Here is a 72089-nt window from a genome sequence, read left to right as displayed (position 1 = left end):
TTTTTTGCTAATTCATCACAGAGGAGGGGGAAAGGTGTCTATGTGAAAGTAGGCCATTGGGAAGACTGATGGATAGCATTACGCCAAACGGGCCATTATGAGAGAGCCGTGGATCATAAACAAATGACATAACGATCACGAGGTGGTGTAGGAGTGGAGGGGAAGATGGCTATTCTATCTGGCTACACTAAACGTAGCCGTTAACGTGCTCCACTTATGATAAATCAAGGAGGCAGTGAAGGGAGGCCAGGTCGGTCCACTACTTGTGCTCTTAAATACCAGAAGCAGTCCGTCGGGGCTGCCGTCGTCGCTCCATCTTGCCGTTTTTTCCAATAATTTACCTGCAAACGGCACAAACACAACCCCTCTTCCTCCATCTTCTTCTCTTGTCTTTGTAGCGGCAGTTAAGAAGCGGCAGAGCGACTCGGTCATTCGGTTGGAGGGGGGGAGCTCCGTGATCTATGTTGATGACACTGACTTGCAAGCACCTACAGTCCCGCAAACTCCATTTGGAGTGACCTCAGTCATAACCCGGTCTCACGCCGCTGCCTCCGATAGATACCGTCATCTATCACAGGGGATCCTCAAATTGGCCTTCTGACAATGACTTCCACATCACAAATTAGTAAATCAACAACTACATACATACGGAAATATACAAATAGCTGTAATTATCTGCCAGGAGGGAGGCGCTATTAATCATCATAATGGGTCACGCCAAGGTGGTGCAGTTGTTAAAGGAACCGTCCTGTTTTTTAAAGATTTAGGAGTCTTCAGCACAACAGAGCCTCCAGATTACATGTCTACTTGAACCTTATGCTAAAGTCTTCTCTATGAGATCGGTGGCTACACAATGACCCGTGGATTTTTTCCTTGCAAATGAAGAAATCATTCAGTCAAGTACTCTAAATAAAGCAGTATTATAGCAAATCACCTTTTTCAGATGTCAGAAGCCCATCAAAGGACCATCATCACGTCACACCATTTCCATTCATACAGACCAGCAGGGACCTTCTCCACCTTCTAATAGGCAAAAAGACAAATTATCAGCCATTCTGGTCAAAATAACATAGGCTGTCGTGTGAATGTGTGCATGTAAAATCTCCTGGAAACAAATTTTAAAAAAATGGAGCTTTGTGTGTATGTGTGTATTTTAACGCAAATCATGATCTAACCAAGTCATTTTGGTGCCTAAACTTAATCAAACATGACTAAAAATGCAAGTAAACACAGAGTGAAAGTTAAAGTGACACTTAGGTTAAAGAAAACATATAAAAATTATAATAATACTCCAAAACTGGATTAGAATTCAAGTCTCCTCACCATCACCAGCTCCTCCACATGTGTTCCTATACAACTATTAAACTAGAAGGTGGAGAAAGTTCTGTGAACTTGGGGAAGTTGCCCACTCTGCCCAGCTGGAGATCCACTCTCCACGAAAGGATCAATTAAATACACAAATGTAATATAAGTGGCGTAAATTAATCAAATTTGACTAATTTTGCACTACATTTGATGAGTCCACTTGTGTTAATTACACCTTGTTTAGCTTATCACTTGTTGAATGATTAATGTGCTACAAGTCCTTAAAAACCTTTCTCACTTTCAAGTTTGACCGTATATGAATTAAATACTTGAGGCTTGTTTGTATCTTCAAGTTTTCAGCATTTTTTGCATAAACTCAAGGCCAAATGAGCTTATCGGTTTTAATCAACACACTGTCAGTAAACAAAAGCTTCTCCTTGGTTTTAAAGTGGAGCTATTCTGAGAAATAGCTTTCTGGGTTTTTTTAATGGAGGATTTCTTTCGAAACACAACTCTAGAAATGGTAAATCCAGCTTAATCCAAATGTGTTAAATTCATACTTCCTGTAATCTAATTTGAGAATATATAGAACAGAGCTATTGTTATTACTGTGCAGCCCAACATTCAAATCCAGGATGAGCATCTGAAATGGCTGCAGCTCCGGTTTCACACTTACTTCTGGGTTTTTAACCAAAGTCCCATTCTGAAAAGCACTGGAGAGATTGAATTTATTCATTCAATCTCTTTGTATCTTCTTGCAGCCAATCACTGCTTGTAACCGTCATCCCGTGAGTGCTGCACTGCAGGTCGAAATATGCATTCAGCTGCCAATTGTGTATACTTTGTGCCAATATTCAATATTTTCGTCCAACTTCACAACAGAAGTTCCACTGCTTCTCTCAAATTTTCTCTTCTTGGCAGCAAAGAGTACTCGGCTGAAACTAATTAAACTGTGATTGATGTGTTAGAAACTCTTGAAGGCAGAGTGACCCACGTCCTGCTATTCAGTGGCAGCAAAACTGTGGAATACATTACTGAGTTTGAAAGCACCGACTCTCCCATCATTAGACAGCGAAATTACTAAATTAACTGTGAAACAAGAATGTTTTTGTCTTCATTTCCGGAGGGAGTTGCCTCCACATGGGCAGTTTCCGACTTGAATCTGAAATCAACTCAACTTGCTTTAGAAATTGTTTGATTCGGCTGAGGTGAACAGGAATCAATAGCAATGTTCTCATTTCTGAAAGCGCAGCTTCCGACGCTAAACATGCTGCCCTGAAGGATAAGTGTAAAGCAGTACAGCTGTATATATGTGCAAGAGTGAGGCAGACTAATAAAGAAAAAGTCATGTCAAGACATTTCCTGCTTTTTTTTTTTTAGATCTATCTTTTGACCTCCAATAAAAGTTTCGTAGTGAGCACTTGCTTTAAGAACATTTGGTTTTCCGAATGCTCTAATATGAAGTGCAGTCTCAAAAACTGTGGAAAACTATAAAATTTTAGCAGCTGAGTTGCCAGAAGATGCTAGAAAACAACAGAAAAGAAGGATGGTATAAAAATACAGTCACTTTCCACAATTAAAATACATTGTCTGACCTTAATTTTACAGGACATTATGTGTATTTTTTTGCCATTTTAATGTTGGATGTTTGCACGTGCAAAAACAATGAAATTACTGGATGGATGGATGGATGGATGGATGGATGGATGGATGGATGGATGGATGGATGGATCTGCATCATATGCCTCTGGAATATATAAGTGCTATCCAATAGATCCCAGCTTAATTGAAAGCACATGTTGGGGCCAGAAGTCATTAAGCATCACAGAAGACTTTGTCATGGTTCCTCTTTATCAGCTAAACCCCAACAAAGCACTCTGCTTGCCAACATAGAACTGCTCCTCTCCGTTGTTTACTACAGTTTTTAAGAGTAAGAGGCAACATCGGGTGGTACAACCAGGTACTACAACTCATCTGTAATACTTGGAATGTGTATTATTGTGGAGAATGCTATTGGGTATCAGAAAATACCAAACATTAAATTACTTGTATTGCATAAAGGGCAAAAAAAACATAATCAGGATATCCCTAGTAGTATAATAGTGCACTTTAACAATGTAAATATAACACTATGATGCCATAATTCATTTTACAATATGTTAACTGCTGTAATTAGGTTTGTAGTCATTTCACTGTGGTATGAAATCCAGCAGCTACTCGTTTTTTTGTTCGGCTGTGTATATTTTATGCACCTGACCTCGTCTTCTCAAGTTTTCAAGTTTCCTCTTTTTTACACATGTAACTTCCCAGATTGTGTGTTCGGCTCTGAGCGCTGCCAAAAAGTAGCAGATCTACAAACAGTGAACGCTGTGAGCACATTCAGAGGAACGAAACTGCTCACGCTGCTCTGTGAACATGCTGCTTCCACGATGCACTGCTTCACAGACAGCAATAGTCTAATAAAAAGCACTGTTGGGTTGCTTTGGGGAAGTTGGAAGAGGCGTCTTCATCAGAGGGATCAACATTCTTACTTTAACGTCTGGAAATTTGTAGGGCAAGCCTTTAAAGGTTAGCCGAACACGCTTTCATGTCTCAAAACAATGCCCACATGTAAGTGTTCTTCCCTCCCACACTCACTGTCTCTTCTAAGGCCAAGACACTAAATCTGCAGCCATCTTTAGCTCAGCAGAATATAATGAGTTTCCAGCGGTCCAAGTTATCCAAATCAAATGCTTTTTCCAAAGTTTTACACAGAACAAGACTCTAAATTTGGTTTCCTATCACCTGCAGTGGCGTTGAGTTACGAAGAAATCTCTTTCAATTAAAGCAGCTCTTTCAATGCACATACGGCCGGGAGAATCTTGTTTAAAGGCAGCCTGGCGTAAAAGTTATTCTTTGCATTTTAATGTATCTCTTCTCAGAGAGCTCAGCTGACTGAGGTAATTAAAGCTGCTGAAGCCACCTCCGTCCTCCTCGTTATCGAGAGGAAAAGCGGAAAAATACATCTTGGTCGGTGGTCCATTTCCAAATTACGCAAATGTGAAGCGAAGAGCAGCTAGAATTGCACTTAAACACCAGTTACAATCAAGTCCACTCAAACAAAAATCAACACAAATACTTTCAATTCACATGCATTTGATAAACAAATCCTATCCTGTGATTTGATTGAAATTGCTGTGGCATCAGATTGCCAATTACAACAAGTGTGTGATTACACTGATCGCTTTCAAAATGACTGTCCCTGAATGCGCTGTCACTCTCGCACATTTAATTAAACCAATCACAGCGTAATGTTTGCCTCTCAACTAGTCATCACACAAACACACGGCCTCGCTTTTCAAATCGCCTCTGTGCCTAATATTGGACACACAAAAACCTTGTTGTGGGGAAAGTTTTCTCTACAATTTAAAGTGGACTTTGTAAGAAAGAATGAGAGAAAAAAATCAGGGAACTAAAAAAGCACTAGTTGCTAACGGACAGATGGATAGACAAATCACCGCAGATCGTCACATAACTGGGCCAAATTCCTTGGTGGATTAATAATATAAAATCTAACCATTCTTCTCCAATAAGGAAAATGGTTGGTGTGGTGATGAGGAGAGGAAGAACAGGCCATTACAGCTTCACTCACGCTAATCATTAAGGTGGATTAAAATCATTGTACCTTTGCTTTCTTGTTCTGGTTTGAATGCTTCAAAATCGCTGTGTTAATGTTTGAACTTGAACCAGAGATGCTAAAATGCAACAAGTGTCTCATGAAGACAATTAGTCGACTGAAATTTAAAATGTCACCGATGTGGTTAATGACTTCATGTACAAAGGGAAACAAACTACAAATGAAAATTTCCATCGTCATAGGAACAACTAAAAACACTGGAGGGGGATCAAATATTTCTAGAAGTAGAGCAGAGCAGCAAAAAGCAGTCAAGGGTTTGTTCTGTACGTTGCATCACCTTTGCTCTCTACTTAATAAAAAATAAGGGAAGATTTGTATTAGAGTTTCTGTTTTAACGCAATGAGCCTGAGGCTACTTTCAGGGTAATTTCACTACCTTTACTTTTAGGCTTTTATCTTGCTCATTAGAAGGGCCAGACACCTGTGCTGCATCTGATTTTATTCAGAACATTCTAGGCTGTCCAGATCATTCATCATTTCATATGATAATACATGCAGATTTTTATACATTAGCCTTCATAGGAAAGAAAATAAATGTATCCTAAAATGATGTTCTTGCATGTATTTCACCATAAAATGCCGGCAGGAGAGAAATCTTTAGGGAATGATGGTGCAAAGTTATATGTAAGAAGATGACAAACCAAGAATATCAAGGTATGTTAATGTCTATGTAGTGAATGCATTTGCATAAATCCTACCATATCTACATATTAAAGGTCTGATACAGTGAAAATCCTTCATGAAGGAACATGGTGGAGTTATGTAACGATCGACCAATTGATTAGATTTCAGCAGTGATGCGGCTCATAGTCTGGACCCATGGATTTGTTAAATAATTCTGTATCATTGCGAGATAGCGTCACGGCGTCACTGTAGCTATGACAACAGGTAAACACTACGTCAGCTGCCTGCTGACGATCACATGATTGCGGACTTATCAGGACTTATCTGTCGGAAATGATCCAAGGATTAAATTGTGGGGACATTTCTGAGTCCCATCAATCCCCGCCACCCACTACATATTTAGGTCACGTGATTCGGTATCCGTACATAACATACACATGCATAACACATGCCTGTGCTCAGCACAATGTCATTCTGTTTGTGGGTACATCTCCATTAAATGGCCATATTGTATATTGCTGTGATTTCTGATCATCAATAACTGATAAACAAATGCTGCATTTCTAAAAAAAAATAAAAATAAAAAAAAGAATTGCTGCATTTCTGACATATGGTTGAATGAACAGCTTTGGCAGAATACTGCAATCTCTGAGTGCTATTTGTGGTTGTTGTCCTGTAATTCAAAATGAGCAGCTTTTAAATGAGCGGTTTTATTACTTCCTAGAGCTGTTTCCGCTTCAAAACTGTATCAGTTACAAGCAAACGATTGAACACATGCACTCTTCAGAGTCTTCATGCATTTTAAGTTAAAGGGGACAAATTTGCACAATTTTTAAAAAATCTATTATTTTTATTCATTTATATATTTTATCTATATTTTGTTCAGGGGCAATGCATATTCATTAATCAGCATCACTGTAAATATGCTAGTGTTAGCTAAATGGCTAATTTTTAACTACTGTCCTTTGGCCAGATGTTAAATTAGCCATAAAGACACCAATAAACACAACAACATGTGAGTTCAGTGTTTGTTTGTTGTTTATTTGCTCCTCTGGGGATTTTGTCAATCTGTCCGCTGAAGTAGAAACCTGTTGACTAGTCTGGGAGTGATCCAGAAACACCATTTAAAGCAGACTCGTCTGTTCAAATGCATGTGCACCGGATGTGAAGATGAACAATGCCACTGGTTAAACGAGCTGCTCCCATTACGCACACTGAGTCATTCTATGCAGCATGAATGATGACAGAGCAGCGGTCTGCAGGGGAGACAGACACTATACGACAAAGGAAATATCAGACAGGTTAGTGACCACACTAAAATGAGATTTAACAAAAATGTAACATAGTTTAAAGGTTTAGATAACAGAAGCTGCACCTCTCCAACAGCTGTCCTTTCTATTGACTTTATGCTACGTTACGGACAGACGCTCTGCAAATTTTTCTGTGCTTTGGGCAACAGTTCAGACAGCAAACTGAGATTCTTTGCAAAAATTTTGAAGCAGAAGCAGCTCAAATACTTGATTACATAAATGTATTTCACTTTTATGCAAAAGAAAAATTTATCAGCTTCACTGTGACCGAATGGCTGTGTGGAGGCGGAAACCTCTCCAAAAGGCGTCAGATCCTGTTTCTCTTCAGAGGAAGTGATCTATGGAAAGATGACCACCATCCATCATTCTCTTTTCCAGTTTCATTCGCTGTTAAACATTCTGTCGTCCAACAAACGTTGTGACAAATCTGCCCAGTGTGCAGCGATCACGCCTGTTTGTGCTTGTGAGGGAACTTTCACAGAGGAGCTTATCTATTTTTTTTGTGTGTGTGTGTGTGTGTGTGTGTGTGTGTTTCAGCTGTAAAGATTCAAAACGTGAATTCCAAAAAATGTTTGACTGGCAGCGTCAGTCTGCAGTTTGATCAATAAATCAACAAGAGATTTGTGTGGAGAAAGCCGAGCAAGAAACTCTCAAGCAGCTGCACACAAATAAATCACAATATGCTAATTAAACATATAAATCACATGGGAAACACATGCATACATTCATGATGTGTTGTACAGTATGTTCTGGTTTTTGTTTTTTCAAGCAACAGAACAGAACTGTACTTCTCCAAATCCATGAAGATGCCTCAACTTTACATGGTCCCTGAAGACAAAAATAATAAGCTGCTCTCCATGCAGGTAGAACTGAACATTGCTTCACAGGTAAAATATTTGCCATTTTTTTCATTCTAAAAAAGCATATTTTTTTTCTCTCATACAGTAGATATCTGTAAAACAATGATGAACTTAAATACGGTTACATTTCTAAAAATGCAGCTCTTCGATGTGGATGTTATTTACAGTTTTTTAATGTGTAAATCAAAGTTTTTTCTCTGGGATTTGACAAGACGTAATTGAACAAGATGGGGAAAAACTGTGAAATAAAAATAGCTTAAAAACCTATTTTTTGATTCAAGGTGAATAATTTCATTTGGTAGCAGCTCTGCAGAAAATCCGCTTTCTCAAACAACAAATCAGGCCTTTGTTTGTGCCTGTTGTTTTTAACCCAGCAGTGTTTTCTAACCTGCTGGTTCCGTTATATTCAGGCTGCTCTAATTATTTGGAGAAAAACTGCGGTCGTAGTTAAATGAAACAATCACCTGTGTTGTTCTGCTCATCCATCCTTTGCTCTTTTTAGTCGATATTTTGTGTCTGAATCAGAAAAAAAAAATCATAGACAAGGCCCTGACAACTGCCAGTGATTGCTTGTCTGAAAACTAGAATTATGGGTCACTTAGAGCCATTGGAACAATCAGTTCCATCACTTACAAAAGCACTTCCCCTCATTTTAAAGAAATTACTGAGACATCTTGGATTTTTCTGAGTGTTTGATGAGAAGATCGATATCACCTTCATATCTGTGCTTTGAAGCTGCTCTCCAATTGTTGATTTAACTGTTAAAAACTCATCTCTGTGTATCAAGGTTGTAATTTAGATTTTTTTTTTCCAGATCTATAACCTTTCTGCTTTTCTCTGAACTCACTGCAGTAAAGTTGTAATGTTGGAATATTCAGCTTTGGCTGCACAATAGTTCGACAGTGCACTGTGTGAAATAGTCAGTAAAGTGAATGAACTCAAACACATCAGGCTACAACTTTTGTTGCTGCTAAATACTAAAACTCTCGGGTTTCTTTATTTCCGTGAAGAGAAATCTGTCTGATAGAACATCATTTACTTCAATTTAAGGCTTCTGGGAATTTTGTGCAGGAAAGTGAGCCAAGAACACGAGAGAAACATGGAAAATGTGTGCTAACAAGGAAAGATTTTCACCGGAGGGACTCTTGAATGTTGCACCTGCAGCCACAATCCAGTTAGTTTAGCTTAGCATGAACAGGGAATAGTCACTGTGCAGCATTAAACTCTCTTTTAAATCCCAAATCAAATTGTTCTTCCTACATGTCTGTTTAAGTGCAAATGACACACACATAATTAATTAATGAGTTTTATAATTGCCAGTAGGTGTAAATGTTGAACTCGACCTGCTTTTAGCTCCATATTTAGCACATAAACATGACAGTGAGATCGACTTTCTCGTCTAAAATGCTGGAAATAAAGCAAATAATTCTATTTTCCCCTCATCTGATAAAATCTCTGATGTTCAGTTTATGAGAATAGCAGACCAGCAAATTGCATAAAGTGGAACATTGGTTTTATTAAGAGACTCATAACTGAAGTTCTAAATGTTTCTGATTTACATAAGAAGCTGCTTTAAATGACTGGATTACTTCACCTTCATTTCCATCTGTTCATCCCATTTACTGTATATTTTCATTCATGAATAATGGCGTGCATGTTTCAGTGCGCTGTTTGGAACTAATGCTCTATATCAGTGTGTGAAATGGTCACGTTGTAGAATGTGGATAAAATGCTCCCAATAAATCACTGGAGAAGAAAGGCATGCTTGCTTTTTACTGTTTTGAGCCTGTTTTTCCAATCAGCCGTATTACCATAAAACAAGACCTGTTTGTAAAATTGTGGATCCGCCAGATTTCAGATCTGCATATTTAAATGAGCACAAATTCTTATTGATCTCAAGGCAAAAACATGTGATGTATAATACGATGGAGTGCAGAATGTTATTTTCTGAGGTTCTGTCTCTTTCTATGGTTCTACACAGATATGAGCTGCTTTTAATGATTTGTAGCTCATTTTAGAACAAGTTCAGTTGTTTATGAGCAAACATTAAAGGTCCCAACTGTCTCATTTTCCAGCTCCTTCCTAGCTCTGGCTAACGCTACCTACAAGTTCAAATGATATTGTTAAGGAAATATTTTAACCTAATGTTTAAAGAACATATGAAGGACATTTATCATTTCAAGTAATGTTCCTGTGAGGTTACATTATAAAGAAGAACCAACAAAAAAATGTTCTCAAGATCATTTATAAAATGTTCTTGAAATGTTCTATATGAACAAAGGTGGAACATTCTGCTTGTAATATTCTGTCAATGTGTTTTGTTTTTTTTTTTAACTGATTTTGTTTCATCGCCACTGTTTATTGCAGGTAATGTAGCCTAAAGCACCACCTTCTGGTGAGACTAAGAAGTCAACCTTATTTACTCCAAAAGCAGTTCATGAAAAATAAGAAGTCTAATTCACATTTTCCATTTTTCATTTTTGTAACTTTTCTAAATTTTGCTTCAACTTCGCTTGATAATTTTATGGAACCAAAACTGAAGAATTAGGATCTATCGAACAAAATAAGCTGTTTATTCAGCCATAAAGTACATTCAGTTTCCATCAAAGGACCAACAGATGGAAGTTCAAACCAGAACAGATACTGTAAGGTCAATAGTTCTAAGGAGGGTATTACGTGAGTTATGTGACGATTGGCGTTGGTTGGTTGGTTTGTTGGTCTGTCTGTCTGTTAGCAACATAACTCAAAAATGGACTAATGGATTTGGATGAAATTTCAGAGTACTGCGCTCTCTGAGTTCATTTTATTTTCATTTTAAGACAAGTTTATTGGGAAGGAAGGAGGTAGTCGAATCCAGCAGCCAGTTAGCTTAGCATAAGACTTGAAATATTCTTGGAAGCTTACAACACCATCTTTCTACCAGACTTTAATCCACACACTTTTGCTCATTTAATTGGACAGACTGAGGCTGGCCACTTCCCCATTTCTTGTCTTTATGCTAAGTGAAGCTAACCAGCTGTGAGAGTCGTATCAATCTTCCAATTTAAGTCTTGGCAAGAAAGTAAATGAGCACATTTCCCACAATTCTGATGCTGTAAGAGAAACGTGTGGATACTGCAGCAAGTTCAGATCGATCTGGAAGGAAGTGAACCAGGAGAAAAGATCATCTAGTTCAGTTGTTGTCAGTATTTTTTAAGCTTTTTTTGAAAATTCTCACCTTCTTTTTTTTATGTTAATTATAAGATACAAAATTCTTACTTGTGGCTGTTTGGATTAGAATTTAGTGAGTTTAACTGATAGCTGTTATGTGTTGTTTAAGTCATTATACAGTAAAAGTGTGACATTGCCGCTGTATGTAAGTGTATCTGTGTTTCTGATTCACTGCTGGAATAAAAGACAGTGTTGAGGGGGAGTGGTTCCTCCACCAGCAGCCTCTGATTGAATGGAAATCAGGTAATGATTTTAGCAACATGGCATTTGTGAAGAGCTCAAGAAGCAGCTTAAACCAAAACTAATATCTTAGGATGCCGTTTGTGAAAAAAAGGAAAAAGCAGTATGCATAATAACGGCTTTTATTCAGACTCAAACAAAAAGGCGACAGTTCTCCCTGTGGATTATGCGACTCACCCTGAGCATATCAAAGCCAATATGTGCTTCACAGTTTGCCTGATGAAAGGAAATAAGTGAAAGGGAAACAAAAAGGGTGGATTTTAAATGTTCAGCAGGTCTGAACCCTGCTGTTGCTGCGCTAACTCCTACGTGCTGCATAATGTTGTCACTCTGATGTCTGGCTGCAGGGCAGGTGAGGATCCATCCACCTCCACCCGAAACTCATCAAACCTGCTGTCAACCAAGTTTACACGACTCCTCCTCTATTGTTGCTGCTTTGTTCTGATAATACAGGGTTCGGTGCTTCCTCTACAGTGTGTATATTTGTCACTATTGAAGGTTTTGCATGCAGCGGGATTCAGTTTTTGGACACGAGCTAAATAAGCTGCAGTTTTCTACACAATGCCTGTCATTAATCTATTCATACACTGGCCTTGTGTCATTTTTTATTCTTTAATGATATGTTTTCCCAACAGACACTGGGACAAAGGAGGGTATTTTTCTTTGTGTTTAGAAGTGCGCCTGCTGTTTTGTCCCATTCTCACCAAAGAAATGTAATAGCTGCATTGGTCCACAGCAAAAAACGGATTGTTCTCACTAGAAAGGCTGTAAATCATGAGATGTGTACATTTTTTAGGTTCTATTCATGAGGAGTTTTATGTTTAGTGTTGATACAACTTCATGTTGATCCAAACCAAGACCTTTTTCTACATCTAGACAAAAGCAAAGGAAACGGAAGCAACCAGCAGCAACAACAACAAAGAATCACAGAAAACAGTGAGTGAAAAGGAGCAAACAGTGATTGAAAACTCTTTCAATGGGTCTATTGTAACCCAAACTATGACCTTTTCCTCAATCTAACCAAGCAGCTTTGGTTCCTAAACATAACCAAATACTTTTGTAATGTAAACGAAAGGAAGAAGTTATTGAAAATTACTAAAACGGACTGAAAATGAAAGTAAAAGTGACTGCAGAGTGTTTAAACAGGTGTATTTTAAGTTAAATCAAGATCTTTTCCGAAACATAGCCATGTAGCATTTCTGTAACCTGAACATAAACAACCAGCAACCAAAAAAATCACAGAAAACAAGAAACCAAGAACCCAAGCAACTGTGGTGCCTAAACTTAACCAAACATTTTTCTAACAACAAAAGACAGAAGTTACTAAAAATTGCAGAAATGGACAGAAAATGAAAGCAATAGTGACTGTAACGTGTTCAAATGGCTGTATTTTAATCTAAATCATGCAAAACAAAACAACCAGCAGCAAAAAAATCACAGCAGTGATTGAAAACCATTTGAATGGGTGTATTTACGACAAACCATGATCTTTTCCTCAATCTAACCAAGCAGCATTGCTTCCTAAACATAGCTAAATGTTTCTGTAATGTAAACAAATTTTAAGCGAAATCAAGAGCTTTTCCAAAACAAAACCATGCAACATTTCTGTAACGTAAAGAAAAGCAACCAGCAGCAAAAAAGAAATCACAGAAAATGGTGACAGAAAGTAAACAACTGAAATAGATGTTCTTTTTACCCAAACCATGACCTTTTCCTCAATCTAACCAAGCAGCTGCGGTGCTGAAACTTAACCAAATATTAGATCAGAAATGACAGAAAACAAGGATTAATAATCAAAGCTAACACCACCTGAAAAGTGTTTGAACAGGTGTATTTCAACTCAAACCATGGCTTTTTCCAAAACCTAACTAAGTAGTTTTGGTGCCTCACCTTAACCAAGTCTTTCTGTAACGTAAACAAGAGGAACCAGTGACAGAAAATAAATGAAAGCAGCAATGAAATGCCATGAAACAGCAGCTGGACTAATCACAGTGATGCATGATGACAGCAAGTCAACAAATGAAGAGAGGCTTCTCCAAGAAACAATCTTGTCTGCTGCAGATGATGTCTAATTTAAGGGTTTAGTGTTGCTCAAGAAACCAGCGACTGTCGTGGCCACACAGGAGGAACCAAGGATTCGACCAGGAACAGTGCAATTAATGTACAATCTGCTCAACATCCCAGCCAGCAGCCGCCGGAACAATACGGCCTGATGGCTGATTTCCATTGTTGTGCTCCAACATACAACAACAACAACAGACAGCCATGTTCTTTAGGGGTAAAAGGCATGTGGTGCATTCAGGAACAGCTGCCTGAGGGGCAAAACGGTGGGCCGAGCACACGTGGAACAACACAGTTCATGGTTCAGCTCACAACGCTCCCCGCTTGTGTTTCATCATTGTTGAATTCAATGTTATCAATCATATAAATGAGCATTTTCAACAGCATAGATTTTGAAGGTTGCCCTCTCAGAGAAAGGACAGATGAGTGGTTTTTACTGCAGTTCTGAGTGCATATTCACCTTGAAACTAGTTAGCAAAGGCAGATTTTGTTTTTTAGATTCTGATTTCATTTAGTAACAAGACTTGTGTCAGAGATTAACCCAAATAAACACCATTATACAATGCTTAAAGTCAAACCAGCTTCACAGGAAAGAACATGAGTAAAGATTTTAAGAGGATTATCAGACTGGAGGTGAGTGACCTTTATTAAGCTACAGGCTTTTTAGTCGGAGTTGGAGGAAAGAGGACAGACTTGACAAAGAAAGTCCAATTTCTTGCTGACGGCTGTGAAATCAGATTTGCAAACTCTTTCAGTCATAGTGGACATTAAATATCAGACAGCTGCTGTTATTATTTCTGAAATGTTTCTTTGATTTCTCACACGGTTGCCTGGTGGAGAATTTAGCCAATTTAAGCGCGTCACTATATCGACTGCAGAACATTTCTGAAAGGTGCATTTTCTTCTTTCTGGTGGCAGTTTTAAACATTTAGGGGAGAGGAAATTGCACAGAACTGTCACCGCTTCTGTGTAAAAGGGTCTCAAGGAGCGAACGGAGGACAAGTCAGAAAATGGCATGTTTAACAGAGAGATATTGACTCGGGAAGTTCTGGTCAAGTTTTCTGTCCCCAAGACAATACACACTTGGACTGCATTAAATTTATCAAAACCAATCCAATATACACTCCCCTCCAAAAGTATCAGAACAATGAGGCCAATTCCTTTATTTCTGCTGTAGACAGGGTTTGACATCAAAAGATGAATATGAGACACGAGATCAACATTTCAGCATCATCTGGACCTGATCCACTATTTAGAAGATGATATTATTTGAGAACAGAACAGAACACCAAATGTTTAGGTGAGCAAAAGTATCAGAAAGAGGGCTGGGACAGATTTAATCGCATTTAATTGCTTTCTCCATTCCCTAATTTCTGGCACACCGGTAACGCTGATGCACACTCCAGCCCAGTAGGTGGCGGTAATGCACCGAAAGTCTGTTTGCCAGCCGTGAAGAAGATGCACAGGATGCACTGAGTGATGTCAGTGCACAAGAAAGTTTGGTGAACATATTAAGAAATATTATATTAAGAAAAGACTACATTCTGCATTCGAGCACGCTCAAAAACAACAGAACTGTCTGAGTTGCTGAGGGTTGGATTTACTGTGGCTCTAAAAGCTCCGAAAGATGACAAAAACCTGTATTCTCCACCGTTGTGATGAATTCAGTTACCTGCTCTGTAATATTTCTGGCCTTGCCACTATCTCAGAGAAATTTCTTTCCTTTTAAAAGTATCCTTCAGCGTGCAGCCTTTACTTGAATGAACTCATTGCTTTTTAGTTGCTTAAATGCCTCTTGAAATACAATTTAGTCGCCACAAACTGTGCTCTCCTTCCACCCACTGAGTCAGACAAGCTGCTGAAGGTGGATCAGGCTAATGTTCATGTTTAATAAAGCCACTACCAGTCCATTAAAAAAAAGGCCTTGATCAGATCAAAGTTATTATTTACTGTAGAACTGTTCAATGAGGGTGTTTACCTTACCATGGAGAAGAAAAACTATGTAAATGACATTATGCACACACAGCTGTGGTTCATACAACATAAACACATCTTGCAGGTGTAAAAGGAAATGCTTTGTTATGGGTAAAGAGTGACAGAAGAAACAAATAGGGAATGATTTGTGTGACTGAGCTGATTTACACGACAGCTGCAACAATGCAATCAACATCGTCTGACTGGAATTTATTTCTAATCAAAGGAGAAAATGATTTGTTGACTGTAAAATATATATGACAAAACAACATAAAAGCAGTTTTAACCTTTTAAACCCCAAAACCTGATGTGTTAATATGAAAATAAAGCCCAAATTAAATCATTTATCAAAGCAAGAAACTGTAAAAACAAAGACTTTTGAACTTTCCGATGGGAAGATGTAAAATGTAAGAAGTAAATTATCAGTCGCATGTAGAGTCTATTTGGTGCCACATTTAGGCACTTGGAAAAATGTTGTATATGTTGATTCCAGTTTTTTTACAATTTCTGTCAAGTAAATAACCAAAGAAATTCAACTTTAATTTTGTCTTTTTATGATTCATGGCATTATAGCTGCACAAAACACATATCTGAGTCCTCTCTAAAACAGTTTTGTTTTATTAAAATCTCAAATACGTTAAAGTTAATTTAGCATTTTCATTGTATGAAAATACCGGGTGGGCTAAAAGTAGGCTTACAGTTGTTTAACTATCACGTTTTAGATCTAATTGATCCCTTAGTCACATTTTTGAAATGTTAAGCTTTTTCTTCCATTTTTGGATTCGATTTTTATGTTTGTTTGTTTTTTTAAATATTTTTTTACAGGGATTCTGAGCAATCGCAAATAAATTAAATCAAGAGCAAAGAAAGTGGATACTAAAGCAGTATTAAAAGTGTGAAAATGCCGAGCAGGTGCGCGCATCATGGCCTTTAACACTCCCCCACCTTCACACCAGGCAATTTACAGCAGAAGAAATAGCTTTGAAAGCACAGGTTAGGTGGTACTTTTGGCCCACCCTGTATATTTGCTCTTTCCCTTCTGTGCTGCCCTTCATTTGGTTTTAACAGAGAGAAATATTGGGTCTTATTCTCAATATTTAGAGAGGTTAATCTCTGCAGATAATATATTCTGAGCGTTATAGTGAAATCTGTCGGGCCACAGGAGAATGTCTGAGATGCGAGCTCCAAACTCCGACATGTGAAGTGAAGTCGACGCCGCTCACGGCTCCAAGCCTTGTAAGCAGCCAGCTGGTGGCCGAGAGTTGCCCAAAATTTCCTCAGCCAAACAGCACAGTGAAGCCAAAACACACATCTGATGACGGCCGCCAAGAGAGCGGAAGCTGAAGAGCAAAATCTACACCGAACGCCGTCGTGAAATACAATAATTCATGCATTTTCTCACACAGTTTCGTATAGATTTTTCTCCGTCACAGCTGTTCTTTCATCATGATTGTGTCGGTACAGTAGAAGCTCATAAACTCACTTTGTGGGAGTTAATGAATTCATAGCTGCGCCCGCTGTGAATTAATCCCCAGAATCGTGGAGCACCATCAAGAATCCAAATTTTATGCGAGCAAAGCCTCATTTGGATCAAACGTGAGGGCAGGAAACCCGAGCTGTAAGCCGCAGAACATGTTGAGACTTTTCAACGCAGCGTTAGTGTGATTCGCTATGAGATCACTTAGAACAGGTCTGGTGTTTGTATCTAACAGGTGGGATGGAGCCGAATCACCTTAAAGCTCCATTCTTTCCCTCAGACTCCACCAGTCTAATCAGACTTTTGAGTTCTGACTATTATATTGGGATACTCTGCATTCTTAAAAATAATGAGAAACTCTCATAAAAATGCCTCAATAATTAACTTTTTTTTTTTTGTTCCTTCATCTTTCTTTGGATCATTTTAGGGCCAAGTGAACATTTGTTGAAGCTTCTAATCTTCAATGAGATGAAAATTGGATTAATATAGGTGTTTCAAGTGTCTGTTTCCCTTTATTCAATAAAAAAAAGCTTAAAGCGCACTTGTCTCCAGCATGTCAGTTCAAACCAGTTTATCTTTAAACACCCTGAGTGACTTCTTGAACATTAATGTTTTGTCTGATTCACTTCATTAAAAATGGTTCATAATTACAGTATTATTATTATTGATAAATCTCCAAGCAGATGTTCTGCTGGAGATTAATGCGATATAAATATAACTTCACGGACTGATAATGATGTGCCGTTCTGATACCAGTGAGGAAATTCTCTCTGGTTTGAGGTCGGAGGTGACGGTCGGCTCATTTTCATTCTCAAGGACACTAAATATCGACTCTCACAGCAGCCGGAGGTTCTGGTTAGAGGTCAGAGTTTCATTCGCCACCCTGAAGTCAAAGCTAGATGTAATTTATCATCACCCAGGTCAGCAACATACACAAATGTTTCGCAGAGCTTATGTGCTCATTGGATGAATCACTGTAGTAACAAGAACTTCCTGGTTTGCTCTTTATGGGACTTTCAGTCATGCTAGCTGTGTGGTAATGTTGGTCCATCCACCTGGGTTCACATTTAAATATATTAACAACAATCACCATGAAAAGCTACACAAACACTCATCATCCATTAATGTTGTGCCACTTTTTCATTGACAGTTACGATTCTAGTATTGCATTTAGTCCAGACACTCGTAATCTCACGATCAAACTTTGAATTTATCCAAAACTTTGGTTTCTAACAGAGAATCTGCATGACTTATTACCTCAGCTTTTCATTGGTTAAAGGTCCCATAATGTGTCCCATTTTCAGCACAAAAAAGTAATCATAATATTAAAAATAATAATGAAAATTTCACGTGATAAAGCACAGAGGGCATATTTCTATTTTTTACCTCAAAATACTGTAAATGTATGACTATACAACTCCTGGTTTTATTTGTTGTTTGTGTCTGTAGCGTTAAATGCAGCTTCCCCTTCAGGAAGAAGACTCTCTCTGCATCTGTGACCGACAGCATGAAGCTAAACCAGGACTTTCGATTGCTTTTAACTTTTTCTCTGAGAGATAATTTTGTTCAGAAATATTCCCGAGTTCACCATACGGCCATTGTGTTGTCAACGCATGTGTTTGGTGAGTTTGTTGGACAACGTGTAATTAAAAAAATTGGAATTTAGAATTTCATCCTGTTCCGTATCAAACGAACAGGAAACACTGTTTTCTTCGGGCACTCAGGTGATGATTCTCACTTCTGTCATTTCGCACTGAAATATCTTTAATTTTCAGAATCACAGCCTTAAATTTCTTTGCTAGGATTCAGTACCATTCAGCGTCTCCGGCTCTCATTCCTCCTCAACTTTCCAACTGTGCACCATAATAAAAACTAAATAGCAGAGCGACTGCACTGTTTCAAAAAAGCTCATACTCGAGTTGAGGCAGAAAATGAGAATGAAGCCGTGCTTGTTTCACCTGGGAATGAGAGTAATAAATGAGAACGAGCTGCTTTCCATGTAAGTATATGCTGAAGTTAATCCTGCATCGATGCGTTTTAGGTCATCAGACGCTCAAATGGAAATGTAATTGTGTGTAAAGTGCACTCCATTACATTCATGCAATAAAGGCATCGAGGATGCAGTCTGGAGGTCGACAATCTAAATCGAATCTCGTAGTTACCCCTTAAAGGTTTTCCTCGCAGACCTGACTCTCCACGGAGCAGCTGATAGCGATCAGACAGAACTGGAGATGATGAAGTTCAGCAATAAGACAATTTTTTCTCTCTTGTTCACAGTTGATGGTGATTCTCTCATACATGGCTGACTGCCACTTACTAGGCCATATTAGTTAACAAGAGATACTCCATGAACTTTTGTCCATGGTGTGAAATGTGTGACAACATTGACACAGGAAACAACCAAAGAGAGATGCAAAACAACCACAACGTCACAAAAAATGACCACAAACAGAGGCAAAGCAACTACGCTGACATAGCAGGAGCCACAAAGAGACAGAAAAGTGTGACAAGGTGACACAAAGCAACCACAAAGAGAAGCATAAACAACAAAACGATGAAGTAAACAAAGAAACGAGTAAACAAGAAAGTGAATAAGAAAAGAAAAATAGAAGAAGAGGGAGTAAACAAGTACATGAGGAAGTACACAATATAAACAATGAAGTAAACGAGGAAAGAATAAAGGGGAAAACAAGTAGACAAGAAAGGTAATGAGTAAATGAGTACACAGAAACAGAGCAAAACAAAGTGACACAGAGATGCAAAACAACCCCAATGACACACAAAATCATGACAAAGACATGTGAAACAATCTACAAAGGGCAGTATTACGATCGCGAGACAAAAAGCAAGCACAAAAAGACTGACAACAACCACCAAGACGCAGAATACAACCGCAAAAAGACAGAATAAAACTACAAAGAGGCAGAATACAACCACAAAAACACAGAATACAGTCCCAAAGGGGCAGAACACAATCACAAAAAGATAGAATACAACCACAAAGAGGCAGAATACAGCCACAAAAAGACAGAAAACAACCACAAAATGACAGAATACAACCACAAAAGACAGAATGCAACCACAAAGAGGCAGAATACAACCACAAAAAGATAGAAAACAACTAAAAAATGACAGAATACAACCACAAAAGACAGAAAACAACCTAAAAGATGGAACACAACCACAAAGAGGCAGAATACAACCACACAAAGACAGAAAACAACCACAAAATGCAACCAACAAGAGGCAGAATACAACCGCAAGGAGAAAGGGCAGAATACAACCACAAAAAGAGAGAATACAGCCACAAAAAGAGAGAATACAGCCACAAAAAGACAAAACACAACCACAAAAGACGGAATACAACCACAAAATGACAGAAAACAACCACAAAAAGATAAGTTAGACAGATAAATGACTGCACAGCTCAGGAAAGACCACACCAACCTCACACAGAACCACAGAGACATAAAACAACCTCATGAAAGACACGATCGACCAAATCAAATCAAACACAAACATACAAAACAATCACAGTGAGACGCAAAACAGCCATAAAACAACACAAAAAGAGATTCAAAACAAACAGAAAGCAATGTAAAATGACCACAAATTGAGATAGCGTCTTTGGATTTACAAAAAGCAGCTTGTAATTATTTCATATTTAAACATTTAAAGTTAAACAGTAACACAATCTGCTCAGATGTTCACACTGAGGCGACATTAATTCATTTCCTGAACTTTAACCTTCCACTATTACACAAAACCTTTGCTGTTCCTGTGAATCCCATAAACAAAATCGATCAAAAGCTCCTCACATGACACCACATTTGTGTTTCTTTCTTCTTTGAGCTGAAAACTGTTGGACACACACGAGCACGTCATAATCATTCATTTGAAAAATGCTAATCCTGGAAGACATATTGTCCATTTTATCTGCTTTTACCACTCGGTGTGTCAGTCACAAATGGACACAGAGAGAGCTGCTTCCTATTAATGTCCCTCCTGTTAGCGCTGCCAAGCAATGATCCATGACACAAATGATTCATGAGAGCGTGACATGTAATGTTTTATACTGCTGCAATGAAACTTTTATAAATGTCACTAAAAAAAAAAAAAAAAAAAAAAGGACAGCAGAGCACCGCTATTCATAGATGCAGATTCTAGTGAGGCAAAGGATCGGATTGTCTGCAGGCAAATTATTAATTAACGATTGTTATAAACCGCAGGGCAGTTTCATGTGGGGGGGATTCCAGGTTGAAGAGTTAAACACAGGGTCAGATTTCAATGTAATAGATCATGTTGAAAGAAAAGATAAAAGCACTTTTTCTGCCTCAGTTCTCATCACTGTGGTGTTTTTAATGGATGAAAAATGAGCAGCTGTTAGAAAAAAGGTGAAATAAAAGGGGAAAGGTGTAAATTACACGACAAGCAGTTTATTAACACAAACTGCGCCTTCTGTGAAATATTTTTAACCATAATTCTACCCATATGTCCTATATATACACCAGGGAAAATGAAAACTAACACTTACAGCAGAATGAAAGTTGCAGTAATAAAACAAGAAAAGCATTCAGAGAGCACAGTACTCCGCCAAGGCTGCTCAGTGACTAGTACAGCAACTAGTGATCATTTTCCTGATCCATGTCCTTTTTCAAGTATTCCTTGGTTTCTGGGATGTAGCTTCTTTCCTGAGTATTGTGTCATTTTACTTCTTTTCTTTGATCTTTTGGACTGTTTTTCACTGACATTCAGAAGGTGGCACTACTGGCCATGATACAAAAAGTTGTAAAAAGGAAAAGAGAAGAAGTCAACAGCTAAAAAGCCCCAAAGAAGAAGAAACCAACTCAACTTGGATCTTCTATGAGAGAAAAATGGAGAAAGTTGTTCTTGTTTCCCATCACTTTTAATGCTGTCTAGAGATGAAAACATCAGAAGCAACAACAGCAGATGAGTCCTTTGAGAACTTTTTTTTTAAAGGTGTTTCTATGACAAATGGAGCTCTTATTTTCTTTAAAGGAAGTCAAACAGAACCTCAAAATCTCAAGTTTATTTCAAACCTCCATTAACTTTTTCTAATGCAACACTTCAAAATGCTGAAATAAATGATGAAACTGTAAAAACTGTAAATAAATCAAACCTATGCCAAGGCGATTTGTGACTTTGTTGACCTCTCTGCTTATTTAGTCATGAATATTCAATGTTGCAGAACAATACTAATATTTTTTAGGAGATTTGCAATCTGCAAATGAGCCGCAAGCATGAGAATACAAAATAGAAGCAAAGACATGAAAGCAAATCTTTAAAACTGTTAGAAAGTGCAGCTTTATGGAATGGAATGAATGCATTTACTGGCAGGCAAGTGATCACTGAAAGGGTTCTCCATGTGAAAGGTTACATTCCTGTCTTGATAACACCATGTCATTTACATTTTCAGTAAATTTTAACATGATTTAATTAGATTCATAACTACAAAAAGCCCAGAATCCCGCAGCTTATCTAAACAAAGAAGAATTTCACACAATACAGTTTTGAAAACACTTTATCGTGCTATGAAATCTCTGATAAACCAGACATTTAAGCTGATTTCTCATCATTGTATAATATCAAATAGGAGGGAATGTGTAAAAGTGAACCTTTAGCGTTAATTTGAAAAAAAGGTTTTGTGCAATATCTAAGACTATTTTACCATTTATAGTGAATTTTATTACTTCAAATTTTACAACAGAAATATCTGAAGATGACACAGGTTATGATTGGGGCTACAGAAATCCAACTAAACTGATTTCTGGTTAATATAATCATTCAGAGACGGTGTTTGATTGTACATGCAGCAACAAAAAGCATCTGTGAAGTGCAATTAGACATTTTCCATGGCTGCAATGGTACATTTAGCAGGTCTACATGTGCATTTCAAGGCAGGAAACCCTGGTAGATGAATCTACTCAGTTTTAACTGGTGTAAATCTGACATTAGAGTGCCTTATTTATTCATTTTTTGGTCTCACATCTCTCTCTGGGCTGCTGCCGTAACCGAGTGGAGACTAGAAGCTTCTCTGTGCTCAGCTGCCTACTAGCGTGAAGAAAACCACTTGTGCTACACTCTCCGCCCTTAAAATATACGAATGTGACCACACAGCTCCATATGTAAATTCTCAACCTGGTGGAAAACACTGAGGTATGATGAAGTGATCGGCTTTTATTGTAAAGACTGCAACCAAACGGTAGCTTTGCTGTCAAAAATCAACATTCTCAACTTAAAAAAGCACAATGCTTATATAATAAAGAAAAGGTAGGTCCAAGATCATCCTGATGAAAAGGAACTGGTTATTTGCACCTTTATTAAGTGTTTTATGCATAAGAATTCAACTACATCTTGAATTCTTTTGCACTAAGTATTACAAGTGAAAAAGGGCATCCCACAAGGTTCTGTGTTGGGCCCATTACTATTCACTAATGACATAAATAATCTTGGACAGAATATTCCAAACTGAACCTTTCATTTCTACGCTGATGACACTGTCATATACTGTGTAGCACCCACTCGTGATGAGGCCTTTCAGTATTTACAACTTGTGTTTGATAAAGTACAGGAACAACTTTGTCATCTGCAACTTGTTTTAAATGCAGACAAAACAAAATTTATGTTCTTTGCTACTTCAAAAACTGTGAGATTAGCACTGTCTGGAAAAATTTTAACAAGGCATGGTCACTGAACTGAGTTAGTATCTACTTTTAAATATCTAGGATTTTTAATTGACGACCATTTGTCTTTAAAGGAGCACATTCAGTATATGGTAAAAAATAATAATAAAAATGACCTGTTATTGTCTATGTATGGAGATGTGTTGTATATGAAGGGTTGAGCTAATTCTCTTAGAATAATGGATAGTGTGTACCACGGGGTACTGAGATTCATTATCAAATGTGGTCCCCTTACTCACCATTGTGTACTCGACTCTAAAGTTCACTGGACATCTTTAAGTGGCCGACGGCTCAGTCGTTGGTCTGTGTTTATTTACAGAAGCATTCTGAGTACTATTCCTTACTATTTGTCTTGTCTTTTAACAAAGAAAAATGGAATTCACAATCTCTGATCTATGGATACTCTGCAATTTGTTGTTCCCAAAGTACAATGGAATAAACTACAATCTCAGCTTCAAGCCTTTGTTGCACTGAATGAGTTTGAAGTTATGGTGAAATCAATACAGTCTACCTTGTCTGTGTGCAAGTGTGATAAGTTAGCAAGTTTTAATGTTAATTTTATCTGCTGTTTATTGTTTTTAATGTGATTATGCTGCTGCACTCTTGGCCAGGTCTCTCATGTAAAGGAGATCTCTGAACTCAATGGGATTACCCTGATTAAATAAATGCAGAAAGAAAACAGTACATATTGTTATTTATCAGGTTTATTCTAACACTCTTCTGACAAGTATTTGGGCAATTAACTTGTCCTGCAGCTTTGCGAAAACTAAATATACGTCAAAGTATGCAGCTTGACTGGGAATGGCATTCTGTTAGCAGTTTGTCGTACAGTTTTTACAAAATTAATCAAAAAACTGCGTTAAAAATCCCCATTAATATGAATGGGAAGTAGACCGGACAGCTACCTAAACTAGCCGTCTTTGGAACCATATAACTCTGGCAGGTTTTACAGCAGAACCTTCATTAAAATTTTAAACAGCTCACAAGGCTTTCAATATTATCATTCTTTCAATATTTGCAGTTTAAGGTGTATGAATTTTTTGGAAATCCAGAATTTTTCTGAGTCAAAATTTGGAACAGAAAGTATTTTTGGTGGGAAAAAGTGCAATTAACTTTGTCCTTTTCTCACACTTTCTCCTCTACATGAACGATTTATACATAAGAATGTAGGAATGTCTGGTCTCTTCCACCCAGTGTGAGTCTCATTACTGTAGGACTGATAGTTCTTTCATAAATCACTGCAGAGCTCAGATTGTGTCAGGTGAAAATTAGAACCAGTGAGTCTCTCTAACCTGCCACCAAATCTGCATAATTCACAGAACAGACATGAAAATTCATCAGAATGTTCACAACTAGATTCTGCTTCACGCAGTGCAAGAATTTTTGCGATACGACAAAGTTTTAGAGCTGTGACTGTTTGTTCGAGGGTCTAATCCTTTGTCTGCTCTGCTCACTGCAACCAACCGGTGACTCACAGCTGATTGGCTGATTGATACACTTTCAAAGCAAAAGCTCAAAGATGTTCAAAGGTGCTGATCAGGGTTCATGAAAATTGCTGGCTTTTCAACATAAAATGTATTGATATGAATTACACCTTATGTATAATTATAGCATATTAACATACATTTTACAATCATTTACATATAAATGTATCTGGAACAAACAAAAAAGCTAAAATGTTTTATTTGCTGTGAAAAAATTAACTAAATTGAAAACAATTAGTTTATGCAAAGAGTAAATCCAGAACCCTGATGTGGACCAACACTTGCTGCATGTATCTGCGATTTACCTGTGATAAATGCTTTAGCTACAGCCTGCAAAGCTAAATCCACATTATTCTCCTCGCAAAAATGTGGACAGTTCCATCCGTGAGAGCTGATGAGTCACAGATTGACTTTATGAACCCTCTGAATGGTTGAGCTCTCCCATCCAAATGAGCTTTCTTTAATTACACTGCCACCACTACTTTTTTTAACCAGAAAATGTGGTGCATCCCTGTAAAACCTCCTCAGGCAGATTCACTGTATCCACAAAACTTATTCTGCCTTCCTCTGACAGCACAGAAGAGCAGCTCCATTTTTTTCCTTTTGATGATTTTTCTTGGCTCTGGCGCTTGTGTTCGCAAATCTAGGGTAAGATTACAAAAATAACACATTAATTCTGCTATAGATGGATTTTCCTTCACTCCCATAGGTTCCAGAATATATCCATAAGGGCATTTATTCTGATCCAAGTGTGAAATGTGCTGGTGTTTGATTTATTTTTAGACAGGCAGTGGATTCAGATATTAGTCTGCTTTTTTCCAGCTCTAACCTGCAGTCTTTTTGTGACTGAAGGTCTAAATTACATCCAAAATACACTATTTCATTGACAAAATACTGATAGGATTAAACAGCCTCTGTAAAGTCAAGCAAGGTTGTGTAGAAAAGTGCAGTTTTGGTGCTTTTTTTCTGCAGATATGTTGCCTAAATGTCCTTGAGCGAACACTAAATCCCACAGTTCCTCGTCTGTTAGCCAGCATAGGTCAAAAGAGGTAATGAAAATGTATTTGCCTACAATCATCACAGTTTCCTAAATACCTGCCAATTCCCTCAAGTCAACGGGCGACGCAATGACTGTTGATTCTCATATTGTTAGTGTAAACAACAGCACTTGTTTTTGCCAAGTTATTCAATCTGCACAGCTCCAATTATTTATAATTAGCGTGTCATTTGTGCCCCGGGTCACAGCAACATGCTTAATTACAAACCTCATTTTACAAGAAAGCGTCATTCGAGTGTCACTGCAGCTACTTTAAAGCTTCCTTCAGAGCAGAGCAGTGTGATTCCGCCAATGTTTGCCTTCATACATCTCCTGTTGACTCGTGTTTGAAGGTTTTATTCACACCAGCCAGGTCCACATTAAATTACACCCATTACTCTCTCTGTGCTACAGTCATGTCCTCAGATTGTGGAGAATTTTACAGTTACAACACAGAAAAATCTCCTAATTTAAACATAAACAGCCCTTTAAAGGCCTTCATCAGCATGTATCAAACACATGGGCTTGTAGGGAGCTTCTCCCAAAACTGAAAATAACCTAAAAAAACAAAAAAAATTGCATGCATTAAACAATAAAAGCTTTATAACGTGGTAAACGCAGCAATGCGGCTAAAACAACCAGCTGCATTGATCAGTAAAATAAATACATCGTGCACGTTTAACAGTTTTCAACCAGCTTTCCTGTCTCACATTATTAAAATAATTATTACATAATAATCCAGTCGCAACATCCTGTTGACTGAAGCAGCTGAACACGATCCGTTCCTTTTTGTGCGGAAAACGAGTCAAATGATGCGTTAAATACGCCTGTTTGTGCGGACGACTTTGAAGCAGAAAGTCTGAGTAAACAAAGAAAGTTTATAACCACCTTCATACCCGTTAACTCTGACTGAGGTTTTAGTTTTTGTTGAGCCGATTTACACATAGAAAGTCTGACTATGTTAAACTGCCTTTATAGTTCAGTGCTCTGATCTGCTAAATGCCGTAAATACTAGAAAAGCTGTGCAAGTTAAATTAGAAATGTTCTATCAAATTTAAAATTACCTGATTATTGATTACAGGTCCAGGTCCATATAGGATGAAGTCTGGATCCAGACTCAGACCGCGGTCCGAGAGTGACCTGGGGTCTAGTATGTAGAGGATTCTAGTAAATGAATTACTCGAATAACTGTCATGAAAATTACTGTATTTGATGATTGAATGTTCTTATTCCGTATAATACTGTGTGACGTGTGCTAAAAGAGGAACAAGTACACAAGCTGCTCACACAGGAGTTTGAAGTCCAAGATGTCTAACTCATGTTTATGTGTCTGTGTAAAAGCTGTGCTATTTTCACTCTTTACCAGTCACTTGCCCAGACGGTGCTCTGTGCATGTTGATTCCTTGCGGAAGTAAAAGTTTGCTTTGATAGTAGGACTGAGCAGCTGAACTTTGGCCACAGTTGTCCCATGTGTATCATATCAGAGTTACCATAATGACCAATTCCCACTGGCAAACTGGACTCACAACAACATCAGAGTCCTAATTATGACTGGGAAATGTCTGGAAGCTCTAAATCCTCATCATCTTGGCTCAAAGCGCTGGAAGCACATCTGGATATCACACACAAGCATGCAGAAATTAGCGATATCCTGAAGCAAAACAACACCAAAACAATGGCCACGTTGCACCTTCTTCAAACTCCTCTATATCAGCCATTAGCAGCATTTTTAGTCCACATTCTCTGCTTCCTGGGCAGGATGATTTTATGTTTAGCTAACATTTGTGTCTTCCGTTTTGGTTTTCTTGCGTTTATTGATGAAGACAGCTGCAACACGCAGTAATGAGGAAGATGCTGCAACCATGGCAACAGCCCCAGAAAACTGACAGCTGTCATCTTCAATGACGTGAACACTGCTAAGTGACAAACATGGGAATCTTTCGCATTATTACCTTCCCTCCAATATGATGTAAACGTGGCATCAGTGCGCAAACTACAAGCACCCGGCGGGAGCCTGGATCCTCTTAATAAGACATGAGCTCCCATGATTTTTGAAATTTCCTCTAAAATATTAACAATATGCATGAATTTCTATTTTCTGCATCTTCGCCACCATAGATAATGTGTAAAATGCAGATATTACTGATGGGTGACTCATGCATGAGGGTGACTCATGTTATTAAAAATGCCAGCATGCATGCTGTTCCTGCCGTCACCATTGAAGCGTAGCAGTAATATGAGAATCTTCATTTACTTTAACTCAAAGATCAGAAAAGACAAACTTTTTTGATGCCAACTGAGATAAAACAAAGCAGAACACCAAACCTAATCCTCTGCTGTGTTCCGGAAAACTCAGCTGATGGTATTTCTCTCATTTTAATTGCTTCAAACAATTTCTCAATGACTAAATCTGACGCAATATGGAACCTGGGAGTCATCAAGAAAGCTTTATGGGTGAAGGTTAGTTTACTTTCCTTAACTGTAGGTTCAAAATCTTTCCCATCTTCAACATGCAGCTCTGGTAATGTTGTCTTGCATGTAAGATGACATTCAATATGCAGGAAAAACAAGGAGGCAACTTAGACTAGGAATAAATTAACATTGAAGTGCTCTCCTTCATGTTGCTGCTAAAACAGCTTGTAGCAACCAGTAACGTAAAAACGGCCAACAATGTAATACCTGCCAATAATGCAATAATTTTGGCCATTATAAATATAATGAAGCGAATAATGTAATAACTTGCCAATAACAAAGTTTTGAGCCAATAAAGTAATAACATTTTTCCAATAATGTAATAAGTTATGACATTATGATTGGTTATTTAAAAAAATCCTTTGAAAATGTAATATCTACAGTTTATAATGTAATAATTAGTGGTGGGATGTGATTAAAGAATTTATCTAATTAAGTACAGACTTAGTAATTATTAGTAATATTGAATTAACTGATTAATCGCACTTTTGTCAAAAAGCAATATTTTGCAAAATGCAGTACTAGTTATGTATTATTACATTATTGCCTGCAGTTATTACATTTTCAAAGAATTTTTTGAAAGAATTTTTAATGCTAGGTCAATCACGTAATAATCAACCAATAACGTAATAATTTCTTTCGATATTGGCCAGTTAGTACATTACTGGCTTTATTGCGTGACTGGTTGCTACACAGCTGATGCAAAACACTTTTGGCTTCCTGTGGTATTGACATGATAATTTTGAATCATTGTGGTGCTAATGTGGATTCAATTTTAGTCCAATGTGAGCAGATGTACCTTCCATCTTAAACAACATGCCCTGGAGGCTTAAACGAAGAATCAGATGGGATTTGTCTTTGTGTGTAGAGTAACCCACATACAGGATGACTCACCCTGCATGTTCTATACTGCAGAAGAAACGTCAAGCATTGATTTTACACAATATCTCACCATCAAAAGGCACTCAGAAACTGGAGGAAACTGACAGGAAGAGGTCTGGAAGACCCAGAGTCAACAGCTTGGTAATAGGCAGCTCACAGGACAACAGCTTCAAGCACAGCTTAATAGTGGAAGAACTCTCAGTTTCAACTGTGAAGAGAAGATTTGGAGTTGCAGGTTTGACAGGTGGAATTCCAGCAAGAAAGCCATCGCTAAGACGTCAGAATAAGAAAAAGAGGCTTGTCTGGGCCATGAATCACCGCCAATGGACAACTGAAGACTGGAAGAAGGTATTACAGGACTGAAGAATCAAAATTTGAAATCTTTAGTTCATACACAAAATTTTTGCATGACGTCGAGTAGGAGAAGGAGTAGCAGGAGAGTAGGAGTAGTTCCTCAGTGTATGACATCAACTGCCACACATGGAGGAATCTGGGGCTGTTTTGCTGCATCCAGGGTTGGTGACTTGTACAGAGTGAGACCCTGAACCATAGCATCCTGCAGCACCATGCAGTACCCTCTGGTATGTTCCTAGTTGGTCAGGGGTTCATCCTACAGCAAGATAATGACCTAAACCATCAGTCCAAGCTATGCCAGAACTACCTTAGGAAAAAAGAACAAGATGGTAAGCTTGAAAACATGGAGTCTCCAGCACAGTCTCCAGACTTAAACCCCATGCAGCTGGTTTGGGATGAACTGGACAGAAGAGTGAAAGCAAAGCAACCTACAAGTGCCACACATTTATGGGAACTTCTGCAACAGAGTTGGGAAGAACTTTCTGAAGAATATTTGATTTCCATTGTGGAAAGAATGCCACAAGTGTGTTCAACTGTTATATCTGCCAATGGCAGCTACTTTCGTGACTCAAAAGGCTACACTTGTGCGGGCTGTTTTTACTAGATTTTTAGATTTGCACATTTATTATTCATTTGTCTAAACAGTTGTCTGATTGTGTAAACACACCAACTGGATTCTATACTATTGGAGCAGCTTAATTTTCTTAATTTACCAACTGAAAAACTTATGTTCATTACTTAAGTAGATAGCACTTAAAAATTCCCTGAATAGAGCATTAATATGCTTGTCGGAACAAATACATTTTAATCAATTTTAAAAGGTGTTTGTGCTGCCACGTGACACTATGATTGCATGGGCGAGACTTATCACCATGGCAACCAAGAACATGGAAGAGAGGCTGGTTTTGGCCGTGTTTATCCATCCTGAGTTGTTTATTATTAGGGAGAAACTATAACTCAACAAGGTTTAATGCTACAGCCTGTCAGTTAACGGTGGTTAGATATGTTGGCTATATGTTGTCAAGATATAGTTGCCATGGAAACAAAACCGATTCACAGCGTGAAGCTCCATACCGACCCCCGCCTGAAGTGTCTCACATTTGTAAATCCATTGATGAGTTATGAAAGAGCCTGAATCCTCTTCGGTGGAATATGACAGAATATCAACAGTGTGAACAAACACATTCAGGCATAAACAACATTTCTAGCAGCTTTTGCTCCACAGGCCATTTCAATACGAAGTCACTCACAGCTTTCTCCATTTCCTCTCTGGGCCAAATTTTGTTTTGAAAATAACTCGAGGAGTCTGACACGGCACAAGTTGCCGAGCCTGACAAAAGATTTAATTATGGGTGCTCGAAAACAATTCAATTTTGGTAAAACCTTTGCAGAAATCTAATTAACCCCCATAAGAGTGTAAACAAAAAGGCTCAGAGTTAATGTCTGCCGCACACTATTTAATGTGAGGAAACAGTTTGCTGCTCAAAAATTAAACACTTGTCTAATTTTCATAATATGGAATCAATGGATGGAAGCCAGAGTTTGATTTTAATTTTTTTTCCATTCTGGGTTCTGTACACGGTGTGGTCTCGCCCACACTAACTAACACTGTTTTAATAATTCAGAGACCTGGGCCACAGAAACTCTGCTAAAATATTGATGAAATAACACAAGTTTCTATATTCAAGCAATTAGCTTGAGCCTTATCCCATCTCAAGAGTGGTTGATGCCGTGTTAAGCTGAGGAGAACCACAAGGAGCCTTTCAGATGTTAAATTAAAAAAAGGTGCAGGTTCAATCACTGGACTGAAGTGATGCTAAAGTGTACTTGGACTTAAAAACACGCAGTTGTTGGTAGTTTACAGAGTAAAACCTTATTTGCTATTAATTTGGTCCTTTTCTACAGAGCACTTCTAATAAACAGAATAACCTCTCACCTGAACTCTGAAATTATTCTCACTGCAGGCAGACTTCAATGCACAGGCAGCAAAAAAATCTACCTAAATAAAGGTTTGTCTCCAGGTTTTGGTCCCAGATCTTAAAAACTCAGTTTTTAATGTAAATGTCACCCTAACTTCACCCTAAAATGAGTCATTCTCCTCAGTTAAATGCACTTAAACCAAACATTTACTCACCTAAAATCAACTACTGTTAAAACAAAGTTTATTTTAAAGCTAATTTTGGCATGAAAGCAGCCACAAGCGGTAATTACATGAAAACACAGCTTTGAACAAGAAAAGCACTCAGAGAGCACAGTACTCTGCCAAGGCTGCTCAGTCATTGTATCATTTCTGATGGATAAGTCCTGGTAAGTCCACAGCGGTTGATTTTTAATTCGGATCACAATCATATGATCGTCAGCAGACAGCTGACGTAGTGTTCACTTGTCACAGTTACAATGACGCCGTGCTGCTATCTCGCAATGATACGGAAATATTTAACAAATCCGTGGATCCAGACAATAAGCCACATCACTGCCAAAATCTAATCACATGGTCCTTGTGTCATTTCTGACCTTCCCTGAAAATTTCATCCAAATCCGTTATTCCATTTTTGAGTAATGTTGCGCACAGACAGACAGACGGACAGACAAACGTACTCTGATCATCATATAACCATGTTCCTTGGCGGCGTAATTAGGATCCGAACACCAAATGGTGTGAAGATTCTATTGAAACCCTTTAGTTTATTGTTATTATTATTAGGAATACTACTCACATTTTTTGAAACTCAAATTTGGCAGCCTAAAGGACTGGCGAAAAATGTTATATTTTAGGGGAATTGCATAGGTGTGTGTTAAAATGACTCAATAGCGCCACCTGGAAAATACAGTCACAGAGACAGCACCACCTGGTGTATAGGTCGCCATGAAACAGGAAGTACTGTCTAACTAGCCTGTACATGCTTCATTCCGATATGCATTCACAGTTATAGCGCCACTTGGTGGCCAGTTTTGATAGTTTGCCATCAACAAGGCCATAGGCCAAAATGCACTCTCAGTCGCAGTGCCACCTGGTGGACATGCTTGGATTCGCTGACCAGCAAGGGTGCAAGGACCTGATCAACATTGCCTGCAGCTTTAATTTTCAAAAACTCTATTAGATTGGCTTAAATGTATTGTAGCGAGTGGCATAAAGTCAGCAAACTCACATAGGGATGTTGTTTCCACAGCATTTTTAAAAGCCTGTAACCTTGAGCTAATGTTAGCCACTATTACCCACACACCAGACCAAGTAAGGATTTGGATGGAAAACATAGAGTTGAGTGATTTTATTGTTTATTAATTCAACTTCTTATTAAAAACACAAAGATTGCAGTGTTTCTGCTCTCAATAATTACACTAGGCAGGTTTTCAGAGAGAATTCAAAGCTCTTTTGTGTTATATAACAAAGTCATAACACCATAAATCATAAAAAACAAAAGTTGATTTCATAAAAATCTTAAAAACCTCAAATCACCATGTAGAACATTTCTCCAGATGCCCACAGATGTTGCAAATATGGGAAGAAAAAAGGCGACTCTACATACTATAGATGTTTTACGACTTAAATATTTACAACCTGAATAAACCAGATGTTTTTCACGTCTCTCAAGATGTTTCACCATGCTGAGTGTAACCTCCAACAACTTGCTCTTCTATACACTATTTTTGAGCGATTCTGCATTTAATTTATTGCTCAACTATGTTTTATTTTGCTCTCAGTCTCTAATTTGTGCTCGTCTTCCATCTGCTCTGCAAAAACACTGCCTGCAGTTCAGCTGAATAGTTCCTGAATCTTTGTTACTTACCTGCAGACAAGTCACTCGATTTATTTTTGGTGAATTCTGAATGCTGAATTAAGTGATTTTGTTGAAATATCACAGCTTTAAGTTCAGATTTGGTTTATTTTGTGGATGAACAAACACACAGTGCAGGACAATTGAAAATCCAACAAATTTTCCCATTTTTATGCTTTCTGGGTCTGAAAAATTGTCTCGTTTTCGAAGCTTTTTAAAAGACAACAAGCTTTTCAAACCTAATGGAAGGGTTTTTTTTTGCATTTGTATAAATTCAGATGTTGCACAGATTCAGTAGCAATATTCTATAGGGAGAAAAACATTTATATTGCACATATTCTTCCATCAGTAGAAAATATGCACACATAAAAATGGAACAGAACATTCCTCCAGCATCAGGAATGCAATTATTCATCCAGTCCTATGTGGCATATGAAATTTGCATTCAGTGTGGACTCTCATTGTGTAGTGTAATATTGTTGGGTGTGATAAACTAAAAGTAAAACATGATATAATTATGGCAAATGCTATTAAACTGAAAAATAGAGTTAAGACACGTGTATGAAATACATAATGGTGAATGTTCGAGTAATGGCACATTTTGATGATATTGTGTGTGTGTGTGTGTGTGTGTAGGACGCACACACAGCTGGAGATTATAAAGTAAAACATATTTTTGGTGTGAAGACAAATCACATGCTTTGTAGAAAATTGCAATTGAAAGAGGTGTATCAGAAACATAAGATATAATGGTATAAGATGCATGAAATCTGTCTCAAATTAATAGGGGTAAAATGTGCAGGGGGACTGAGGCAGAGTGTGAACATGTCTGTTCATGTTCTCTGTAAAACATGACCTAATGATAATCTACTGTCCTCTGCAGGGTGTCAAAACTGTCACTCCAATAATACACCTTATAGGCATGGAAAAATGACCAACGCTCAGCATAAAAGACGATGCACAGCTCAGTATCACAGTTGCCAAGTCTGCTTATTATAAGCGACTTTGGGCTTGTTTTCCTGTAAAGTCGCTTGCAAATCTCATCAGTCGCAGGTTGCAGGTTTTTTGGGCTTATTTTCTAAAGTGTCATCGCTTATTTGCTTTTCTGCCTGCATGAACCCCTCCTGATTCTCTCCCAGTTCTCCACAACAAAGCGAAAACACGAAAACACGCTTGTCCTTTTCCAGGACCCTTCCACTCCCTCGTTTCTTGGTTACCGCCCCATCCACACTCACAAACATGCACAACAACACCTGAGTCTGTCAGAGAGAGATGGTGACAATGAAAAGGGAAAAAGTGGGGAAATATGGCAAAAATATGCAGTAAAGAGAGGGAAAAGACTGAAAGACTAGATCCGACCTCAGGTGGGCGGTAAGTGGAAGTCGTTCTGTCGATTTTGCAAATGTGAGATAAGTGCTAACCACTGGAATGGAAAAGCACAAAAAAAACCTCACCTTTCTCATCCATGAGGCTTATGGACAATTTTTCCACCCCTACAAAACGTGACAAAACACACAAATGAGCTAAAGATAACCACTTTTATAGCCTGACACTCATCCAGCAGTGCTGTGGATCATCTTGCCGAATTAATTGGATCTACCTCGACTGACAAAAAATACACCATGCCAAATGTCTTTTAGTTTAATCAGAGCTTTAAATTTAAGTTTCTTCTAATCAGAGTTTGAAAAATTAAGTTACTCACAGTTTTATGCTTTCACTGTCAATTTACTGCAAACAAAAATAAATGTATATATTTACACTGTTATCCGGAGGCGTCTCATTTACACAATGTGGCAGTTCATCTGTTGGGCTTGTTTCCATAGAGCTGGTCGCTTGTTCCATCGCGAGATCTGGCAACACTGAGCTCAGTATCTCCATTTTTTTCTTGTGGGTGCTATTCACTACTAAGAACTACTCCTGGACTTTCTGTCGAAACATTTACCCTCAAATGCTGACTTCTCCTGGTGTTTCTTTGAAGATCTTTAAAGAAGCTTTTCAGACATTTGAACACGGACAAGTCTTAGACTCTGGCACCATGATTTGGGACTTAGTTTCCACTTCATCAATTGGAGGTTCTTGGGTTATAAAATGAAAGAAAGTTGTGAAACATGACAAATAAGGCACAAAGCAGATGGTGAGCCGTGTAAGAACAGAACAGCTCCCAGCCGCAGAACTCAACTTGTTGATTTGCGACGGTAAACAGAATAGAAACACAAATCGAAGGGTTTCTACTGCTTACATCGTCTCCGCTCGTCCGCCCTCTGGTGATGGAAGCCTCATTACCGAATTGCTCCGCTACAGCAACGTGGCAGCGATTCCACCGAAGGGCTGTACTTTTTTTTTTATTTAGTCATGCTGGTGTTCATGGATGATGCGATTCCCTCCGTGGCAAAGGCTGAAAGACTGTCAGTCAGGATGATTTCTGACTGGCAGCTGGAACAAAATGATGAGCTGCAGGCAACACATGGAGGCTTTAAAGCGGAAGGATTCCACTATTTCACCCTCAGAAAATCATTTCAACAGTGTGGGAGAAGTTCTTTCCAGCCACAAGGGCCTTTGTAAGCATTTTTCTTTTGACACAAGCTGCCAGTCAAGGAGAGGTCACCTTTAGATAACCAGCCTGTGGACTCCCCACCGGGCTGCACAGCATCCTGCCGTTCTCAAATTAGCTTCAAACGTCAATCTATAGCCACAACTAGACCGTTCCTCATGGTGCAACACTGGAGATGATTAAAAATCTAGAAATCCTCAAACCTACATCGGTCGTGATTAACTCCCCTGAACATCAGTTGTTTCTTGGTAAGCTGCCTTTTGCTGAGTCCTGGAAAACCTTGCTTAGGGCAGTGCCAGTCATTTTACAAGTGCTGATCCTCCTCCTGCTAAGCGGATTGGGGGGGGATGTTTTGACGTTTTGCCAGTCTTGGTCAGTGATAAGGTTGACCCGGTCATCTCACAGCAAGACGCTACACAACACTGTCTTTTCTTCAGAGAATAAGACAAGACACTGTGTCCTTAGCCATGCCCTAAAAGTACCGTCTGGTGACAGCTGCTGCACAAAAGAAGATGAATATGAAACTCTTTTTGTCAGCATGTTTTGATTTTCCCTGACAAGTGGAGTGGATTTTTTAAAAAGGAGCTACATTGGTTTTCTTTGGCGCTGCTATAAAAGGTACCTGATAATGGATGAAAGACGAAGTCAAGCCTCAGAAAAACTTATTGTGACACTGAAAGACAAACAGATTTTGAGCTGAGAAAGCGAAGGTGAGCTGCAGCAGAACTACAGCTCCACTGGCAGGCTTTCCATTCGCACTCCTCTCCACTTTCATCTACATTTATTAATTTAGAAACCTGTGCAGCCTGCATAGTGCTGTGAGGTGTCACAGATGGAACAAATTGCCAGCTTCGCTCCAACTGTGAGTATTTCGCAGCAGCAAGATTTTCTAACCAATTGGCCTGCAAATTGGTCCAGTTTACAAAGTTATTTGTTCAGAGAATTTGCATGCAGAGCAAAAACAGAGTGCTGAGAAAAAAAAAAATATGACGATATAGTTGGCATTTCAAAAGTCTGAGTGCATGTTCCTCCATGCTTTTAGATTTTATTTAATTCAAAAGCAAGCAGAGAAAACAGAGCCTTTCAATGCTCAGCAGTTGGCTCTGTAAGAAAGTGACACTAATAATGGCCTTGTGTTGAGACGTCTGTCAACTCTGCATTCTTCCCAATGAAATAAGCTCTTCACAAAGGAACATGTCTCCTGCTTTTTTGAATGCAGCCTGCACCATCTAATTTCTTCAATTTTCACCACTGAAAGGGTACCAATTTGTCGAGCCGGGAGAGGAATTTTCAATTTAGCAGAAATCACATCCAGACTTCGCCTCAGCGACACGCGACTCAGCCCTTCGGAAAAAGCTGAACACATGATAAAACAAAAACCGCAGAGACGACGCGTGACGGAGATCACGCGTCGTCTCTGCGGGAATAATGAGCATTGTTTACAAGTGGCAGCACAATCAGTACAGCCATCAGCCCCACATTGAATATCATTAGCAGGAGAGTTTCAGCTGCTTCGTTGAAAATGAGAGTTTCATCCTGGGCTCGGAAACAACAGCAACAGTGAAAACAAGTATATGGCACACTTTAAAATCTTAACTCAAGGTCCTTTAATCAAGGGCATTCAATTGAGGGAAAGGTTTTCTCAGTGAATGGAGTTTTGTTGGGAAATTCAATAGAAAAATGACCTTAAATAAAGATTTTGTTACTTTAATGTTTTCTTATTGTTTGCTTTCTTGGTCTTGTTTAACCTTCTGAGCACAAAAGCCTCACTAAAACCAACAATTGTACCATTTTTCTGATCCAGAAACATGAAAACAGAGAAAATCTTTGGATTTCCGACTTTACAACTGTCCTTGAACTCACCAAATTCTACATTCTGCATGCCTTATATAAAAATCCGCCCAAAAAAAACCTTTTTCACCAACAAAAAAAAAAAAAATTGTGCTCCTTGTTGCAACTAAGAAGCCATGTTTCACTCAACTCTCAAAAATTCAGGGACTTTTCAGCTGAACTGCAGGCAGTGTATGGAAATACATCAAAGTAGTAACATTACACACATATGAGTAGAAGAAATTGGACACGAAACCAGTTTGACAACTGATCCCCTACCTTGCAGAAAAAAAACAACAAATTTTTTTTCATTTGGGGAAGAAATATGAAGAGAAATTTCCAAAGAATTGTTAAAATTCTGGAAAGTTGGAATTATTCTTTCATGTTAGCTAATGTCGGTCATACTTCATGCTGTCCGGAGACGATAACAATGAAAAAAGAGGAAAAAGTAGGTCAGTCATTACATTTAAACACTGGAAAAGACATTTCTATCTCCCATGAAATGCAATAACTAGAGTGAAAAACTTATTTTTTTGCAAAATCTGGGGTATTATTAGTTTTCGAATGTGATACTTCAAAATATGCATAAAAAACACAACATACATACAATTCACAGCCTCTTATTGTGCAAAAAGGGCTAATATTTCCCCACTACTGTATCATTGTCAGGGGAGAAGAGGGTGAAGGCACACGGATATATTCAACCAAAACCAGGTGTGCAGTTGTCACTGGTTAACTGGTTGAACAGGGATTTTAAATTTATGCAACGATAAATCTAAAAGGCCAACCGTTACACAACTAACACCACATCAGAAACACAGGAAAACACACCTACAGAGATGCAAAAAAATACCAGAACAAGCATCCGTCGGAGGAGACATACCAGAGCAAACATGTCAAATCAAGCAAGAGGGCGAACATCATGTCAGCGTTACAAGGAAAAAGGGTACAAAAGTTCAGCTATAAATATCTGTCAGGTTTGACAGCTTAGAGGAAACATACAAATTCAGTTCTTCATCGTTGCCAAAGGGCTCCACTGTGTAGAGTGTGGATTCAGTATGGAAACTTGCTGTCCTCGAGCTGTTTTCTGTTGCATTTTGCTCTAAGATGCACGAAAAAAAAAACCTTGTTTCTACTGGATTCCTTTAAAACTGGATGCTGCTGGTGACTTTCTTCAGCTAAATTTTGATTTGAAATTTGGATTTATTTCAGGGTTTTTTTCTATGTTTGTAATGAAGGGTCATACAGCTGCAGTTAAATGACATGTTGGTTAATTTCTTTATTTAAGCAACTCATGTCTTATACGCTATTGTGCAAAAGTTTGGGGTCACCCAGACAATTTCATGTTTTCCATAAAAATTCACACTTTTATTCATGTGCTAACATAATTGCACAAGTGTTTTCTAATCATCAATTAGCCTTTCAACAGCATTCGCTACCACAATGTAGCATTAGAACACAGGAGTGATGGTTGCTGGAAATGTTCCTCTGTACCCCTATGGAGATATTCCATTAAAAGCCGTTTTCAGCTAGAAGTTATTTACCACATTAACAATGTCTAGACTGTATTTCTGATTAATTTAATGTTATCTTCATTGAAAAAAATGCTTTTCTTTCAAAAATAAGGACATTTCTAAGTGACCCCAAACTTTTGAACAGCAGTGTACACTGACATTGGTTGTCTTGATGAGACTGATATTGATTTTCTGTTCTTCTCCAACATCAGATAAACGGCATCTTTTTGGGTGCAACCCCTGAATATAAAGGATTTTGCCTTAAACATGCCACATATATTAAAAGTAAACATATCAGTCCAGTCGTTATCTAATGTAATTCTTCTTCTTGAAATTGACCTTGGGAGTAACAAATGCACTAATTTCCAGTCATGCTGCAGTGACAAACTCAAGCTTCAGGGTTTAATATACAACTACAACAACAAAAACATTAATGTCTTTAAACGTAAATATATCAAAAGCCTGAAAAATGGCCCAGAAAATGCCATGATTATTAAAAATCAACATGAATACTTGCACAGTGCTCCTGTTGCGACTGGTGACTACAGTCAAGTTAACTTGATAAATGAGTTGAATTTCACAGAAAGCCTGTGTCTTTGGTGGGCGCAGCTTGTGTTGGTCTTTCACCGTGCTGATTGATAGTGGCGGATGCTAATTCCATGGCAAATGATGCTATTATTCAGGGGCTCAAATTGAATTACTTCATCCATTGGATCTGCTTAACATTTTCCCTGTGGAGAGTTTAGCTACCAGTGTAATCTCCCTGACTTACTCACGAGTCCTGTTTGTCATGCCGAGTCTCTCCGTGTCCCAGTGGATGTTTCCGTTGCAGCATTGTTGCAGTGAAGACTGTCCTTGCATGAATCATAAAGTTAAACATGTTCTCACCTGGAAACTGCCCAGTAAAGTCTCAGGTTTTAGACTATTTAGGGGCATAATTCAAGTGTTTTATCAAAACACACTGTGCAGTTGGTTTCAATTTAGTCACGATCCCACTCCCCAAAGCATAAACATAAAAAAAAAAAAAACAATCTATCATTATTTCTTGTAACTGCTCTGAGAAAAAAAAGCATAAAATGTATAATTAATGAAATTTCTCGTGTTTTTATCCTGCTGTACACTTTTAGGAGGCCGGGATGCGAACCAGGGATCTTCTCACTGCAAGGCTAAGGTGCTAACCACTACACCACTGTGTAGCCCAATGCGCATCATATGGTTAAAAAATAATTAAGCTGGCATAAACTGAACAATGTAGGACAGTATGCAGACTTAAAACTACAGGCTAAAACAAGTATATGTTTCCAGTTGTGAAGAAGAGTTTTATCCACTTGTAAAGGCCATATGTATCATAGCAGCCTTGAGTTTCCACTGACTCCTACAGCTCTTAATTTTCTATGATGGAATCACAAAAATGCAAACATAAAACAAAAATGGTACAGAAGTGGTTAAATCAGACCCAAACATGGATATGTTGATGCTTTTTAAAGGTGTATCTTACTCTTAAATACAGCCTATAGCATTGAGTGCAGGTACACAATAGCAATAATTGTTTAATCAAAGGTGTGTGGAAATGTGATAATAAAGTGTGAGCAAGTAGCTGCGTGGGTTTGAATTACAAGTTCTAATATGCATGATTAAAAGAGGTGTTGAAGAGCTTAGAGTGGTGATATTCAAGAGATTTTTTTTTATTGTTTTTAATTTATAAAATCTTTTTCCACAGGGAAGTGCACATGGACATGCAAGCACCCCGGTTTCTGACAGCCAAGAGTGTGCAAAGCTGTAATGAAAGTAAAGGGTGGCTATTTTGAACAATCTAAAATATAAGAATAAGTCATTTTTTCATACACATCAGAAAAATCCCAAGACTTCCCACATAGCAGAACTCAAAGTTACAATAACAGAATGGTTAGTGTGAGATAATGAAGCTGTGATGGAGGACATTTTAGTCTGCAAATCAGTCAGAAAATACAGAACACTTACTTAAAATGCTGATCCTGACCCTAGAGATCACTCTGAATTTGCAAATTTGACTGTAAAAACAATCATTTTGCCCAACAGGCGAGGCAAAAGAAATTTTAGATAGTTGGAAATTCCTGCTGAGGACTAAGCAAGTAGGCAGCTTTTCAGGCCTACAAGAAGTTTTTTTTTTTTTTTTAACCGCAAAATGTTTTTGCAGCACGACGACTGAACTTCACTGTATGCAGCTGTCTATTATCTGAGTTTCTTGTAAGTATGAAAAAATATGTCTATTTGATTACAGTTAACATGAAAACGACACATTTGGCTGAAAAGCGGCGTCTTGCAGAGATGATGATGCACTTTCAGGACATGTTCCAGATGACACATAGACACCAGTTAAGGACCATTACTGTGCAAAGCCAATTTTCCCACAACAGCTGCGACACTGAGATCACAGTATGAACCCCAATACAACCAGAGACCCTGTGACGGACAGCTAAAACACCTCGGGGGGCCTCTGGTAGCTCCACTTGTGCAAGTGAGTTCAGTTTAGCAGGTGAAACTGCTGAGCAATGTTTGCATTAGCCGGGGAATAGGTTCAAACGCATTCACAGACTGGAAAATGGATTCATTCTTCCACTCAGAGGATGATCCTGCCTTATTCTGAGCCGAAACGTGGAATTAAAAGTGCGGCTACAGCGATCACAGCGAACACGACTGCTGGAGTAAAAACATCTTCGTCTCAGTTACGCTTCATTTGAAATGAACCAAAGTTGTGCAGGTGTAAGGGTCAGGCAATTTACAAAGAAGCAAACGAAAAAAATCCAGAAGTTCAAGTTGCTGTGAATCACTGTTTAGCAGAAATTGCCCTTATTCATCCAATGAAAAACCTCTGGAAAACACAGGAAACGGTTACAAGCTTTGAAATAAATCGCTCCTGCTCTGCTTATTTGCACTGGAGGTTTAATCTTTGTCAGCAGTTCATGCTTGCATTGTAATTCTGTTTTAATCTGCCTGACAACTTTACTACATGTAAACTGCCCTGAAACAAAATAATTACACTTATTTCAGTTCTGACATTAAAGGCAACACGGAAGAAAAGCTGGTAAAGTGCTCAGAATAAAACCTACAATATGGTGACAGCTGCTACTGAGCGTCATGTGATTGTAGAAAAGCTGCTAAATGAACATCCAGTCTGTTAAAGACAGTAGGTGCCTCAGCTCCTTCACTCTCCGCATTGTTTAAACACATGCAGTGAATAATACAGAAGATATGTTGTCGACCTGGTGGACCCTCGCCTCGACCAGTCGAAGCAGATAACTGCCCTCGCTGGGCCTGGTTCTGCTGCAGGTTTCTTCCAATTAAAAGAAAATCTTTGGATTTGTTGGGTTTCTCGCTACTATGTGAAGTGCTTTACATTTATAAATACACTAAAAAGTTTGGGGTCACTTAGAAATGTCCTTATTTTTGAAAGAAAAGCATTTTTTTCTCATTGAAGATAACATTAAATGAATCAGAAATACAGTCTAGACATTGTAAATGTGGTAAATGATTATTCTAGCTGGAACCCTGCTGTAGCAGATTAATTGCTAGTTATGTTGATCCTGACATTTTTGGGTCAATTAGTCAACTCAGTCCAGTGTTACAGTTTTGTGTGTGTGTATTTGTTTTGTAATATTGTCGATCACTTCAAATGTGGACAGTTACATATATTTTTCCTTCATAAATTTATGATTTGAACATTTCTGTAATTTAATCTGATATGTTATAGGCTCTTTTTTGGGGGGGATTTTATGGTGGGATGTTTGTCATTTTATGTTGTTGGGGTTTTTTTCCAGGATCAATCAGGATCAATATTCAGTTCAAAGGATTCCAAACACTAAGGGGATTTTTTTTTTTTTTTTAAACTTGGGCCAATGGGTAATATTAACAGATAAATCTTTTCCAGACGAAGCAGAAAATTACCAGCCAGGTTTTGCTGCGTGATTCTCTCTCAACACTCATGATGGAGCTATCTTTAGCCGGCACAGGCAGCAACAAGATAGTGATTATAGTTGACTTTTTAGCTGCCTAGGAGACAGGCAGAAGCTTAAAGAACAGTGAGTACTTGACAAAGATTCATTATGTGGCCAGAAACAAGAATCTAAATGACCTCCTGTGAAGCTGATTTCAGCGTAGCTTCACTTCCTTTACTTTAAAGCTCTTATCTTGGTCACTAAGTGCTAACCATGCATGCTGTATCTTGTTTTTTTTCCACATATTATAGGCTACGTGTTACACATGCACAATGATGACAGTGTCCATCCACGTGCAAGTGACTTTAATTGCACAAAAACATTCTGCAAATACAGAAGAAATACAGTTTCTGATGAGTATTGGCTCTCGTTGCTGCTATCTTGACTCCTCTCGTGTTTACGACTGGGCTTACTTCCTTGTGCGCCAGGATAGCAGCCAAATTTAACTTTGTAACATAACGTAACTACTGTGCTAAATTTAAATAAACACACAATAACAAGACATGACACATGCAGTCCAAACACTAACTCCATATTTCTGCTGCTTACATCATCAGGTCACTGCTGAAGGGCCTATATTGCCAGTCGATGCTAGCGATAGTTAGCTTTTCTGACTGGCATCACTGAAATAAAATCTTGGTCCTCCCTCAACTTCCTTAAATTAAACTGTTGCAAAACTGAGGTTCTCCTCATCGGCACCAAGTCCACTTAATCCAAAACCAACAGCTTTTCTATCAACATTGATAACGCCTCCATTTCACCGTCCCTCCAGGTTAAGAGTCTGAGTGTCATCCTTGACATCTTTTCAATCCCACATCAAGAACGTTACCCAGTCTGCCTACTTCCAAATATGAAACATCAATCACATCCGCCCCTCCCTCACCGCCACCATTCTTGTCCACAGCCTCGTCACTTCCTGTCTGGACTATAGCTCACTGCTTTTCGGCCTCCCTCACAAATCCCTCCACAAACTTCAGCTGGTCCAGAATTTAGCTGCCCGTATCATCACTCCTGTCCTCCAGCAGCTCCACTGGCTCCTGGTTCAGTCCCGCATTCAACTAAAAATCTTCCTGTTAACATTCAAGGCCATTCATAACCTCACCACCCCCCGTATCTGTCCGACCTCCTCCATGGTCCCACTCCCTCCCATTCCCTCAGATCCTCTTCCTCTATACACCTGTCTGTCCTCTCCACCCGTCTCATCACCATAATGCTCTGTTCCCCATCTCTGGAATTCACTACCACCCCAACTCAGCAACATCAATTCATTCCCCCCATTTCAAATCCCAACTCAAAACACATCTGTTGAAAACTGCCCATTCCGTCTGACACCAACTGCTGTGCCTCTTGTATTGTTTTTACTGCTTTTTTTAATGTGTATGTTTGTACGGTGTCCTTCAGTGCCGAGAAAGGCACCTTCAAATAAAATTTATTATTATAAATATTGAGTTAAAAAATATATATAAAGTCAAAAATAAAATCTCCACAAGCCCTGTGGGCACAGACACCAAATATCTGGAAATGTTGTGGAGTGTTATAAAATCCGACATCTCCGAAAGCCAAAACACACACAGATCCAAACAAAGCAATTTGGTGAATTCTCTTAACTAAACTCGCTGTCAGGCTGTAATGTTTGTATTACTGTCACGGTGTCTTCCATTGCACTCCACCAGCGAACCTGCAGGGCATATCTGGGTTCGGCGTATCGGAGAGTGATGAGCCAGGAGGGCTGAATATACCCACAGAAACCAGTCGTCTTCACTCCAGAACAGGAATCCCAGACCGAGAGACCAACTGTCAGCTCCATCAGCCGGGATAATCCCAGAGAAGAGACGGCATTTTTATTGGCCTGCGTCTCACTCCAGTGCCAAGAACACCAGTCTAATAAGTCAGCGATGCCTCTTTTTTTCTCTGTCTTCTTGCATTCTCTCTGTTTTCTTTCATTTGCAGGCCTCTGTTTTCTTTTCTGACCTTAGGCAGAGAGAAGAGAGTTTTTTCTGGACTGAAATCTGTTTTATCCAGGCCGAAAGGCGAACAGTGACAGAAAACATATTCGTTCTTCAGCATCTCATCACTCCGATTTCATTAAATTATTTAGAAAAATGTTAGAAATCAGTGCTGTGACATATATTCCAAGGGTTGTAATGCTCAAACCTGCCTCAAACCCTTCTTATTTTCAAGTACATCACTTAGTGACAGCTTAAATCCCCCAGAATAACCTTCACCCCACCCTCCAACACCATGTTCAGTCAGTGTGACAGCAGGTTGTTTTTTTTCTTCTTTTTTTTTGGCCATCCATGGTCCAACTAACTGAGACTTGCTTGCTCTTTTACTTTACAATCATTAAAAAGTCTTTTCTCTGTGAAACTGCTCAAACGCGGCTTATTTTCAAATGAGCTGCCCACATGCAAATTGGACTTCTGAATGTTTAACATCTGGTACTTTCATTCGCAGCTAATGTCGACTAATTAGCCAGTCAGTTAGTAGCTAAAGCACAAGGCAGCAAGTACCTGGAGTACCAGCGATCTCCAACACCCACTTCCACATCTCATTACATGAACAGAATCAGTTCGGAAATGGCAGGAAAATGCCTGACAGCGATAATAAACTCCACAAAACCTTCAGTGGAGTCAAATACGTGACTGCTTCATCGTCAATGGAGTCAAACTCTTTCAAATTGTGTAAACATATTTAGAACTGTGTGCTGGAAGTATTGTGATCCATTTCAGGAAAAACTGGCAACACTGTTATTACTCTAATATATCTTGACATAAGGTTGAAGCTAAAATAAGACAACAGAAAAGCAGACCTTTGTAATCAAGGCCCCATGAGTTAAGTGAGTAGGCCATCGATGATCTAGAAGAGTACTGCTAGCTCAAATAATGTATTTATAGCTGGCATTACCACCTCATAGTACTATGAATCCACCAACCAGTCTAGTGGTACTTTACATCCATCTATGTTTCTGTTCCTGAGTGAAAAGGCTCCTCTTATTCCTCTGTTTTCAACCAACTCATCTCGTGATCTTTAAGGACATCTTAATAATTAAAATGCATCTCAAGGAAAGAGAAGGCTACAGGCCATGATGTACAGATGTATCCTCGCTTGATCCTTTGTCTTTTCCATCCCATTGCTGGAATGAAGGACTAACAAATGTTTGTGTATAGCAGAAGTAGGCTTACATTTAGTGGATAGGATTTCGGTTAAATCAACCACCGAACTTGTGCTTTCAAATTGATTTCTTATGCGCATGAAGGTGTGGGAGTATTAAAGGCTTCTTTACCTGCGTGGCATTTTCACACTTCCAGTACGGCTTTAGCATCCAATTTCTTTGCTCTTCCTTTGTTTGCCATTGCTCACAATCCCTGCAAAAAATTTAAAAACAGAACATAAAAATTGAAACCAAAATTGGAAGAAATAGCTTAATAACATTTCCAAAATGTGAATAAGGGATATGGGATACTGGTTTGGATAAATTAGATCTAAAACGTGACACAAATAGTGAAACAACTGTAAGCATATTTTTGGCCCACCTTACAGTACATATAAAAGGCAGCAGTAGGACGATGCAGTTCTGCCATGCATCATATTTAAGAAAAATGTATTTAAAACAAGAAAAGCACTCAGAGTGCGAGCCAAAGCTGTTCATTCCCCCATATGGCACTGTCAGAAATGCAGCATTTATTTATTGATATTATAGCATACTGATGACCAGAAATCATGGCAACAAAGAATGTGGCCATTCAATGTAGATGTAAACACAAACAAAATGACCTTGGGCTGAGCACGTGCGTGTGTTATGCTTGTGTACGTAATGTACGGATACTGAATCGCATGACCTAAATATGTAGCAGTTGACAGGAATTGATGGGACTCAGAAACACCCCCACAATTTGATCAATTGTTCCTTGCATCATTTCCAACGGATAAGTCCCGATAAGTCCGCAGTGGTGGATTTGTAGTAGGATCACAATCATGTGATCATCAGCAGACAGTTGACGTAGTGTTCACTTGTAGTCATAGTTACAGTGATGCTGTGCCGCTATCTCATAATAATACAGAAACATTAAACAAATCCATGGATGCAGACTATAAGCCGCATCACTGCCAAAATCTAATCACTTGGTCTTTGTGTCATTTCTGACCTTCCCTGAAAATTTAATCTAAATCTGTCAATCCATTTTGGAGTAATGTTGCCAACAGACAGACAAACCAACGGCAAACATCACATAACTCAGCTGAGGCTCCGCCTCCTTGGCACAAATTAAAATTGAGTGACAGCTCTTTTGCATTTCCATCCTTTCCAAAAACATCCAGACTCAGACAAGGTGAGCAGCATTTCAAAAAGTCTTAGATTTACTAAAATGCGATGCAGAGTGGATGCTTGGTGTGACTGTAGCAGAATTTGTGTGTTTTCAGATGAAAAACACCACCATATCTGCGTTCATTACTGACGATTTATAACTCTACCCATAGTCTTCGTTCTAACAGTTTCATTAACCTCCACATTCCTAAAGTCCATATCACTCCCGATCGATCCACGTTCCAGTTCACTGCCGCTAATAACTGCAACTCTTTACAACAATCCCTAAAACTCACTTCATGCATATCACTCTCATTGCTTAAACTGCATAATTTGTTTTGTAATATTGTGTGATTTACTGTACATATAATCGTTTTTGTTGTTTATCTTGTTTGTGTGCCACCTCTTGGCCAGGTCATTATTGTAAATGAGAATTAGTTCTCAACTAACTTACCTGGTTAAATAAAGGTTGTTTAATAAATAAATAAAATAATTAAAACCGTAGCCAAAGTGTTGAAGAAACTGGATGCAATTTTTGCCTTTTCTGCCAGACTTCAAAAAACACACTTCTTCCTTTCATAAAAGAGAGGATATTGAGCATTCTTGCATGTTTTTATCACTTTGAATTCATCATCGCTGCAGTTTTTAGAGTTTTCTGCCCACCTATCTTCCAGTGCTGTCTTAATGGATTTTTAATGGCTATTTCAGAGCATCCAAGAAAGCTTGTACTGGTCTTGCTTGAGTCACGGTGAACAGATGGCATTCCAGGCAGGGAAAAAAAAAAGAGGAGGTGAAATCAAAGGGTGTATTGATCCAGCAGCTTAATTAAACAAGACTGAGTGTCAGTACTTGGATCACATGGTGACTGAACTTCACAGCATCTGGGATGAACCGAGCAGACAGAAGAGAGGAACCAGGACAGAAACCAACGTTATTAAAGACACGTCAAGGGAACACACACCTACAGCTCAGGCAAGGGAAGAGCAAACTATAGGAGGATGGCAACAATAGCGTTACAACCTCCCAAAGGATTATGGGATGTATCTCCAGGAGGCTGCTGCAGTTTTTTCACCTCTGGGTGTCTCCACGTTGTTGCCGGATTCCAAAGATTTTGTAAGAAAAAAAGTCAGAGCACACCTTCCCAACACAAACAGGAGCTGTCGTTTTCAACGCACAATGTGTTAGTAGCATGAAGTCAGTGGGTGTTTGGTAAGAGAGCACTCACACACCTGAGCAGCAGTCTGAGGCTTTATTCCGGGGGGCTGTGGGACAGAGACTGATGGAGGCTGGCAGACAGGCGTTTAGGGAGGAGTCCGTCTGTTCCACGGTGTGGCAGAGCCAGCCACCATCCATCTCCATTATACACATCCACATGCCACTGGGCAGCGACAACTCCTCTGAGGATGACCAGAGATGGAGGAGGGAGGCGGGGGAGGACGGTGGGGAGGCGGGAGGACTGTCAGATTCCTGTTGTCACTCCTCCTCAGCTTCTACATGTGTAAATCAGCGACGGAGGAGAGTGGAGGGACATGATGTGAATTCATTCCTGGTGGCAGCCCGGCTCTCCGTCGCCTCTCTGCATCAGCCTCTTTATTGATTTTTTTTTTTAACTAGTTTTGAGGAGACACTTATTTATTCATTCATTGCCAGCTCATCCCTACTGAGGGCCAGGTGACTTCAGCCAGCTCTGGACAGATTGGCAGGTTGGGAAAAAAAAAAGTATATTCAGTATCTAACTTTCAGCCCTCGGAGCCAGACGGACGAACTCAGCGTCCAAATGCACATCCTTTTCTCAGATGAAAGAGAAGAAAAGAAGCAGTGGTGGTCGTAGACTCTGGGGATTAAAGGTCAAGTGGCCACTGGTCCATTAGAAATTTGAAAAAATACATGCTTTTTTCAGACTATAAGCCGCAGCACTGCCAAAATCTAATCACTTGGTCTTTGTGACATTTCTGACATTCTCTGAAAATTTCATCCAAATCTGTCAATCTGTTTTTGAGTAATGTTGCACACAGACAAACAGACAGACAGATAAGCCAACGCCGATCGTCACATAACTCCGCTGCATTCCTTGGTGGTGTAACAAAATGCAACAGTAGGCTGTAAGCAAACAAACAGATGATGCAGTTGTGCCGGTGCTGCATATTAAATAAAAATTTATTCGATATTAACAAGAACCACAGGGCAAAACGTCTCATTTTCTTAAGTCTTGTCTGTGCTGAAAAATGGTCTGACTGCACCGCATCATCATTCTGCTTTTAGTTTGTATTTCTTCACAATCACAAGAATCTTGTGCGTTGCTAAGCCAAGGATGCAGTGATGGTGCCCCGGCAGGAAAGTGATTAGAATCGCTTGAGGAGAACATTTAAACCCTGTTATTAAAATGACTAATTCTCAAATAGTAAGTCTTTGCATGAACTTTAAAAAAAAATCATAGAAAATCTGGACTTTTCGGAAAAAATATGCAGCATGTTTGGCTTGAAAGCAAAAGTAAAGACAAAGAAAAACACAATCTCCCTCTTATAAATTAAAACTTGAGCTTGTCTGCGGTGCAGTTTCCTACCTGAAAATAGAGGTTTTGACATTTTTTGCCTCTATAACTGCGAAACGCTCGAGGAACAAAGGCTGCAGAAAGAGCGATGCAGCATGACAAAAGCCAAAATGGCCACAGTGACACAGCTGACCGAGCTGTCAACACACAACGCCACACAAAAGACCCTTTCAATCTGACTGCAACAGGTTTCCTCAATCTCTCACCTGTGAGCGACCAAAACGATCAGGGAGATTTGAATAAAGCTCAAATGGCGTGGTTGGAAATATTGTTGCCATGGGAACAGCGGGCAGGAAGCCGCTCTGATGTGAGAGTTACCAATCACAATGAACAAGTTCAGGACGAGCGACACTGACAAAACGCTTTGTGTTGGGCTGCTCAGATTTACATCACAAATAAGCTTCATGCTACAAACAATACAGTGAACTGATGTGATGTTTTTCTCTCCATTTCTTACCCTTGAATATAAGCCCCAGTGGCAGCTGGTTAATACGGATTTTTACATGGCTGACGGTGGAGATTTCAGTTTGTTTGTCCATGCAAAAGTGCATTACGCAGCTGCCACTGCTCATATGGAGCTTGATTTTATTTTTTTCAATATTTGCAACCTATAAAAAAAAAAAAAAAAATCTACATTCATGATGATTTATGGCATTAGAACTGTCATATTGCACAGGGGAGATTTTTGAGTTTGCTCCACTTCTAGTCATGGTTTTGTCGTTTCCATACAGGTACAGGACTTTACAATGCAGCTCACTGGATTCACGTTTCATTACCGTGAATGAAAAGCTGTGGTCAAAAGATGAGCACAGGTCATCTGTTTGCAAGGAAGTGGTGGTCCTCCTCGACTCTGGGGGCCAGCTTCGGCAAAGTGGCCATTGGGGGCCCATTGTTTGGCCCTTTTTTTTTTTTTTACCCGCTCTGCAAGTAGACTACTGTATGTAGACCCTTGAATGAATGGAACAATGGCGTTTATTTCCATCGGAAACTGGAAAAAATATCTGCTTCGTGTCTAAATCATTTTTCCGTTTCCATAGAGGTACAGTGAAAAACAAGAAAAGCACTCAGAGAGTGCAGTACTCCAGCAAGGCTGCTCATTCCTTGCATAATTTCCAACATAAGTCTCGATTAGTCTACAGCAGTCAAATTGTAGTAGGATTGCAATCGTGATTTTCAGCAGGCAGCTGATGTAGTGTTCATTTGTAGTCACTGTTACAGTGACGCCATGCCACTATCTCACAATGATGCAGAAATCTTCGATCTGTGGATCCAGACTATAAGTCGCATCACTGTCAAAATCTAATCCTTGGTCCTTGTGTCATTTCTGACCTTCCCTGAAAATTTAATCGAAATCTGTTAGTCCATTTTTGAGTAATGCTGCCAACAAACAGACGGACAGACATACAAACGTATGCTGATCATCACATAACGCCGCTGTAATGAACCACAGTGAGACCTATAAACTGCTTGGAGTTCAGAGGGTGAACCAAACCAATGTGTTTTTCCACAGGGATTTTCAACATTTCCTGCCGTTTTCCTGCAATTTGTTTATTTACAGAAGTTATTTTTGTCTTGGCTGTTAAAGCACACACTAATGGGTTTGCTTAATAATGCATTTTTAGCTTCAGATGCCGACAATTGTAGGTACGTTAGCTGATAAACACTCCTGTGTTCCTGGTTTTACAAGGACTGAACCAAAGCCTGACAGGCCTGCTCTGTTTTAATCAGCGATTGGACAGTTTAGTCTGCTCCAATCCTGTCTTTACAAAGATACAGGAGGATTTTTTTTTTCTTCCTCTGACTTTCTCAATCCTCCCTCATCTCACCTTCTCTCCCTGCTGTCGTCTCCTTCCAGATTACAGCAGTATGAGAGATAGATTTCCCCCCAGACGCAGGTGAAGAGGGGCTGATGTTAAAAGTGGATTCATGCCAGCTGGTGTGTAATCACTGTTTTAACCTCCCTCTCGGTCATTAATCATAGTCAACATTCCCAGGCAGGGGATGTGATCCTCCAGCCTCGTCCACTCCACGCCGCCTCACCCCAACCAGCGACCGGGAGGCCGAGACAAGCAGCTAATCAGGGAGCCTACAGTGAACGAGCTGCCGAGCTGGATAAAGAGTATTTATTTAAATAAGCAGTGATTTAAGGAGTTGGTAGGTATTAATTTAAAGGGGTTTTAAGGGCTGAGGGGCTGGACTTATACCTGTCATTGCAAATTGGCTTTAAATACAGCTGGAGAACAAGTCACGCTGGTAGTTTTGTTACGTTTTCCTACAAGAATGAACAGCTTTGTCAAAAAATATAGATTTTCATGCCTGGATGAACTTCAGCTATGTTGTGATTGTGTGTCAAACTCCAGATATACAATTTTAGATGGTCTTTTGATTGATTTTATTCATTTATTAGTCTTCTTAGAGCTCATTTTATTTACTGACTTCTCCGCTTATTCAAATTTCAATCGATTTAATGTGCAGTTTATTACTTAGTTTTTATCATTTTTTTCTGTTTTGATGATTTTTCACTTGTATTTCTATCTCTATTTTGTGAAAAGACTTTTTATTTTATTTATCTAGCTTACTGCATCTTATTTTATCTCATCTGGTGTTTCTTCATTGCATGTGTCACATAGAATAAATTTTCCTCAGTTCCAGTGTTTTAGAATCCATTATTGATAACTTTACTGTGAGGGTTGTTTGAACTGTATTATTTTTATTTTTGTTATCTGCAAAGCATTTTTGTTGCATTTTACTGTATGAAAAATGCTCTTTAGATAAAACCTGATTGATCCTCTATTGGCATGGAAGATGCACTTATTTTCCAGCTCTGGATGTTTTTGCAAGTCCAAGGGGAAATGCTGCTACAAAGGACTTTGACACCAGGACCAGAATTTCCAATCGGAGTCGAGCTTTGGTGAGATTTGAGGTCAGGAGAAGACTGTGGCCTCAGTGAAAGCTCAAAGAACACATGCCATGTTTCATGTAAGGAGAAATTTTGAAGATATACACTACTGGTCAAAAGTTGTAGAATGCCCCAATTTTTCCAGTTTTTATTGAAATATAAGTAGTTCAAGTCCAATGAATAGCTTGAAATGGTACAAAGGTAAGTGATGAACTACCAGAGGTTTAAAAAAAAGGTAAGGTTACTGAAAAATGAAAAAATAATGTACTTTTCAAAATTATATAAAAAGGCCTTTTTCAGGGAACAAGAAATGGGTTAATAATTTAAAGATCTTCTGCGGCAATGGAGGCTGATCAAGCTAGTGCTACCAAATCTTACAGGTGTCCCAGCTTTTCTTGATTACTTACAATCCCCTCTGTCTGTATAAAAGTAGTGTTGGAGCACACCATGGCACCATACCCTCCAGAGCATTATTGAACAGTATTATACTGCAGAAAATAGTGAGTTGCTATGAAAATGGTGAGGATAAGGCAATTAACAATAGAAGAGAGACACACCATCATAACACTTAAAAATGTAGGTTTTTTCTTCTTACAGAGAAATTCTCACACAGGATTTTTATACACCATCTAGTGGAGGAAGGATGGTTCCTCAGTGTGTGAAATCAACTGTCAGACATGGAGGAGGAAGCATGATGGTCTGGGGCTGTTTTGCTGCATCCAGGGTCAGTGACTTGTACAGAGTGAGAGGATCTATGAACCTAAACAGCTACCAGAGCATTCTGCAGCACCATGCAGTACCCTCTGGTATGTTCCTAGTTGGTCAGGGGTTCATCCTACAGCAGGATAATGACCCAAAACATAAATCCAAGCTATGCCAGAACTGTCTTAGGAAAAAAGAACAAGATGATAAGCTTGAAAACATGGAGTCTCCAGCACAGTCTCCAGACTTAAACCCCATGCAGCTGGTTTGGGATGAACTGGACAGAAGAGTGAAAGCAAAGCAACCTACAAGTGCCACACATTTATGGGAACTTCTGCAACAGAGTTGGGAAAAACTTTCTGAAGAATGTTTGATTTCCGTTGTGGAAAGAATGCGATGTGTGTTCAGCTGTTATAAATGCCAAAGGTGGCTACTTTGATGAGTCAACAGTTTAGAACACATTTTAGTTTCTAAATTGATTTTTTTGTTTAACTTCATTTGTTTATTTGTTCTGTGCTTTCATTTCAGAGTACAATGACACATTAACAAGCATAATTTCTAATAAACAACTGGAAAAATCAGGGTTTTCTGAAACTTTTGACCGGTAGTATATATTAGAAAATTGCAAACATATTTGAAAGAAATCTCAAGATGTATATTTTTTTTACTGGCTTTTTGCATTGTTTTATTGCTATTACTTTATACTTAATTTGCAAGCATTATTCAGTTTTCTGTCTATGTTGCACATATTTTTGTTGCATTTTGGTCAATTCATGTTTGAATAAATCTAATTTGATTTAATGGTCATATATTTCCTTATTATGTCGATACAACTGCAATCTAGGCAACATTGCATTTGGAAAAGAATACATTTGCTTGCACACATTAAACGTATATAAATATTATTTCTACACAACATTAGATTTCAGAAAAACCTCAGAAGTAAATATATTGCTGTTTAAGATGGGCCTGGTGAGGGTTAGAAGAATTTTCATTTCTGGTTTTTAGGAGACTTTTATATATACGCATTATTTTTCTGCAGTAGTTTTAATCTGAGAATCCCTAATGTGACATATTTTTGTGAATATGTTGCAGAGCTGCACACTTTTTCACTATATTAGTCATTCCACCTTTTTTATTATTCAGCAAAGTTCAGGAAAAGAATTGAGTACAGTATAAAAAATGACTGAAATTAGCATTTTTGCTAACATTGTTTCTTTGTAATTGGAGAGTTGTGATTTCTTTTTTTTCTTAAATGTTCATTTAATCTTCTTTAGTCAATATATGAAAAAAAAATACAGTTATGAGCTGTGATCCAAAGCTGATTTTCTAGCATTGTGAATGTATTATGAAGCTAAGTGTGAGCAAAGTATTGGCAGAAGCAGCATCACAAGAAACTGTGCAAATTTCAACCACATGCAGCAAATCGGCCTCCAAAAATAATGACAGACTTTAGTGTCTATAATTGGCTGCTGTTTCTGGAATTATGAATATTTCGGATTTTCAGCTGCGGATTATCAGCTGGTTTTAAGCAGCTCACAACGTTTGAGGCAAGCATTTGTAATCTTAAAGAGTTTGTTCTTGTTTGTGACTGCAAGCACAGAGGTCCAGAGAGGAGAAGGGGGGGAAAAAAATTTGCGAAACTATTTTCCTCAGACGGGGGATTTACATAATGTCGTCCAAACTATTCCACGCTGCTTCTATAATAACTTTCCATCTTTCCTCTGGTGCTCATGCAAGGCCCATTGCCTCCTCGGTCATCTTTGATTTACATCATATTGAGACCAGAAACGTATTAGCTGCTTTAAATCTGGAGGATCTGGGTTGAAGAACCTGTGACCCCACAAAAAGCTTGGGATTGATGCAGCTCCACATAATTCAGTTTTGCTGCCGGGTCATCATGTGGGATTTATTGTCATTAGTCGTGCAATTCATTCTAGACAAGCTGCATCTTCATAAAACACCACAACCTGCGTCTTCTTGTTGAGTAGCAGCTGCGAGAAACGCCATCAGTTGTTGTGTTTGCCGCCTCACTCCTTCCAACAGTTGTAAAGTATGAAGTGCATTAGCCAGATAACACCTCTATTACTTTTAACAATATTGCCGTTCCTCGGTGGCGACCTCGCTGTTGGTTGTTAGTCACAGTTATCAACCGGAGGGAAGCGCGACTTCAAAAGGCGCTCAGATCTGAGCCAAGCGGCGAGCCATTAGAGAAGAAACAACATATTAGCCGTGCTGCGTTTGATGGCGCCGGCTTCCAGCGCAGAATGACACTGTGAAATTAGAATAAACTGATTTCAAACAGACCTTGAGAGTTCAACCTCAGGACAGCAGCATAGGTTTTGATTTTCCTGAATCTCTCCGTTTATTTAAAAGTGTTTGCTCTCTTTCCATTTCCATTTCATACTGCAACCACAGTACTGTAAATGACTGAATACAACTTAGAATACACTAATTTGGGATCAATGATTTATGAGAACTGACTGGTGGTTAATTTGGGGGGTTTATTCTTGGACTGCAAGCCAATGTCACAAAAGTAGCTCTTTTAACCCGCAAGACCACCACAACAACTGGTGCTGCCTGGAAATTTCAACCAGATCTAATAAACGCAAAACTTTCAACAATTCCTCTCCTGATGATTCCACAGATTCATAACTGAGGGAATATGTTACGTCTGCAAACCTGTTGAGCTGGACATCCGTAATGCCACTGAACAAGGTTACGCAATTACAGTAAACAAACTGTATGTGTGTGTGTGTGTATCTGTATGTTGCATTGCCGTAGGAACCGACATAGACAGAGGTTAATTGGGCCCAAGCACACAAGAACTGGAGAGCCAGGAATTGGAAGACGATTCTGTGGTCAGGTAAGTCCAGTTTCCACCTTTATCTTTGCAGAAGGTCAGTTGAAGCATTATCTCCAGCATGTACAGTACCTACTGTCAAGCATAGTGGAGGCAGTATCATGGTTTGGGGATGCATGAGTTTTAACACAAATATTTCATGCTAATCTTTGAGATAGTGTACAATTTTAAAGTTGTCCAAAAACTTTTTTCCACCACTGAATAACATGATCAGCTATGAATACGTCTGTGTAGATTCAAATTCAGTAGAGGGCGACTGGATTCCACTCTCTGGTAGCATAAGATATTTCCCCTCATATCCAAGAAGGTTCTAACTAATGAAGAGTCAAAGATATACATGCTGTCAACCACAAATCACGTGGCTAATAGACCATTAACAACCTGAGACTCACAGGCCTGGAGGTGTAAATGGTTGTAAAACTGTCCAGAGAGGAATGACTGAAAGAGTTAATGGTGTGAAACTCTCTGGGGGGAGATCCCAAGACTGCATCCCAAGTACCAGATAAGTGGTGTCATCAGCCACCTCCACTGTTTCAAGATGGCTGTTCCAGTTTGACATAGATCGTTTCCTTCATTCATGTCAAACTATCTGTCTTCTCCGTCCAGAATGTGAATATTGCGGTCCTCAGAGGAGTGTCCCTGATCTTTTAGATGCAGGTGGACTGAGGAGTCTGGTCCTGGATCTCCTGTTCGGAGTCATTTGTTTGTATCGTGGTTGTTTAGTCTCATCTATGTACAGGTATGTGCACTCCTGGATGCATATACAACATTCCGGAGTTTGTGTGTGGGTGTTTTATCCTCAGGGTGATCCAGACTTTGTCCCAGAGTGTTGTCGGGTCTGAAATACACTGTAATGATGCATTTTCAGCAATGTTTTTCTGCCTTTTTTTTCCCCTCTGACTTTGTGTTGTTTTTTTCGTTTCTTTGACTTCACATAGACCCAGTTGGAATAGCCAGACAGGTTTTAAGTCAGCAACCTAATTAAGTAATTTTTGCAAACAGATGTCTTGCAACATGACTTTAGACCCTAACAATGTTGAATTCCAGCATTAACAGTGATGAATGAGGACTACTGGCAGAAAAAACTGCTTCTAATCCAACAACTATGGATTTAGGGTTTTTCAGCTCATTATTCCTGAAAACAGACGCCTGTTTCACACCCGTGTTCATCAATATAACTGCGGTAAACAAACCTGTTATAGCTTCAAACGGTGTTAATAATTTAGTTGTGTAGATTCACAAGTTCAAGCAGACCTGCCGATCAGTTTGGGATCACGTATTTAAGTGTGTTTGGGGTTTTCAGGTCTACACTACACTTTGTTTTGTTCTGAGTCACTGCAGTATATCTGCAATGTTCCCATGAATTTAAAATGACTCTGGTATAAAGTCTTCTATATAAGACTCAACAACAGTCAGGTAAAGTACAGGAGGTTACAGAAGGCCAGAACTTTTGGGTGAAGTACATTATTAGTCTTTTCATAAATATAATCTGCTTGTGACAGACCCATAGACTCTAGTGGCATATTACAGTGTACAACAGCAGTGAATACCTCCCTGTGCAACGCACTTTAAAATCCAGTATTTTAAAATTGCACCACAGCCGATATTAGTTCTTGTGATATATTTAAAGATTTAAACCTTGTTACCGTATTTATGAAAAAAGTTCCATCATATCTTTTTCCAGCTGTTATTTGCTCAAGGCATTGTGCTGCTTTACCTTCCTCTTTAAAATACTCAGAAATTCTTCTGTTGGATTCATGTCAGGCAACATACTTGCCTTGATCACAGTTTTCACTTTTTTCTTCTTAAGAAACTTGTGTGGTTTTGTTCTTTGGATGGTTCACATGCTGGAATATTCATTTTCTTCAAGCTTCGGCAGAATTGAAGTCATCTTGTCAGTCAGTTTGGTTTATCCACAGACATTAATGGTAACATCTTTAAATATCACCTCCCCAATACTCTCTGCACTCATTCAGCGCCATATCATCACACTACCACCTCCGTGCTTCACTGTCAGGAGTATGCATTCACTGTGGTAGACTTGACCAGGTTCATGCCAAATTGATGGATTTTATCTGAGCCAAATAAATTTATCTTTGTCTCATCTGACCAAAGAATATTCCTCCAATATTCCTCAGACTAATTTGTGCATTTTTCAAAGTTCAACCTTGCAGTGTAGTCCCAAAAGGCAATTAAGAGTGGTTTGTTTGAATGCCGCCAATAAACGATGATGTCACGCTATTTCCTTAACCCTTTGATGCACAGTGTGGGTAAGGAAATACCCATTTTCCATTGGATTTGGGTCACTTTTGACCCATGTTGTGCATCAAAGGGTTAAAACTGTCTGAGCTGTAACAAAACCTACATATTTCCCAGTGTGAAGCACCTGTCCAAATGTTTTTCAGAGGTAGATTGTCTATACAACAGAATCAGTGGTGTCATTTTAGGAAGACATCCACTGCAGGTCTGATTAGTGGTACTATGGCTCATTTTTATACCCCCTCATTACTTCTCCAACTGTTTTTTGCCAGATTTCCCATTGTTCACCACTCTACCTGTATAATTTCACATTTCTATAGAGTTTCACAATCAAATATTCAGATATTTAAATACCTCTGACATGTTTCCTTCTTGTGGAGCCATGATGCAGTCATGCAGACAAACACAGCAAACAACAAAACTGGCAAAGCTCTGGTGTTTATGGGGCATTTGTCCATGATTAGACTGATTCAAGTCACGTGTACTCAGTTCTGTTTCAATGTGTACTGACTTTTGTTGCCCCCAGTTTTCACTTTGGAACATGTATTTTCAATATAGTCTTTCTGCATTTACTGAGGAAACACTCCACTTGTCAGCTTCAAAATTATCCAATTATTTAGGGGTGATGCAGTTCTATTGTGTACCGCCTGAGTAGATCTTGACACCATGTAGTATTGGGTGATAAAAGTCACAATTTCCTTTCCCAAATGAGCGATAACACAGTCAGCAACACTTTCTGCATTCACAACAACACCAACGTCGTCTCCTGCTGAGGCTCATTACTGATTTTTGGCAACTTTAAGTCACTCCAGAGCCCTGGGGAATAAGAGAGGAGGCCAAGCAAACACTGCTACATTCAAACTCACTCAAAAAGCACAGTCACACACAAGTGACAAAATAAAATCAACATGGTTCACAACAAAATAGGGCTATAATGCACATATTAATCATTATGTCACTCAGAGGACGTGCCACACTGTATTTTCTGAGCTGCTTTTGCAAGAGATTTGACGGTATGTTTGCACCGAGTAATAGCTCCTCAGCTATAATAGTACACTACTGTCAAACATGCAGGATTCTTGTCCGATTCTGCATTCAGAACAGGGTTGGAATATTGTATGCGTTAAATTCGTCTGAACCTTGTCTGAGCTCTTTGTTTGACTGCATCCAGCTGTGAGGAACCGCTATATTTCCACCATCCACAAACATCAAAATACTGTATGGCAGTGGAGACATGGGGTGGGGAGGTTTGATTGAGATAAGCCTGTTTGGCCTCTGGGGAGGGGAGAAAGAGCACACAACAGCTGAGAAGCGAAGGGCATTGCAGAAAAAGCTCATTTGTGAATGTCTGTAAACAGAGTCTCCTGTGTTTCCAATTCTTATGCTAAGCTCCTGCCTCCAGATTCATACACCGATATCCGTCTTTTCATCCAAGTCTTGGCAAGAAATGGTAAAAGCATAAGCTAACATCACACCATTCCTTTAATGGATTAATGGACGTCCAATAATTGAGTAATATGAGAAGCAATCAGTTGCTTCAATTGTTGCTTCAACTTTTCTCTGTTTTATGTCACTGTAAATTTAAGATGTTTGAATTATGGACCATTGGTTGGAAAAACAACATATAGAAAGACTAAGATCCAAAATAGAAGTAAAAAATAGAAATAATTACACAGTGAACTACTGTATGGGAGGCAAATTATCACCGTGTGGGGGCACATTTGCATTGCTTCATGGAGTGCACTCACCTTTCCGTCTTTATGTTTTTGTATAGAATCTAACAGCAGGACCGATTATGTATAAGAACTACTACAAACAATACTGGATTGGGTTTCTTCAACAGGAAATTTGTGCAGAAAAACAAATATCTTAAAGTAGTTCTGTCCACTGTGGTGCAAACTGTACATTCAGTCTTCCAGTGTAAAGATACTCATAAGAATGTCTATGGCTCATGCAGAGCAAAGCTTGAGCAGAAATAGGCTCCTTTGTGTCCGAGCCTCCTGCATCTGTAGCCGGAGGGGGGTTTAGTGAAGTGACGGTGGAGTGGACGGCAGGGTCATCAGCTATTATTGTATTTCTGTGTGAAATTGCTGCCTCAATGAGGGCAGGTAGCCTGGGAGAGGAGAGACTTACTAAACGTGTTCCAGCATTTCTAATATTCAAGAGAGGTGTATGTGTTTTTCTGCTTGCTTGTTTCTTTGACAGCGAATGCAGCGGTGGAAAGCAGGAAGAACTAGTTTGATCCTGGATAGTTTGAAGACAGAAATGTTCCACAGAATGCAGGTAACTCAGTGGAACATGGAAACATCCACCGACTTCTACGGTGAAACTCATCATTGTATGTGTTGCAATATGCATGCAAACATGTGTAGGCCATCCACTTGTCATTCAAAGCAGTCACACTCGTAATCAAGCATAACTTTAGGCCTTAATATTTTACTTATTACCAATTTTCATGGACAACGTGCCAGATAACCTGCTGCTGGATATAAATCGACAAGCATTGCTCAAGATCTGTTGTGTAGGACTGGATGTTGATATCCCTTCTTGCATACATGGGACACCTAAGACTCTGTGGGATGGTCAAGTGGGTGAAGGCGTCCTCTGGGTTATCAAATGGGTGCCCTCCTTCATCAGTGTTGTGATTATAGGCCCACGACACCTCCAGAGGGTTCAGCAGTGACTCCCAGTGCCTCAGGTTCACCCCGAGATGCCATCTACTTACTTGAAGGCCCAGATGGAGTCCTTTCTCTTCATCCACAGCCACTGACTTTCCTTTTCAGCAGCTCTGGAGAGGTCCTTGATCGCCTGCCGGTGGGCGCCCTCACATACTCCCATCCTCCAGAGAAGCCTGGATGTCAAGGTGGCTACGAAGCCTCTGCAGCCCACTTCAACTGGTCGGACCCTCACCTTCGATCCTCGCTGTTTTGCATCAGCGGCAAGCTCCAAATATCTCAGCTTCTTGCGCTCATAGGCCTCCTCTACTGAGTTCTCCCAGGGCACTGTGAGCTCAGTGATGAAGACGTGCCTAAGCGAGGCTGACCATAGCACTAAGTCTGGTCACAGGCTGGTGGACGCGAAGGGAGGGAAGCTTTTGGTGCAGGTCGACCAGCATCCTCCAATCGCAAGCTCCAGATCCTGGGCAGTTGAGATCAAACTGTTAAATGATCCTTTGGACACCCAGATAGCTCAACTGGTTGAGCAGGTGACCCATAAACAGGGACTATAGTCTCCAACGCAGTGGTCATGGTTCAATTCCGGCTCACAGCCCTTTGCTGCAGGTCTTCTCCCTACTTTCCTGTCTGCCTATCAACTAATTACCTGTCCAAAATGGCCACAAAAATAAAAATAATAAAATCCTTTAAAAGCAACACCCCTATTTATGATTTTAAAAAATTAAAAAGTTGGAAAAGAGTCATTCCAACTCATCATGGGCCTCCCAGTTGAGGTCATGGATTTCTCTGAAAAAAAAAAACATGCAAAAACTTCTACCTTCAACTTTAGTCCAAAGTACAGGATAACCTCATCTTACTGTCTCTACAATCCATCATAATGCCTCAAACTAATAGACGGGGTTTAAATAACAGTTCTTGAAATGTCAGCGCACTCAACAAAACACCTGCCTGCTCTCAGAAAATCACCTTTCCCAGTTTTATTCGAACTGTTGTTTATTGTGTGAAAAGTTCTTGAGTTTCTGCATCAATTAAACTTCTCTCTGGTGAATTAAATGGTGACATTTAATGTTGTAAAAACACGTCTGCCAGGATGCTCACTTATTGGGTGTATTATTTAGAAATGTTCTTTCCTTGGAAAACCACACCAGCATTTAGAGTTTTTAACATCCTCCCTTTTAAACTCCCCTGAGGTCGTCCTTCTCCTTAAATGACTAGCTGATTGATTCAGTTTTCTCACACAAAATCATGAGAGGATCGCAGACACACACTGCACTGAACCAGACACTCTGCTGGAAGAAAGCTTTAAATCAGACTCAGCTTTTGAATTGTTTTGTTGCCGGCAGCGTCTTTGGTCTCTCAGGTACAAAGTTGTGAGCAGCAGTCGGCCCAGAGTCCTTTTGCAGCGTCTATTATCCTGGTTTCATCAGGTCAGAATCCTGTTCTGGAGATCAAAACAATCTTTGAAGTCTGAGACGGTCTTTTGATGTTACAAAAAAACCTGGGATGACCGCAGGTTAACCACTCAGGTCTTAAAACCAGCACTTAAGATGGAAAATAAGTCGAATTTTGTGCAGCACTCTGGGGACAAAACATGTCTCTTTGTGGCTTCTTCTCTCATTGGAACACGTCGGGAAGCTGTCATTCCTCATGAAACTGCGAAACCCCACTTAATAGAAAGGACGGCTGAAGGTTGCTGCTCTGGTTCTTCTCGGTAAAGAGTCATTAGAAATCATCTCGGGCCTACCAGTTGCAGTCATGGATTTTCTTGAAAAAACAATCATTCGAAAACTTCTACCTAAACCACAGAATCTGGCAAAATTCCACAGCTGTACTCTCAATACTTTGAGTTAGGAATTTCTGAAAAAAGGCCCTCAGTGTCAAATTTTACTCCAGTGATCTTTTTTGCTTGTTTTTCATAGGACTAGGCAGATTTTTTTTTAAATGAATATCCCAGAAATATCAAGAAAAAGTTGTATCATGTCAATACTTTATGCTGATTTTTTTTCCCAGAAAGTAAAATAATAAAATTTCTAATTTATCATCAAATCGAAAAATCTATTATTTTCAGAAATTCACATCTCCACGAATAGTCACTCAATTCAGATCATTTTTGTTGTTGTTGTTGTTGTGGGTAGAAACTATTTAATTTTGTCAGGTCATTTGGTGCTACATCAAAAACTCACTGCCACACATCCAGAAAATTAGCTTCAGAACTGTAAAATCCACTTTTTAGGATATTTTAACATCATTTCTTTCAGGAAGGACTGTTTTGAATCCTTTGAAACTTTTTGAAAGGAATGTCTCCATATCCATTGAAAACATACTTAAAAGTTAAACATGTTATATTACTAATCATGATGTAAAAATGTTCTCAAAATGACACATTTTTCTTAGTTTTCAGTCACATTTGGTCGATTTACCTGTCAGGTAAATATCACTTTTATGTTGATTTTCAAGGTTTTATGTCTCTGTATGGTCGCTGTTGGGCTATTTTGTCATTAGTTCAGTTAGCAAAACAGTACATGAGGCATATAACAGTGCAGTGTTACAGTCTCTTGTACACCTCATAGTATGCATTCTACGTTGGATTTTGCAAAATTCCATAGTTTAGGTCGAAGTTTTTGTATGATTTTTTTCAAGAAAATCCATGACCTCAACTGGGAGGCCTTGGGTGAGTTGGCATGGAATTACTCTAAAGTCACAGTGAATTACTTTTCATGAGGAACTGTAAAAATGCTCCATCTGGTATCGAGTATCAATCAGACTATAACCATTTCAGACTCAATACTAATCCATTTTCTGCTTCTTTCTCAATATTGATTTCTCTATTCAACACAGGAAAGTACATTTTGTAAAGATGGTGAATGCATAATTTTCTGTTTTTATTCAGATCGATGAGCAACCACCAGAATCCCATCTACAGTAATGAAATAGTACAAAAGAGAAAGTTGCTTCCTGCCTGGAAAGTGGTGAATCTATTTAGCAGCTTTTTCTCAAGTTTCCTGCAATTTGTGGCTACATCTACACAAATATGTTGCTCTTGGTTTGTAACAGACATCCACACTGCTGCACATCTACCTCAGTAACGCCTGATAACCAGAATCACAATCCATTTCTTTGCCAAGCAGGTTTTCACACAGGAGGAATTTCACTTGGTGTTATGATGCATCACATTAAGATGCTGACGGAAGGATCAGATTATAAAAGCAAGTGTTGTGGATCAAAGAAACAATAAGTGTAACAAGACAAATCACAAATGTACTGCAAATCTGAGGTATTAGAAAAGTAATCAAAGTAAACGCTCAGATAATCCAAAAATAAGCGACAAAGTGGAGTTTGAGTATTCTCCATCTGCTTCTCAAATCTGTATCATTCACAACTTCAAGCCTAAAAACAATATAAATATGTGATTTAAATATAAAGTTAAAACCCTTAAAGTTGTCATGAACAGGGAAATTAACTATAGATCAAAACTACTGTTGTAAATGTGTTTAGTTCTGCTGTAAAGTTGGACATTTTAACATGGAGGTTTATGAGGACTGACTCACTTTTAGAACCAGTCTCTAGTGGCCATTCGAGGAACTACAGCTCTTCTTCTTGATGTCCTAAATCTTTGATTGAAATTTTTATGCGTGGTTGCATATTTAGTACAGGAAAGTGTCAGTCTCAGGGAGAGATTTAACAAAAAATAATAATCCTAAAAATACATTTTGAAACAATTTGACAGTAAATATAGTTTCTGAATTAATAATTCACATATCTTCCCACTCACTTTCCTCTTTTTTTAATGCCTAAAATGCTGTTTTTCAAACAGAATATTTTATTTAAGACTTTGTGATATAAAACTGTATATTCAGATTTAATCAGTGCTATTTCACAGATAGTTTCAGAAGAAAACCTTTACTATAAACCGGTGGTAGATTTTGCTATCAGCACTGTTGATATCAGTATTGCCTCATATGACCTTTAAAAAAAAAAACACTACCTGCTGAAGTAGTTAAGCTTTTACAGAACTGTTTTCACGCCATTTCTCAACAAAAAAAGCACTCAGAGAGCACAGTATTCTGCCAAGGATGTTCATTCCACCATATGGCATTGTCAGAAATGCTGCATTTTTTTTTTTAGAAATGCAGCATCTGGTTATTTATTATTTATTGCTGATCAGAAATCACAGCAGCATAGAATGTGACCCGAGCACAGGTGTGTGTTATGCATGTGTACGTTATGTACGGATACCGAATCACATCTAAATATGTAGCAGGCGGCGGGAATTGATGGGGATCAGAAAAAAACCCACAATTTAATCAATTGTCCCTTGTATCATTTCTGATGGATGAGTCCCGATAAGTCCGCAGCGGTCAATTTGTCGTAGGATCAAAAGGCAGCTGATGTAGTGTTCACTTGTAGTCATGGTTACGGTGACACTATCTCGCAATGATACAGAAATCTTTAACAAATCCATGGATCCAGACTATAAGCCACATCACTGCCAAAATCTAATCACTTGGTCCTTGTGTCATTTCTGACCTTCCCTGAAGATTCCATCCGTTAGTTCGTTTTTGAGTAATGTTGCTAACAGACAGACAGACAAACCAACGTCAATCATCACATAACTCCACCTCCTAGTAATTAAAGGACAAGACCAGACAGTAATGATCAAACACACACACCTTGAGCTGCTCTGCCCCTGCCTCAAAGCAAGAGGTCGTCAAGCTCACGGCCTTAATTGCTCAAAGAGATCAAGCTAAAAATATTAAAATCTTACACCAAGAGTGGTGAGAAAATCTTTCCTTGACATTCAAGATCTTCATGAAGGGTCAACAGGATCCTGAAGTGCAGGACAGAGCAGAGACTTAACTGAGAGAAAAACCCCGTCTTTAACAGCGTACAATTCATGTATTTCTACAGCTGGTCAGTCAGCGAGGCCACAAAGCCGCCAGTGTGCATTTGAATAAAACATGCATCATAAAAATCAGACCACAGGGACTTCTCTAAACCTCCCGGGCCGCTATAAAAGTTCTACATCACTGATGAACAAAATTAATTGCCCTCTCTCATCCCCTGAGTTAATTGCCTTTGGGCGTTTCATTCTACAGCTTAGCCCGGTGTTTGTTTTGAAATTATTTATTCATATAGCAAATTATCATTCTTTGCGCTCCCTTCTTTCTCTCTCACTCTTATTTCACTCGTGATTTTCCTGACCAGCCAAATCCAGGGTCTGAGGTGAGCAACAGGAGAAGTTTTCCGTCATGAATAAACCATTTCGTCGCCACAATTAAGCAATTACTGTTTTAATCAGTGCTGCAAAGATGACAAATATGAGAACTGTATTATAGTCCCTCAGTAAATACATGCAATGTGGCAGCATGTTCAAAACGTGAAAATTATAAAGGGCAGCAGCAGCAATAGTAGAAGTCCAAAGAGCTCTTCTTCATTCTCCTCCTGTTCTACAAGCGGCTGCATCAGGTTGGAGGGTGTCTATATTTTATTAAAGATTTCTCTGGCAGTGCTGTCTTCTCCACATACCAAATTAATCCACAGCCACACTCTGCATTCCTGCCATGTTCCAGCGACACATGCAGCTGAATAGAAATAGCAAAATGACACAATTTACACTCTAACCTACGGATATTTCTCCACTAATTGGCTTGTGGACACACGGCTTAAGTAGAAAATCTTAGATTTTGGTTGAAAACAAATGAATGATGATATAAAGTGCAGTTATAATGGGCAAAATTAAAACACTTTGGATGTGCTTCTGTTCTGCCAATTCAGGGATCAAGTGGGGGTTTGGCAGGCTTAACGACTTTGACACGATATTAGAAATACAATCCAGGCAGAATGAATCTGATGCCTCCCCAACAAAACAGAACCGCTTCAGTCAATAAACCAGCGACTGTTGAACAGTGCAGCAATAAAACTCCAAACAGATCAGCTTCGTACGCCAAGTGTTTTCTCTGCCAGTCCTGGGCTTCAAATATCACCAAAGAACAAAAAGCATGAATAACAAATTCAGCTCTCCGTCTCAATTTCCTCCTCTGGCTTCTCTCATTCCCTCCACAGCACTGAGATACTAGAATATCTGCATTTTTCCAGCCAAGCGACGCTGATCCCTTGATTTTCTGTTTGTAAACTTATTCTGAGACCTGATCTGGATGTTAAAAAGAATTTACTGCATCTTGAGGTACTGAAAAGTACCTCAAGGGGCCTATTGACCACCTGTATAGTATGTTGATTTAAAAAAAAAAAGTCATAATATAGCATGTCGTTCAAAAAACATACACTACCGTTCAAAAGTTTGGGGTCACCCAGACAATTTTTATGTTTTCCATGAAAACTCACACTTTAATTCATGTGCTAACATAATTGCACAAGGGTTTTCTAATCATCAATTAACCTTTCAACACCATTAGCTAACACAATGTAGCATTAGAACACAGGAGTGATGGTTCGTGGAAATGTTCCTCTGTACCCCTATATAGATATTCCATTAAAAATCAGTCATTTCCAGCTAGAATAGTCATTTACCACATTAACAATGTCTAGACTGGATTCCTGATTCATTTAATGTTACCTTCCTTGAAAAGAAACTGCTTTTCTTTCACAAATAGGGACATTTCTAAGTGACCCCGAACATTTGAACAGTAGTGTGGATACACCTTTAAAGTTGCAAACATTCTTTTGAAGGGCTTTGTTGACAAAATAATGTTGGTAATTGCATCAACTTAATATTGTGTGTAATTTCAACTCAAATTTCTACATTTGGTGACTTAAAACTAAATCCACGCTGAGGTAACTTAATGAAATTGGTTTGGAAACTTTCTTCACCTTGATTTCAGGTCTTAACACGCCTAGACAATAATCAAACTAGAAAAGCACTCAGAGTGAGCATGACTCCGCCAAGGCTGCTCATTCCCCCATATGGCATTGTCAGAAATGTAGCATTTTTTCCTTAATTTGTTTATAAGTTATTGATGATCACATTCATAGAATGTGGCCATTTAAAATAGACGTATCCACAAACAAAATGACCTTGTGCTGAGCACACCTCCACAATTTAATCAATTGTCCACTGTATCATTTCTGACAGACACGTCCCAATAAGTCCACAACAGTCAATTTGTAGTTGGATCGCAATTATGTGATTGTTAACAGGCAGCTGATGTAATGTTCACTTGTTGTCATAGTTACATTGACGCTGTGCCGCTATCTCACAATGATACAGACACTATAAGCCAAACTATTATCCGCATCACTGCCAAAATCTAATCACTTAGTCCTTGTGTCATTTCTGACCTTCCCTGAAAATTTCATCCAAATCCGTTTGTTCATTTTTGAGGAATGTTGCAAACAGACAGACCAACGCCGATCATCACATAACTAATCAGTAAGTCTAATTCCACCAACTGAATGTATGGCTGCTCAGACGTCCATGTCTTCTCCCCATAAAAGCTTTTATACTTTTATTCTCACTGCATCTACAGACAAACATCTCCTACACACCTTCCACCTGCATCACTCCTGCTGTGTCGAGTGCCCCCAAGATGGCTATATTGGCTGCGTTAATTCCCACTGGGGCATTATTATAATGCTCCCTAAGTGGTAGTTAAGATGTTGCTATAGATTCATGCTGCGACGCTGAAATCCCACAGCAGGCAGGAAACCCAGGAGCTGAATCCAGCAGCGACTCTGCTGCTGGATGTGAGAGTTTCTGACAGATCTAAAGCTGTCTCCTAAAACAGCTAACTGTCAGACCTCATATACAATACCAGAAATCCATGACTACTGTTTCATTATGACTTTTAGAGGCTTAGAAAGAGAAATACCTTGTATTCTACATGGGAAAAAAATCTTTTATATCATTGGAATACTGAAAAATTATATATATAAAATTTTCTTCTATATTTAGGTTTATATATATTATTATTTTATTTTATTTATGTTTTTGCTCATTTTTTTCTATATTTTGGTCTTACTAGGTAAACAAAAAATACACTAACCGAACAGTTTTCATTGATATTTTAAAAAATTAAACATGCATTATTACTCCATGATTTAAAAATTTTCTGAAAATGACACATTTTACATAGTTTTCAGTGGTTTTCATATCACATTTGGTAAGGTAAATATTTGTATTATGTTCATTTCAAGGTTTTATGTGTCTGTATGGAAGCTGTTGAGCTATTTTATCATTGGTTCAGGAAATAAACTATTCAAGTTCCAGCTTGTAGTGCTTTTGATCATCATGTAATAGATGATTCTTCTCGCTCCAAGTGTCTGGACAAGAAAACATAATATAAAATAATAAAATTATGTTCAACCAATAAACTACACTGACTTACAGGAAGTTAGATTTTCCTCTGCAATCAAAACTATTCAAATTAATGCTATAGTTCTGAGCACAAAAGAAGAATAAGTTGCATCAGTGTTAAGTAAACAGAAGAGGGGACTTAAAACTGATCTCTTGTGATGAAATATTTTGTAATCGAGTCACTTTGTTTAGTTTACACCAATTTGACTTTTAAATCAACTGATGCAGAAAATTGTGTCCAAATTAAGACACACTTTTAAGCTGATGTAACATGATTATGTTTAAAAAAAAAAAACACACACATCAAAGTCATGTTTGCAGCTTTAAAGGTTTATCTAAATCAGGAAAACTAAAATTTTGTTGCACTGGTGAGAGAACTGCTTGATAGATTTTTTTCTGCTGTTTCACTTCCACTACTGCCACAAAAGCACATAATTAAAGTCAGAACCTTCCCCATCCACACCTCACATTCAGCTTCACCTGCATGTGTACATTTGCATGTCTGTGTGTGACAATTTTGAATCATCAGTTAACCGCAGCATGTTTTTGGACTGAGGGAGGAAGCCAGAGAAAACCAACGCATGCACAGGGAGAACATGCAAACTCCATGCAGGAAGATCCCGGGAAAGCCGGGATGCGAAGCAAGGACGATGAATGCAATGCAAAACATGCTAAACAGGGAGAGTGTTTTCCACGTAAAATCCCAGCAGTGTGTCTGAGTGATTAATGGTTGCTCATTGCACCTGTACTCACCAACACCCAGCTGCTGACTGATGGCCTGTATGGAGACAGATGTGTTCTGGTGGAGCAGCAGGCGACACCTCGGTCCATCACCAGCACTGAGGCAGAGAATTTTTAAAAATTAATAAATAAATAAACAGGAGAGAATGGCATTTTCAAAGTGCAAATGGCTCAGATTTCGCTTTTTATTGTTATGCGCTGGTCAAAACAGCAACTGGTTGACATTTGGTGGAAATATCACTGAGAAAATGCGAAGCAGAAGTGACAGGTGAGCAGGTTTATGCGGCCTCTCGGGGCGTGTTTTCACTATGAGGCTTTTGATAGAAAAAGCTTTGCCTCGGGGCTTCCTGGTGACTCAGCTGGAGCTGCACAGGAGCAGCATCCAGCTTTGTAATGCTGGCTGCCTGGGCTGAAACTCCAAAACACATTCAGGAGGCAGATGAGGTTTGATAAAGCAGTTTAAACAGACCTGGAGGCAGCCACACGGACGAAGTCCAGCAAAGAGTCTCTAAAACAGAAACTGAGCCCAAATCAAGCAGCAGCATCCAGGAACAGGATGCAGGGAGAAGCTCCAAACTCACCAGGGAGGCTGATTGTAGATGCAGAACAGGTGAGCAGAGAGTCTGCTGACAGGAAGGGTTGGAAAATCAGCCGAGGCCCCCTAGTGGACAGGAGAGGGTTTGCTGAAGGACACCACTGAAACAACCAGATTAAATATAGGAAATATTCACAGATGCAAAAAAAAAATTTAAAAAAAGCTCCAGAGAAAACATACAGTATGTTTTAACCTTTAGGTGTCAATATTTAAGAAAAATGCCAGAAAAAGACCATATATGAGTATTATTTCACACTTTCAATGACTCTCTTTTGAACTACATCAGTCCTGATCACAACCAAATATTCATTCATTTCACTCATTTTTTTATTTTAAAAAAAGTGAATTATTTTCTATATAATAAGAGCTACGTGTCTTTTTTTTTGTCAGTGATCAGCACCAACATTGATTCTGATTGATCATTACTTTTTATACGGTGTAACATTTAAAGACTTAAAGACAAAATGTTCTTGTCAAAAAACACACCATAAAAATGTTATGGAGTATTTTTTCCTACTTTCAGTGACACATTTTGTTTCACCAACATCAGCCCTGATTGTAATTACCAAATATTCATAAATTTTTTTGTTTGTTGTTTTTATCAAAATTTTAAAAAAAGAAAAACATTTTTTCTATATAATAAGTGCTAAAGAGAAAATGTGGCTTATTCGTGCCCAGCTAACTAGCTTTCATCTGCTGCAGCTGCATGTGAGGCGTTTAGGGAACAACTGATACATTTAATTGTTCAGCAAAGTCAGGCACTTTGGGCACAACTTTTTTTTTTGTTTTTCTTTTAGATGCACTGAATGCAGGTGATTTTGTGTCTAATTTTATGTCTGATTTGAATACGCATTAGCAGCAGCACAACATGGAAGTG

The 72089-nt window shown here is 38.9% G+C and overlaps 1 long non-coding RNA gene across 1 annotated transcript; it reads right to left on the bottom strand.

Annotated features, from left to right (window-relative positions):
* Positions 1–46594: 46594 nt before the first annotated feature.
* On the bottom strand, positions 46595–71211 carry LOC111587771 (uncharacterized). Its single transcript, XR_002748104.2, has 3 exons — positions 71087–71211; positions 70630–70715; positions 46595–46678 (listed from the first exon to the last, which is right to left on the bottom strand). It is a non-coding gene; the product is annotated as an uncharacterized LOC111587771 (long non-coding RNA).
* Between the last annotated feature and the right edge of the window lie 878 nt (positions 71212–72089).

This window comes from Amphiprion ocellaris, chromosome 24, assembly GCF_022539595.1.
Source record: "Amphiprion ocellaris isolate individual 3 ecotype Okinawa chromosome 24, ASM2253959v1, whole genome shotgun sequence".
Lineage (NCBI taxonomy): Eukaryota > Metazoa > Chordata > Actinopteri > Pomacentridae > Amphiprion > Amphiprion ocellaris.
Note: the sequence above shows the minus strand (reverse complement) of the source record. Positions and strands in the feature narration are given on the sequence as shown.